Source organism: Antechinus flavipes, chromosome 2 (genome assembly GCF_016432865.1).
Source record: "Antechinus flavipes isolate AdamAnt ecotype Samford, QLD, Australia chromosome 2, AdamAnt_v2, whole genome shotgun sequence".
Taxonomy (NCBI): Eukaryota; Metazoa; Chordata; class Mammalia; order Dasyuromorphia; family Dasyuridae; genus Antechinus; species Antechinus flavipes.
In genome coordinates, this window is record NC_067399.1 from 81,054,204 (window position 1) to 81,115,151 (window position 60,948).

At 35.6% G+C, this 60,948-nt stretch overlaps 1 long non-coding RNA gene across 1 annotated transcript; it reads left to right on the forward strand.

Annotated features, from left to right (window-relative positions):
• The first annotated feature begins 45,428 nt into the window (after nucleotides 1-45,428).
• LOC127547987 (uncharacterized) lies at nucleotides 45,429-58,713 on the forward strand. The gene is made up of 5 exons (XR_007950299.1): nucleotides 45,429-45,510; nucleotides 50,505-50,616; nucleotides 52,223-52,285; nucleotides 56,649-56,780; nucleotides 57,198-58,713. It is a non-coding gene; the product is annotated as an uncharacterized LOC127547987 (long non-coding RNA).
• Nucleotides 58,714-60,948: the final 2,235 nt, after the last annotated feature.

Here is a 60,948-nt window from a genome sequence, read left to right on the forward strand (position 1 = left end):
CTATTTTTAAGAACGGCATTGAGAAAATAAATTGTTTTGGAGGTAATTTCAAAGTTCTTTTAATGATCCTCCCCATGTTTCTCTCTAAAATGAAGGCCCGTTTTTGAAGAAAACATAACAGTCCAATACATTCCTGATGATATATGATTGTGTCTTGAAACATTATAATCTCCAAAGAATTAAGTAGATGATTACTCCTAGAACAATGAGCAGGTATATGAGAAGCAAATGGAAAAAGGAACACATTATATAAGAGATTATGAAGCACAATTGGGACAAATGATTTAAGCAAAGAGATGTACAAGAGAAGAAAAGGTTTGGTCATGTAATAAGAATAAAAAATAAGTGATAGATAATCTGTGTACTTTATTGATGTACTTGAAGGGTCATAACACAAAGAAGCCATCTCCACTAGCCTCTTCCCCTAACCCTCACCAACAACCCCACTCCTCTACTCCAATTTGGTAAGATTATGAAAAAAGGACTTGGACAACAACTGTTCAGGATGGGCAAGTGCACTTAAGTAATGAACTCCATCATAAATGGGTTTACTCATATTGATGAGATTATAGATTCATCAAACTAATACAGAATTAAAAAGACAGAATTCTACAATTTCCCACTCCTCCATCTTTTCTCACATCCCTGGCCTTTGATTCTCTGCCCAATTCAGTCATGTAGGAAAAATGCTGCCAAATTGAATTCTGGTTACTCTTGGGTACAAGTAGGTTCATAGACTCTGTAAGGCCATCTTCAGAAAGGTTGAAAATTAAAGTTCTGTGAATATACTTTATTTTGATTCCTGGAAGGAAGAAAATATGATTTATTAACATCTAACAATAACCTCTCTGGATTATAGACTAAGTACAGAATTTGGCTCCAAAATTTGATGTTGACCTTAAGATATTCAATAGTTACGTGGTTCGGTGGTATAGTGGATAGAGCACTGGGCTTAGAATAAGGAAGACTAATCCTTGTGAATTCAAATCTAGCCTTGGAAATTTACTATCTACGTGACCTTGGGCAAGTCACTTAACCCAGTTTGCCTCAATTTCTTCATCTCTAAAATAACATGGACAAAGAAATGGCAAGAAAATCCCAAATGGAGTCATGAAGAATCAGATACGACTGAACAATATCAAGGAATGGGTAGTTACAATGAGTTGGAAGAGGAAACATTTGTTTTTAATAGAAAAGAATGTTCTTTAGATCTAAAAGTTTGTTTTTTTCTGTTTATTTGATTGTGCATTTTAAAAGAAAATTGTTTGCCCACCCCTTGAGTGCAGTGTAAGTCTATACTCTTGTGTCCTGTCAGGAAGTGGTTAAAACATTATCTTAAGAATTTGGTGAAGTGGCATATGTTGCTAATTGAAATATAAATGTATGGCGTGATTCATGCTGTTACTCAGGCTACAACAAGAGGCCAGCTGTTGGTAATGTAAAAACACTTTCATTTGTGAAATACACAAACAATATGTGATGGTGGCAACTTCTTAAGAACCACTTCTTTGGGCTTTTAAATCATCAAACTACTTAAATGCTATCAAAATACTTAAAACATTAAGCTGCTTCTTCTTCTTCTTCTTCTTCTTCTTCTTCTTCTTCTTCTTCTTCTTCTTCTTCTTCTTCCTCCTCCTCCTCTTCCTCCTCTTCCTCCTCTTCCTTCTTCTTCCTTCTTCCTTGTCTCTCTTTTCTTCTTCTGCTCCAGTTGTTGTTCCTCTTTCTCCTCTTCTTCCTCCTTTTTTCCTTCTCCTCCTCCTCTCTTTCTTTCTCTTTTCCTCCATTTCTTTCTTTCCTTACTTCTTTCTTTCCTTCCTTCCTTCTTTCTTTTTTCTTTCCTTCCTTTCTTCCTTTCTTTCCTTCCTTCTTTCTTTTTTTCTTTCTTTCCTTCCTTCCTTCCTTCCTTTCTTCCTTCTTTCTTTCTTTTTCTTTTCTTCATTCCAAGGTTGAAAAGAGAGTTGTTAAATAACAGCATGTTTGCTATTCTTTGTATATAATATTTGCAAGTTTCTTGAGGTCAGGAACTATCTTTTGCCTTTTTTTGTAAATTCAGCACTTAGTACAATGTCCAATACATAGTAGGTGCCTAATTAATGCTTACTGACTGGCCAATATTTTATATCCTTCTTCCTATTGGCTGGAATTCTTTCCTCTTTTCCCTTCTGTCCTTCAGAATACCTGGTTTTCTTTAAGACTTTCTCACTTTCTGTCCCCAGTGCTTCTCTCAAGCAATTAAAGAAAGAGTTAACATGTGAGTCATGAAGTTATTTAATATTTTGATAACTATATTTTAATATAATTGTTTTTCTTTGGAATTCTAATCATTTTATACACTTAAAAACATTGTTCCAAGAAGTGGATCACAGGCTTTGCTAAACAGCCAGAAGGGTACACACACACACACACACACACACACACACACACACACACACGAAAAGTTTAAGGACCTTCTGGTCTAAAAGATTCCCCTCTATGGTTATCTTCGATCTATTTTGTATGTATTTTTGTATATTTACATGGTCTCTTTACATCAGAATGTAAGATCCTTGAAAGCAGGGACAGTTTTTTCCTTTTATTTGTATCTCTGGTGTTTAGCATAATTCCTGGTACACATAGAGGAAGCTCTTAATAAGTGTTAACTATTCAATTAAAAACAATGTTTATAGTAGAACTGAATAGATTTTTATATGATATATGCTGTGTTACAATACCCATACCAATAAAATACTCATAAAATGTCAATAATTGGAGTTATTTATAAATTTGCAGGTTGGTCCCTACAGTATGGATGTAGTTATAAAAGTACCAAAATTAGGGGACCTGGGTTCAAATCCCATTTCTGACATCCTGGTTGCTCTTGTAATTTTGGACAAATTACTTAGCCTTACTGAATCTTACTGTAAAATGAGGGGATTTTTCTACATACCTTCTTTGAAGGGAAATTATTTTTTTCATTTTAATAGCATTTTATTTATTATTCATGTAAAGATTATAATTATATATAAAAATAGTTGTCAGCATCCATTTTTTTTAACTTTTGAGTTCCAGTTTTTTTTTTCTTCCCCTCCATTAACATAATCAGCAATCCAATTACATGCAATCATTTTAACACATCTACATAGCTTCTGATCTAGGACTGAACAAAAAAGCAATTTCCTTGAAATAATCAAAGGCTTTTTTTTTTTTTTTTTTTTTTGCTGAGGCAATTCGGGTTAAGTGACTTGCCCAGCATCACACAGATTTGACTCACATTTGAACTCAGGTCCTCCTGACTTCTGGACTGGTGCTATATCTACTGTGCCACCTAGCTGCCCTGTAATCAAAGGCATCTTAAAGACTAAATTAAATGGGAAAAATCAGATGAATTATGACTGTTCTCTCTGCCCAGGCCAGTCTTTTTTTATTCACCCTTGATCCCACCCCTTTTCCAACAGATCGTTTCTATTATCATCTTCATTTTCTCTACTCTTCAATCTCTCCTTATCTCCTGACTCTCTCTAAAAATTTGTCCACTTCTCTCCCTCTCTCTTGATTCTAACAACCTAGCTAGCCATCTTCCTATAGCTCTCTTCCTCTTTTTAGCCAAATTCCTTGAGAAAGCCATCTATATTAGATGCTTCCACTTTCTTTCCCTTCACTCTCTTCTTAACTCTTTACTCTGACTTCTTACCTTATAATTCAATTGAAAATGCTCTTTGCAAAGTTACCAATGATCTCTTAATTGCCAAAGCTAATTGGTTTTTCTCAATTTTGAGCATTCTTGCATTCTCTGTAGCATTCGATGCTGTTGACCACTTTCTCCTATTGCTACTCTCCTGTCTGATTTTTCTGGACACTGTCCTTTCCTATTTCTGCTACATTTCTAACTGCTCTTTCTTAGTCTGCTTTGGTGGTTCTTCATCTGTGTCACACCAACTAAGTATAGGTGTCTCCCAAGTCCCTTTTGTCTGTACTATTTCATTAGTTATGGATTCAAGTAGTATCTCTTAATAATTGATTATTTTATCTACATATTGAACCTAGTCTTTCTGCATCATCCACTGCCTTTTGGGCATCTCAAATTAGACATTCCACAAGCTTCTCAAAATTGATATAGCCAAATGAAAACTCATGATCTTTCCCTCTAGACCTTCTCCATTTCCCAACTTTCTATTTCTGTTGTTTACTCATCTACCCAATCACCTACTTTCACAAGCTCAGTGTCACCCCTGATTCCTTATTCTCACTTATTCCTTATATCTAATATGTCTCCTTGAATTATGTCTCCCCCATCCAATCTAACTTCTTTTTTTAAATCTTCAATAGTATTTTATTTTTCCAAATAGATGTAAAGATAGTTTTCAACATTTATTTTTGTAAGACTTTGTATTCCAAATATTTCTTCCTTCCTCCCTTCTCTCCCTGCTCCCCAAGACATCAAGTAATCTGATATAGGCTAAATATGTGCAATTCTTTTAAACATATTTCCTTATTTGTCATGATGTGAAAGAAAAATCATACCAAAAGGAAAAAAAAAAACCCACAACCATCCAATCTAACTTCTAATCACCAGAGAGGTGATCTTAAATCTTAACTCTGACTCTGTTGCTTCTTCTACTAAAAATAAAACATAATTTCAGTGGCTCCCTATTATCTATAGAATCAGAACAAGGGGAGGGATTATGAAGTTATATAACAATATAATTGCCTTCCCATTAATAACTTCCCCCTTATCCCTTCACTGCTAATGCCTTTCCCTCTAAGATTACTTCTCATCTTCTCTAGGTAGACAGACAGACAGACAGACAGATAGATAGACAGATATAATTACTTATATGTTATCTCTTCCATTAGAACATTAGTTCCTTGAGGAACTCCTCAAGGGCAAGGGTTCATGTTTTTGCCTTTTTTGTAAACTCAGCATTTAATCTAATTCCTTGCACATAGTAAGCACTGAATGTTTGGGATTGGGGGATTTTTTGTTATTGATTGATTGACTGAAGTGAATTAAATGTGTTTCTAACTCTTCAGATTATCACTATAATTTCTGATTCAGCCGGCCTCTCAAAGAAAGACATAGAAGCTTGTACATTTTTTCCTTATTAAGACTTCTCTCAAGGGGTACTAGATAGCACCTTCAATAGCGTATGGGCTCTGGAGTTAGGAGGACCTGAGTTCAAATCTAGCCTCAGACACTTAACTAGCTGAGTAACACCAGATAAGCTGCTTAGCCCTTATTGCCTGGCCAAAAAAAGAGATGCTCCTGATATATAAGGATTTTTGTATTAACGAATGTCCAGAAAAAAATTACAAGACATATCAAAATCTGAATCAAGCAAAGGGGACTTGACTATAACCACAAACCTAGATCACCTAAAGCTATACATTTGAACTGACATTTCCTGGGAGCCAGTGACCCAGAAGGATTTTACTACTCACTGGTAATAGTAGATGGGAACAGGGTAAGAATTTTCAAGTGAGTGGAATAATACATTTACTTATTATCAAATGATCCAACCAAATTGTTTTTCTTCATTTAAGAACTAAATTGGGGATTGCTGTCAAACCTAGAGCAATGAGTTCATTTAGAGTGATAGAAAATTATCCATTTTAATTTCATGACAATTTTATTTTCATACTGTTTCTCTATGTGAAATTTCAAACAGATTAGATTCTAAGATTTGATTGATATAGATTTCATTCATTTAGTCAGTCAAATAAACACCTCTTACATATGGAGCATTGCACTAGGTTCTGAAGGATATACAAGGAAATACAAAAGTTAGGTCATAGATCCAAACCTAAAGTAATTTACAATTCAAAGGGAAAAAGAGGAGATAGGACACAGATAAAAATAATTACAACACTTAAAATTATATAGATTAGATAGGCGAGGAAGAATAATCATTAAAATTTGAAGTAAAGCATTTATTAATGTAATGGAATAGGTAAATGATCTTTTGGAGATAAGACCCTAGTTAAAATCCAGCCTCAAACACTTACCTGAACAAGCCACTTAACCTTTACCTCAGTTTCCTAATTGGTAAAATAGAAATAATATCATCTACTTCCAAGTTTTATTGTAAGGATCAAATGAGACAATAATTACAAAGTACTTAGCACAGTACCTGGTACCTAGTAGATGTTTAATAATAAATGTTTATTAAATTGAATTTAATATGGAAAGTCATCATAGTTCCTAATTTATAATCCCTAACAAGTATGTTTTCTGCCCTTAATGACTCTCAGCAAGAAAAACTAAACCAAACCAAACCCATAATCCCCCCTTCAGCAGTTACTTTTTACTGCTGTTTTTTTTCTCAGATGTGATAAGGCTGCCAGGACCAGACAGAATGGTATGCATGCATGGCTTTTGTACTTTACTCGCTATTTTCCAATGAAAAGTCAGCTGATTAGGAGAAAAGTAAAAGGCCAGTTCAGCACAGTGAATGATAAAAATATAGGTATGTCTCATTTTATTGTGCTTTCCTTTATTCTCAGATATTGTGGGGTTATTTTTTTTTTTTCAAATTGAAGATTTGCGTCAACCCTACTTCAAACTAATCTATGGGTACCATTTTCTTTTTTTCTTTTTTTTTTTTTTGTTGGAAGTTACTAATTTTAATTTGAGATCTTCTTTTTTTTAATATTTTATTTTATTTTATAATAACTTTATATTGACAGAATCCATGCCAGGGTAATTTTTTTTTACAACATTATGCCTTGCACTAGCTTCTGTTTTGATTTTTCCCCTCCCTCCCTCCACTCCCTCCCCTAGATGGCAAGCAGTCCTATATATGTTAAATAAGTTGCTGTATATCCTAGACACAATATATGTGTGCAGAACCAAGCAGTTCTCTTGTTGCACAGGGAGAATTGGATTCAGAAGGTAAAAAATAACTCGGAAAGAAAAACAAAAATGCAAATAGTTCACATTCATTTCCCAGCGTTCTTTCTTTGGGTGTAGCTGCTTCTGTCCATCATTTATCAATTGAAATTGAGTCTTTGTCAAAGAAATCCACTTCCATCAGAATACATCCTCATACAATATCGATGTCGAAGTGTAAAGTGATCTCCTGGTTCTGCTCATTTCACTTAGCATCAGTTCATGTAAGTCTCTCCAAGCCTCTCTGTATTCATCCTGCTGGTCATTTCTTACAGAACAATAATATTCCATAACATTCATATACCACAATTTACCCAGCCATTCTCCAATTGATGGGCATCCATTCATTTTCCAGTTTCTAGCCACTACAAACAGGGCTGCCACAAACATTTTAGCACATACAGGATCAAAGGGTATGCACAATTTGGTAACTTTTTGGGCATAATTCCAGATTGCTCTCCAGAATGGTTGGATTCGTTCACAACTCCACCAACAATGCATTAGTGTCCCAGTTTTCCCGCATCCCCTCCAACATTCATCATTATTTTTTCCTGTCATCTTAGCCAATCTGACAGGTGTGTAGTGGTATCTCAGAGTTGTCTTAATTTGCATTTCTCTGATCAATAATGATTTGGAACACTCTTTCATATGAGTGGAAATAGTTTCAATTTCATCATCTGAAAATTGTCTGTTCATATCCTTTGACCATTTATCAATTGGAAAATGGCTTGATTTCTTATAAATTTGAGTCAGTTCTCTATATATTTTGGAAATGAGGCCTTTATCAGAACCTTTAACTGTGAAAATGTTTTCCCAGTTTGTTGCTTCTATGGGTACCATTTTCCCAACAGCATGTGTTCACAGTATGTCTCTGTGTTACATTATTGTCTTACTATATTGCAAACTTTTCCCATTATTATTATATCTGTTTTGTTTATGTGTGAACAGTGATCTTTGATGTTACTATTGTAATTGTTTTGGGGAACCATGAACCATGTCCTTGTAAAAAGATGAACTTAATCGATAAATGTTGTACGTGTTTTGACTGCTCCACCAACTAGGTTATCTCCCACCCCCTTCCTCAGGCCTCTCTATTCCCTGAGATACAACAATATTAAAATAACTTTTATTGAAACACCCTACAATGACCACTAAGTATTCAAGTGAAAGGAAGAGTCAATCAATGAAGCAAACTTCATTGCTGTCTTATTTTAAGAAATTGCCAAAAACCATCTACTTTTAGCAACTCTGATCAATCAGCAGCCATGACATCAAGACAACACCTTCTACCAGCAAAAAAAATTAATAAAAAAAATTTTAAGAGTTTCTGAAGACTCATTATGATTAGCATTTTTACTAATAAAGTTTTATTAAAGTATAAATTTTTTTACATATAACACTTTTACACAATGAATAGCCTACATTATAGTATAAACATAATTTTTACATGAGAAACCAAAAAATTCATGTGACTTATTTTGTTATGATATTTCCTTTATTGTAATGGTCTGGAACTGAACCTATAAGGTCTTCAAGATTTGCCTATAGAAAGTAGCATACTTGTGTCTTATTAACATTAATTTCCAAAAATTCAAGGCCCATTTTTAGAAAGATAATTGAGAATGGAGGGAGTATTATTATTATTTTCTTTAGTGATGGTGGTGACATAAATTTACCAATAACCTTAATTTAGCTTTGTGGACTTGGGTTTTGAGGAGCACAAGACAGTAATTTACATATATCAGGAAACAAAAGAAAGAAAACAGAATTGGAAGAGTTCATATCTATCTGAGTAGAAAATCTTCATGAGTTAGACAAACAGGTTTTAACTTAGAGGTAATTAATCTTTCATCTTTCAAGTCAAAATGAATCTTTGTAGAAGCCATATATCTTATTGAAGTCTATGAGTATAAATAGAAATGACAGGGATAATGTTCTTATTTCTTTGGCCCTAAAAATCATTGTAGAATTAGAGCTGAGAAAGATTTTATGAGGTCACGTGGTTCATCCCTTTGCCTCTAGAGAGGTACTTAGAATCACAGTTGTTCATCATTAAATATACATTAGCATTTTACAATATACCTTAATTTATATTTACAAACATGTCTTGATTTTGGAGGTGGTGGGTTCCCGATCCTTGAAATTTTTCAGAGACCATATGGTCATGAGGCATGGTATAATAGAAATTGTCATGCATGATATAGTAGAGATTCCTGGCTTCTGTGATTTTATTCACCTCTCAACTAAAATCTTAGCTTCTATAGAAAGTTTTTTCTCATCCTCCTAAATGCTTGTCTTCCCTCTGTTGACTCTCTCCAACATATGTGCACACACATTGGAGACTTTATATATAATATTTATATAATATATTGATTATAAATTAGACAATCTATTATTAGATTATAAATTAGAGCTCTGTATATGTGTATGTTATTATAAATTAGATCAATGTGTTATGCATCTATGTGTACTTGTATACATGTATATTTTTCAAAACCTGGGTCCACAAAGCTAAGCTAAGATTCTTGATAAATTTAGGATACCACTATTGCTAGACCAGACAATTAAAAATAATTCCATACATGTTATTTCATCCCTTCCTAGTTATCATTAAAAAAATAAATGTACCTTAAATTTTTGGAAATTGATGTTTAGGTATAAATAACCCACTTTCCATAGTATGTATATAAACACAAATCTGGCCTCAGACACTTACTAATTAATTTATGATCCTGAACATTTAACCTTGTTTACTTCAGTTTCCTCATCTACAAAATGAACTGGAGAACTAAAGAGTAAACCATGCCAGTACTTTTGCTGTGAAAAACTTAAAAGACTCAGTCACACACAATTGAAAATGACAAAACAATAAAAACAAATATATAGTGTGTTTATGTATCTTTATCTATAGTGTGTTTACATATACATATGTAAATTTTTCATAGCTTTTTTTTTTTTTTTTTTTTTTTTTTGCATAACATCTCCTCCATTAAACTGTGAACTCTTTGTGAGTAAAGTTTATCTTTTGGTTTTTGTTGTTTTTCCAGCACTTAGCACAGTGTCCAGCATCTGGCATCTGCTTAATAAATATTTTTTGACTGACTGATTGACTGATTTATTTATCTGTGGGAAAAGTATCTAATGAAACAATCTGCCCTAAATTACACTGATTTATTAGAAATGGTTCTTAATATTAAATTCAAATCTTCCTCCCTAAAGTTTCCACTCATGAATTCTAGTTCAATACTCTACTGCCAAAGAGAACAAATCTAATCCCTCTCTTGCATATCAGTGAGGCCTTCCTAAACTGAGAATTAGTCCCTCTTGGTTAGTTATTTGACTGAAACCACAGAATTGAGTTGAGTCATCTCTTGTAGTCCTGTGGTATTTACTAAGCTTAGTTTAAGGGGTTCTAGCATGTGTAGCTACCCAGTTGTCTTCAGAAGACTCCTCTCCTGAAATGAATGTGCTAGCCAAGTTGTTAGAAGCTTGAAGCTAGAGGGACTAGATAAAAACTCTCTGAGAGGACGTCAGCTGACAGATTCACCTAAGATTCTAAACATTTCTCTTATCCTAGAATCTCTTTTAACTTACGAAAGACAAGTAAAGTATTCTATGCATTAGGAATTCAGAGCCTTAATGGATGAAAGAGAGAACCACATCTGCAGAAATAAAAATGTTTCTACTGGAATTACCTGTTCAAAGACAGAAAAAAGCAGAGGTCAAAGAGACAGAGATAGAGGAAAAAAGAGACAGAGATAGAAAGACAGTTTATGCAAATTATTATGGGGAGATAATGCCATAATTTTAAATAGATTTTTATCACTATTTTTTCTTATTATGTCAACTATATTTCCCTCTCAGAAATCAATCAAAAATATTTATTAAGCACCTAATATATGGCAGGAGCTGTGCTAAATTATACTGCTTCCTTTTTTTTCTCTTCCCAAAGATCAATCTCTATAACAAAAAAAACAAAAAACTTTTAAAAAAGAAAATGAAGAGAAAACAATGAGCAAAACTGATTGATAATTTGAAAATCTAGTATCACATGCAATTTTCTATACCCATGGGCCATTCATCTTTGCAAATGAGAGGGAAAAGGTATCTTTTCTCTGCAGCTAAAATTGTTCTTTGTAACTTTGAAACATCCATTTTTAAAAATTGTTTTATAGATGTTCTTTCCATTTATATTATTGTAGTTATATATATTATTTTCCTAGCTCCACTTACTACATTTTATATATTGAGTAAATATTTCCATGCTTCATTGTATGATTTTATTTGTCATTTCTTATAGCTCAGCAAAATTGCATTACATTCACATAGATGAAAATCTACTGTGCTTCTAGGTGTTTCATACCACAAAAAGTGCCACTATAAATATCTTGATGTATATGTGGCTTTTCTTTTTTATCCTTGGAGGTATGTGTCTAGCCAGTGGAATCTCTGGGTCAAATAGTGCAGATATATTTTCTATTTTATTTGTATGGTTCCAATTGTTTTTCAAATGGTTTTTTACTCATTTATGGCTCCATAAGCAATGTGATAATGTGCCTGGTTTTCCATAACTCTCTAACATTTATTATTTCTATGTCTTTTGCTATCTTTACCAATTTTCTGAGGTAAGGTGTTTATTATTTTGATGAATATTATTTTGATTTATATTTCTCTTATTATTGGGGACTGGGGCATTTCTTTTATATAGTTGTTAATAGCATATAATTCTTTTGAAAACTGTTCATTTCCTATGACCACTTATCTATTAGGCAATGACTTTTGTTCTATGTATTTGACAAAATTTATATATAACATATATGCACATAAATTTGTATGTTTGTGTGTATCTTGATATGAAACATCATCTGAGAAATTAGAAACAAAAATACTATTTTTTCCTAATCAATGACTTCTATTTTTATCATAGGTACATTATTTTGTTTGTGCAAATATTTTTTTTTGATTTAATGTAATTAAAATGATCTTAAACTTTTTTTCTAATAGCCTCTATCACTTATTTAATTATGAATTCATTTCCTACTAAATAATTGAAAAAGGCATATGATATACTTCTCATTTTTTATGGTATGATCTTTCATATTCAGATCATATATCCATTTTGAATTTCTTTTGGAATATGTTTTAAGATGATGGGCTAAGCTTGATTTAGGAAAGACTGCTTTCCAGTTTTCCCAGCAGAAATTAAATATTATTATTGTTTTTTGTCATTTGCTTTCAAAAAGAACGATTTACAGTATGATATCTTGAATTGTGCATGAAATGGATTGAAATGAGGCAGAGTAAAAGAATGAGTCATCAGCCTCATTCTCTCTCCCAGGTTCATTGAAATCCAATGGTAAGACAAAACTCAAGATGATTGGCAATAGACTCCTTTACTAAGTAATTTGTTTTGAAGTTTATTGAGTTCTAAATTATTGAGTTCTCTTATTAGTGATTTTATCTAGTCTGTTTTAGTCTAATTATTGAGTTCTCTTGTTAGTGATTCCCCCTAGTCTGTTTTATTCATCTATTTTTCTATTGTTTAAATGTCAAATATTTTGATGATTATTGCTTTATTATACAGACTCTTGACTCACCAAGCTTTATTATGTCCCCACTCAGGTATCCCTCCCCATCTTTATCCCTGAGTTTTACAGCCATTTTATGTGATGACTTCTCCCCATTAGAATATAAGCTCCCTGAAGGCAAGGACTCTTGTTTTTTCCTACTTGTATTTGTGTTCCCAATGCATATATAGTTCATGGAGCATAGTAAGTGTCTAATAAATGCTTGTTGATTTGCTTTGTCTTGAGGTCTACTATCCATTCTTCATCCCTACTTCTTTTCATTTCTCTTGATAATCTAAATCTTTTGTTTTTTAAATGAATTTTATTATATTTTAGCTCTGTAAAATATCCCTTTGATACTTGTATTAGTATAGCATTAAAACTGTAGATTAATTATGTATAATTATCATTTGTTTATAGCATACTCTAGACATGAGCTGGATATTCTGGCAACTCTTTAAATTATGCTTCCTTTCTTTAAGGAGAAAATTGTAAATGGATCCATAAGATATTAACAGAATTTTGGATTAATTCTCAAATATTTTATGTATTTTATAGTTATTTTTACTGATTTTCTCTTCTGTAATTGGTGTTATTCAATTGTTTTCAGTGGTGTTCATGATCCCATTGAAAGTTTTCTAAACAAAGATATTGGAATAGTTTGCCATTTCCTTCTTCAGCTAATTTTATAGATGAGGAATTGAGGCACACAGGGTTAAGAGACTTTCCCAGGGTCAAATGGTTAGGAAGTATTTGAGGCAGGATTTTAATTTAGGAAAATGAGGTTTCCTGAAGCTAGATCCAACACGCTATCCACTGTGTTAATTAACTGCTTCTTCTTCCATAATGGCCCTCATGTTTTCCTGCTATTGTGTGGACATTCTGTTGATTTTTAAAGGTCAATTTTGTAACCTGTAAACTTGCTGAAGCTAATAATTGTTTCAGTTAGTTTCTTTATTGGATTTTTAAGAAATCCTCATGTCATCAACAAATAGGTATAGTTTTACTTCCTTTTTGCTTATTTTTTCAAATTTAATTTCACTCTCTTTTCTTATTGCTATTGCTACCCTTTCTAGAACTACATCAAATAATAGCAGAGTGACTATCCTTGCATTATTCCTGTGTTAATTGGGAAAGCTTCTAGTTTATCCTCATTACATATAATGCTTGATTTTGGTTTTAGATGGATACTTCTGATATCAGAAAGATCCTTCTATATCTATATTCTGTTATTTTTATTGATAGCCCCCCCCCAAAAAAAAAGGAATGTTGTCAAAGAAGTATCTGCAAGATATTTCCTAGCTGTGTGACTGGGCAAGTCACTTAATACCTATTTGTCTCAATTCCTCAACTGGAACATAGTGATCAACACTAATAGGAAACAACTAATACTTCAATATCTTTGCCCAAGAAAAGCCCATGGACAAAGTCCACAGGGTCACATAGAATTGGACATGACTAAATGCCTGAACAACTGGATAAAAACAACAAATATACCAAGAACTGGTCTAAGCTCTTGGGATACAAATACAAGTTTAAAAACAAACCAAAAAAAGAAGATAATGCCTAATCTCAAGAATTTACAACTAATGGAAGAATACAACCTACATAAGAAAACTAAAAAGTGGGGTGAGGGGAAGAAAGGAACAGAGGAAAGCGGAAAAGTAGGGGGAAGAGAAGAAAGGAACATAGGTATCTAGGATGGGGGCATGATGGAAAAGTTCAAAGAAATCAGTCTGATTTCTGGTAGATGCACAATAATCTTGTGTTTTGCAGATTTTCTTTCTTTTATATTTGAAAGTAATTTCTCTTGGTTGCTTTTAAAATTTATTATACATATCTTTCTGCAATAGATTGTTACCACAGTGGGATCTGATCTTAAAAACTCACAATTATATATATCCAGCCATTCTGGAGAGCAATTTGGAACTATGCTCAAAAAAGTTATCAAACTGTGCATATCCTTTAATCCAGCAGTGTTTCTACTGAACTTATATCCCAAAGAAATCTTAAAGAAGGGAAAGGGACCTGTATATGCACAAATGTTTGTGGCGGGTCTCTTTGTGGTGGCCAGAAACTGGACACTGAGTAGATGTCCATCAGTTGGAGAATGGCTGAATAAAATTGTAGTATGTGAATATTATGGAATATTATTGTTTGGTAAGAAATGACCAGCAGGAGGATTTCAGAAAGGCTTGGAGAGACTTACACGAATTGATGCTGAGTGAAATGAGCAGGACCAGGAGATCATTATATACTTTAACACAATACTATATGATGATCGATTCTGATGGATCTGGCCATCTTCAGTAATGAGATGAACCAAATCAGTTCCAATGAAGCAGTAATGAACTGAACCAGCTACACCCAGCGAAAGAACTCTAGGAGATGACTAAGAACCATTACATAGAATTCCCAATCCCTATATTTTTGCCTGCCTGCATTTTTGATTTCCTTCACAGGCTAATTATACAATATTTCAGAGAGCCTGATTCTTTTTGTACAGCAAAATAATGGTTTGGACATGTATACTTATTTTGTATTTAATTTATACTTTAACATAATTAACATGTATTGGTCATCCTGCCATCTAGGGGAGGGGGTGGGGGGAAGGAGGGGAAAAATTGGAACAAAAGGTTTGGCAGTTACCAATGCTGTAAAATTACACATGCATATAACTTGTAAATAAAAAGCTATTAAAAAAAACCTCACAATTATATAGTTATTTATAAATAAAACATACTTTCCTTTGTCTTGTGTAATTTTATTCTTACAATAAAGTTAGAAAGTAAACAATTTAGATTTTATTGCTATTTTATAGATGAGGAACTGGAGGATGAGGGATATTGTGACTTAGAGCAGAAGCTTAGAACTAATTATTAGGCTTGGCTAATGAATTTTTTGTAGTGGTTTGTTACTGGAGAAAAGGGAAGGGGGAGATACCCTATGTTATACATATAAAGAGAGTCTTGACTCTTGATTGGCTGAGAGAATGCTGAGCATTGCACTGGGTATCTCCTGTGAGAGTAAGATAAAGCAAAGATTAGCCCATCATAGCCAAGCTATGAAGGCATGAATCCCGGTTACTAAAAGACCAAGTGATCTCAACATGGCTGGTTTTCTGATCTGGAATAAACCTTGGGTCATGAAAGATGAAGATAGGTTCATAGTTAGGTCTAGCCATGGGTCCATTCAAAGGAAAGTAACTCATTGATTCCAATGGAAAAGTGTTTTCTTCCTAGTTTTCATCCTTGTATCATTACATTTGGAAGTTTTGTTTTGTTTTGTTTTCCTCAGAAATTACCACTAAAAGAATCTCATCCCTGCCAGGTTGAAGCATATGGATTTAGCACAAATTGAGCATAGGGCATGCTATCAGAAGTAGTCAGGGAGCACATGGAGGCAGATTGGTCCAGTGTCGGATAATAAAGGTTCCTTCTAGTAGACATAGAAGATACTTTGCCTCTCAGCATCCAGGACTCTCTATACATGATATACATTTCCATCACTCTCATAACATTGCCAACAGACTGGTACTGAAATAGAAATTGTAGACCTTCTGTCCTTAGCTGCCACTCACATGGAAAGCATGTGAAAGGTGATATGGAACAGACACCTTAATGTCTGGACAGCAGGCTGGGAATGCACCAGAGCTGGTAGCACCCAAAACACCACACAGTGATAAGTTACTGGCTGGCTGTAGTGTGTCCCTCAACTAGTAGGTCAGTCCTTTCAGCTCTTCTACCACATCAAGGGTTCTCTGAGATAGCAAGAGGAAGAGTCTGAGTAGCAGGAAGAGGCACTAGACATTATTTCTATGAGATACTGTACCAATGGGAGGGAGAGAAGCCATAGAGCCTAAATAGTTAAATTTAATGAGTGAACTTGAGGGCTTCAGATTTAACTTGAGAGTTGGGGCTGGGAATATTAGCATTCTCCCTTTTCCTGGCTTAAGATAAAGGAGAGAGTTCTTTGGAGGCAGCTAATAGAACGATGGATAGAGCCCACAGCCTGGTGTTTAGTTCAAATCTGGCCTCAGAGCCTTATTATCTATGTAATCTTGGGCAATTCACTTCACCTCTCCCTGCCTCGGTTTCCTCAATTGTAAAATGGGGATAATAACAACATCTCCTCTCCAAGGGTGTTGTGAGGATCAAATTAGCACAGTGACTGGCACACAGCAAATGCTATATAAATGCTTATTCCTGGGGCAGCTAGATGGCTCAGTGGATAGAATACTGGCCCTGAGGTCAAGAGGACCTAAATTCAAATATGGCCTCAGACACTTAATGATTACTGACTGTGTGACCTTAAGTCACTTGAGCTCAATTGCTGAGAGAGAGAATAAACACTTATTTCCTTCCTTAGGAGGCAAGCTTGTCTAAGAATCTATGATCTAGATCTTCTGATTCCTTTCCTTATTCCTAATTTCCTCCCAAAGTCACCATTATCTTCTCATTTTAATTGGTTTTAATTTCTGTCCTCTATGTGCCTGGCACATAGTAAGCCTTCTATAGTGGTTAGCTATCATCTTTATTATCAGTGGGGTATCTAATGGTCCTTTCTGGCACTCAGCTTTAAAGTGAATAAAATAGCAATTCTCTTTCCTTCCCTTTTCTTTTCATATTCCTTCTCTTCCTTTCTTTCCTTTTTCCTTCCACTATCCCACTGTCTAAGTTTCTTCTTTATAAATAAGGAGTGGAGGAATTGGACTCATTGATCTCTAAGCTATCTTATAGCTCTGAAATTCTACTAAATCCAACTTACCTATAGAATAATAGCCAGTAGTTGTATAATACTTTAACATTTCAAAGCTTGTGTTACCTCATTTAATCAATCAATCAATAATCATTTATTATGCATTTACTATACACTATTCATTATGCTGAGCATTTGGGGAAAAAGGAAAAGCAAAAGATAGTCCCTAACCTCAAGATGCTTACAAGCTATTGGGAAGAGAAATCCTCACAATAACCCTTGCAGAAGATGCTATCATTATTCCCATTTTACAGTCATATAGATTAAAGATGGCCAGAGTGACACAGTTAGTGCCTAAGACAAGATTTGAAGTCAGGTCTTCCTGATTCCAAGTCTAGCACTCTTTTCATTGTACCATTTAATCTTTTTCTCACAATAATCCGGTGAGGTAGGATCTGAGTTTTACAGATGAGAAAAATGAGATTCATAACTTGTGACTTCTCTATGTTCATATAACAGTCATATGTATGTTTATATAGAAATTATATAAATAATATGTATGTGTGCCCACAAATGTATTTGATTGTATCATGTTATACAGTGTATATGAATGTGATATAGAGAGATCAATTATATGTATATAAGCATATGTGTGTATGAACCAGGCAGTATTCAAAGACAACACAATAGTACTAAGAAGTACCGTGCTTGGTGGTACTGAGTTCCTGTCCCCACCCCTCATTACACAAATACACATACACACATATCCCACACTCACAAAGGGAAATGATTCAGAGTTTCTTAGTAGTCAAATAACAATCTTCTCTTGTAGGTCATTGCTTCCCCTATTCATTTTCCTTGACTTACAATATTTCAAGGGTGTATGCTAAAGTCAGCTTGAACTGGCTCATGAGAACTGATCATCAAATTTTCAGTGTGAATATTATGTCCTTGAAATTGGAAAACACCACAAATCAGAGCTTGCTTAATTGTTTTATTGATTGTCTAGACTTAAGAAAGCAATAGGGAGAAGGTTATTGATGAGATTATTTTTAAAAGTATGTCCTTTATTCATTTCCCATCTCCAAGCTGATTGTTAAACATTTACCAGTCAATCCCTGAATCAATATTCAGAGCAATCTCTGGATAGGATCCCCCTGAAAAGAAAAAGAACACTGAATAAGGAATCAGATAACTAATCAATGATGACATCATGTCTCCACAATCCCCATGTCTTATGAAGCTGCCCTGGATGCTGCCCTGTGGTGGGGTCAAGTCTTGCTTTGCTGCTATCCCTCATGCTTTCCTGTGCTGATCATTATATCTTTCATGATTCTTTTCCTTCTACTCATCGATATGGGTTCTTATCTCTCTGGATTCTCTATCTCAGGAGGATCTCTCCTCTTTTAGCTTTGCTTTTTCTGGGGTCCCCCTCTCATGTTAGTAACTCAATCTATATCATCCTTTGGTATTGTATGCACATACTGGGGAAAGGAAGTTCCATCTCTGGGTATCATTTCTAACCATGGTACAGTTGATCGAGTACTGACCAAGGTTCAAATCCTATTCCACTGAATCTTTGGGGGTCTCAGTTTTCTTATTTATAAAATGAGTAGTTGGGACTTCAGATTAGCTCTAAGATCTCTTTCAGTTCTAAACCTACCATGTGAATGACTTCATTTTTATAGGTCACAGGTCTCAGTCCAAGGAATAGCTCAAGGCAGTGAACTGGCCATGAACCTGAGTCAGTTGTAGAGCAAAGGCCTTAGGTAAGAATGAGGTTTCAGGACTAAGTTAATTTTATACTGGAGGCATGCCTAAGCATCTCCACTATGTCTGTTATAGTACCTGTAACAGAGATGACCACACTACAAAGTTGTACCCTAAACCATCACATCAGAGGAGTAATCTCTTAAAGGGAAATGTCTTTCCTGACTTCTCAGACTTACTTGTATTTATGTATGCTTTCCTGCAAGAGGTTTTCTTGTTTACTCTTTGCTTTTGAAAGCATTCAGTTTAAAAACTAAAAATCAAAGCTCTTCACCCTTCTAAAACACAGATGTAGTCTGAGACATTAATAGCACCCTTAAGAATGCCTTAAATATACTGAGACCAAGTTAAAAGCTAAACTGTGAATTATTTTTTTTAGAAAAGGAGGGAAAGGAAAATAAGAAGCCATAACAAGAAAGCTCTCTCTGGATAAGAACAAGGAGATGAATGCTGGGATCCCAAGCAGATGAAAGAGGTAGTCCCAGGAGCCATCAGAAGAAACCCCTATGGAAGGAAGAGGAAGAACGGCATTTTTGTGATAGTTGATTTAACTTCTAGCAGAATTCATGTAACTGTTTGGCTTCTATACCTCCTCATTACTCAATCTTTTTTGTGGGGTGGTCCTCCTCTGAATGTGCTCTACAAGCAAAAAGAGATAGCTTTTATTTTCTATTCAGATGATCCTGACATCCATCTGTGTTGAGTATCATCTATCCTGTGAACCCACACTCCTGGATACAACTGAGAAAGCAATAAACAAGCCATCCAGATGCTAAGGATCATGGCAAGAGCCTCAGATTAGTAAAACTAATTCCAAAGTTTGGACTATCTTATTGAGTTGGACTAATGGTATGTTTAGAGGAAGGAACCTTTATTTTGATAATTTATAGACTGGGTATTTAACTTGGCCAACCAATTCTCCATCCTTTTCCTTCTGTCTCCTTCTACCTGAAAAACAAAGGAAAAAAAGCAATTCTTCAAGCCCAACTACCAACAATATAATCTATAAGATGTTGCATCCAAATTATATGGAGCATAAAGATGTAGGCTTTCTATTTCCCTTTCTGTGCAGAACATGGAAAATAATTCATGTTGCCTATATAATTATACAATTTGAGCCTCCAAAGCAAATTTCACTTTCCCTACAAACTAAAACATCTCCCTATCATCCCTGCTGCTATAAAGGCTAAGGCTAGCATAGAAGTTTTGAGATGAAGTAAAGCTAAACCAAAGGAGTATACAAAAACTAATATAATAAACCCTTGGGAATAAACAATCAATAAATAAGGTTTCTTATAAAAAATGAGAGCATTATTAGGTTGCCTAAGAAGATGAAAATCAGCCCAGATTGGGAAAACAGAGCAAATTAAAACTTCTCTTCCCATCAGTATTGAGATCAGGACCACAAATGATCATTGCCCTTCCAGTCTGGATAAGGTAGAAAGGACAATCTCAAAAAGAAACAAATGTTGTTGCTACAACAACAACAACAACAACAACAACAAAAGTATAACTAAAAAACTAAAAACTAAAGTCATCCTTCTTAGAGCATATTTGGATGAGAAACATCAAGATCTCTTATTTACTCCAAAGCAAGAGTGTCCATTTAATCACTTCTCTTTGAAAAGTTGCTGTTCCCCAGAGGATTGGTTCACCTTAGTGGGCATTTCAGATCACCTCCTTTTTTGGCAATGAATCTGAAGAAAAAGGTCAGCTCCCATCAATGAGAAAAATGTGCCTTTCTCATCTGTGATTTGTATATCTATTCACAGTATGTTGCTAATTTTTTGATTCCTATAAACAATTTCCTTTTAAAGTAAAGGAATCAATTCATGGGGTATAGAGTCCTATTCACCTATGCTAGGGCAAAGTATCTTTAGGAGAGATGCTGCTGTACAGAGTGCCTATTACCCTGCATTATTTCCTTGGTTTTGATATACCTGAAGACCCAAAGTTTATAATAAAGTGATCATCTGTCAGATACCAACTTTCCAAAGCCCTGTTCTTCCCCTTGAATAATGTAAGCATAGAACTTTGCACATGATTGCTTATTGCAACAAATTACTTTGACTTTTTTTTTCTTCAAGCTGGAGGAATCATTTTAGAGTTATATCTTAAGTTGGACATGAATGATCTCTTTTGTATTAAGGATAACTGAAATATAGGAAAGATATAAGTTTAGCATCAAAAAATCATACTTAATTTAGGTAATTTTATGAGGGAGAGATAAGGAAAACTTTTCCTTTCTCTTACTAGTTAAAAAATGAATAAAATATCATTAAATTAATACTAAATACTACATGCATACTTGATAAATACTAATATTAATAAATATTAAATACTAAATGCAACTTGAGTTTTCTGTGGAAGAGAATTAAAAAAAGACATGGAAAAGTCCCCAAAAGAAAAAAAATAATTTTGTCATTTGTTTATTCAAAGAACATGAGTAATTCTCAGAAGAAATGTAAATAATTAACAGTCATATAAATATGCTCCAACTCACAATAAAAAGAGAAAATGCAAATTAAAACAACTTTGGGTTTTCATTTCACACCCAGCAAACTGTCAAATATTATAAAAGTTGGAAATAAACAATGTTGGCAGGACTATGAGAAGGAAAACACTTTAATACATATATTATTGGTAAAGTTCTGAATGGGCCAAGCAGAACAGAAGATACTTTGAAACTCTGTTATAAATGTAATTAAATTGTTCATATCCTTTGACAGAGGTTACATTTAGAGTATATATCTCAAGATGATCAACTCCTCCCCCCAACAAAGGTTCCATATAAAACAAAATACTGATAATTTGGACTTTTGGTGGTATCTACAAAAACAATGTAAACTGAGCATTTGTCTACTGAAGAATGACTGGACAATAAAATAGTATATTATTGAACCAGAAGAAATAATAAGCATAAGAAATAAAAAGAAATTTGGTAAGATTTGTATAAAATGATTCAAAGTAAAAGAAGAGAATAAAGGTAAAATTCAATGACCATGGTAAATATAAGAGAGAAAAACATCAAAACAAAATAAAAATACAGAACTCAGATGAGTAACCTTGACTCATGTATGGACTTACAATTTGAACTTCTCACCTATGATTTTGTACTTGTTTCTCTTCCAGCTTTCATATGTTATCTTTCCCCTTTAGAATGTAAGTTCCTTGAGGATAGAGACTTGTTTATACTGATATTTTATATTATTATTAATATTATATACTAATGATTATATTTTAGACTCAGTGCTTAGCACAGTGCCTGGGACATAGTAAGTACTTTAAAATTTTTCTCTATCTCCTCCCCCCTCCCCAACTGTCTTTGTCTCTGTTTGTCTGTCTGTTTATTTCTCTCTGTATTTCTCTGTCTTTCTGTCTTTGTCTCTGTGTCTTCATATTTCCTTCCCCCCCCCGCCTCTCTCTCCTCTCTCTTCTTCTCTCTCTCTCTCTCTTCTCTCTCTCTCTTACTCTCTCTCTCTCTTCTCTCTCTCTCTCTCTCCCTCTTTCTCTCTCTCTTTCTCTTTCTCTCTCTCTCTTCTCTCCCTCTCTCTTCTCTCCCTCTCTCTCTCTCCCTCTCTCTTTTCTCTTTTCTCTTTCTTCTTTCTCTCTCTCTCTCTCTTCTCTCTCTCTCTCTTCTCTCTCTCTCTTCTCTCTCTCTCTCTCTCCTTCTTTTCTCTCTCTTCTCTCTCTCTCCCCTCTCTCTCTCTCTCCCCTCTCTCTCTCTCCTCTTTCTCTTTCTCTCTCTCCTCTCTCTCTCTCTCTCTCTCTCTCTCTCTCTCTCCTCTTTCTCTTTCTCTCTCTCTCTCTCTCTTCCTCTCTCTCTCTCTCTTTTCTCTTTTCTCTTTTCTCTTTCTCTCTCTCTCTTTCTCTTTCTCTCTCTCTTCTCTCTCTCTTCTCTCTTCTCTCTTCTCTCTCTCTCTCTCCCTCTCTCTCTCTCTTCTCTCTCTCTCTTCTCCTCTCTCTCTCTCTCTCTCTCTCTCTCTTTCTCTTTTCTCTTTTCTCTTTCTCTCTCTTTCTCTTTCTCTCTCTTTTCTCTTTTCTCTTCTCTTTCTCTCTTCTCTTCTCTCTCTTTTCTCTTTTCTCTTTTCTCTTTCTCTCTCTCTCTCTCTTTCTCTTTTCTCTTTCTCTCTCTCTTCTCTCTCTCTCTTCTCTCTCTCTTCTCTCTCTCTTTCTCTTCTCTCTCTCTCTCTCTTCTCTCTCTCTCTCTCTCTCTCTTTTCTCTTTTCTCTTTTCTCTTTCTCTCTTTCTCTTTCTCTCTCTCTTCTCTCTCTCTTTCTCTTCTCTCTCTCTTCTCTCTCTCTCTTCTCTCTCTTTTCTCTTTTCTCTTTTCTCTTTCTCTCTTCTCTTCTCTCTCTCTTCTCTCTCTCTTCTCTCTCTCCTCTCTCTTCTCTCTCTCTCCTCTCTCTCTCTCTCTCTCTCTCTCTCTCTTTCTCTTCTCTCTTCTCTCTCTTCTCTCTCTCTCTCTCTCTCTCTCTTTCTCTTTCTCTCCCTCTTTCTCTCTCTCTTCTCTCTCTCTCTTTCTTTCTCTCTCTCTCTCTCTCTTTCTTTCTCTCTCTCTCTCTCTTTTCTTCTCTCTCTTCTCTCTCTCTCTTCTCTCTCTCTCTTTCTCCTCTCTCTCTCCTCTTTCTCCTCTCTCTCTCCTTTTTCTTCTCTCTTCTCCTCTCTCTTCTCTCTCTCTCTCTCTCTCTCTCTCTCTCTCTCTCTCTCTCTCTCTCTCTCTCTCTTCTCTCTCTCTCTCTCTTCCTCTCTCTCTCTCTCTCTCTCTCTCTCTCTCTCCCCTCTCTCTTTCTCTCTTCCTCTGTCTCTGTTTCTGTCTCTCCTCCCACCCTTCTTCTCGGTCTTTTTTTGTCTCTCTCTGTGGATCTCCTCTATCTTCTTTTCACAAAGGATGGTGAATCACAGGAACATAATAATGTATATCTTGTCAAGCATAGATAGGGTATTAGGAAAAGCAGAACTTATATATTGTAGGAAGGGTGAAAACAATAGAATCTTAGAAACAAATAAGCAGGTAGAAATAAAAAAAAGAAATAACTTATTTCCTGCAGAGAGAGAAAATCCAACATGTTTGCCAATGGTAATCAAGAGCTCTGTAGAACCTGAGAGAGCAGAGACAAGGAAAATAGAACAAGTTTATCCAGTGCCTTGCTTCAAGGAAAGCAGATATGGAGTCACTTGACTATCCCAGCATTAACTGTCTTTATTTCCTTCTTATCCTGGTGAGAGCTTATCCAAAGAGAGTCTGACCTAGAGGCTTGCAGGTGGTGATAACTGGAAAGTGCTGACGGAATATAGCGAGTTCAGGGTTGACAGCAGGCACAATTCTCTAGCCAAGGCATTCTCCTGGCAATGACTTTGATATCCTAATACTGTCTCATTCCCTATTGTGGTTGGATGAGACACTCTGAGGCACATTCTCATTCCAGTGGCCAAAACTTACATTGTGCAAGAAAATTTGACTTTGAAGTCCACCTCCAAATGTTTGATTCTCAAATCTCCCTGTCCTGCCCTGACCTCTCTGCTGACCTCCAGTCTCACTTCTCCAACTGCCTCTCAGAAATCTCAAAGCAGATGTCCAGTAGACATTTTAAACCGAACTTGTTATTTTTCCCTAGATTCTCCCTGTCTCCTGTCTTAATATAAGCAAGCCCCATAACCCTTCTAAACCTCAGTTTTCTCATCACAAAATGGAATCATAATACACTATACTCCCTTCCTTACAAGATGGTTATGAAGCTCAAATGAGATAAAGCATCTAGGGAACCCTTCCCACCATCAATTTGCAGGGTAGGTTCTTTAGTCTACAGAATGACAATTCTAAATCCAAGGTACTTTGTGATTTTCCATTCCCTAAAATCCTAGCTCTTGCATCCCTACCATTGTATGTAACGTTAGTCATCAGTTCTAAATCACAGTAAGTTGAAATTAAAAGTATCTAAATGAAAGAATATCATTTAAAAAGTAATTTGAAATATTTCTTCCATAAACCTAGGGGATACTACTTCACAAATAAATATGCAACATCAGCACAACTGGGAACATATATGGCCAGGACACAATGTGAAAGGTCACATATGCAAGTATCATCTAGGCATATGTCTGTTGGGGTACACATACCCACATATATACATCTATATGGAACACATTTATGAAAGGAAATTCATATCTCCAGTGTTTTTCAGAGGGACAAGTCAAAAGTCAACAAGTATTTATAAAATATTTATTATATGCCAGGCTTTATATATAAGGTCTGGAAATACAAAGAAAAACAAAAGAAAAAAATTCCTTGCTTATCAGGGAGTAGAATCAACAAGATTTTGTTAAATACTTACTGTATTCCAGACATTGTGCTAAGCTCTGGAAATATGAAGAAAGCAGGGGGGAGGGGAGAGGAGAATTTCTTGCTTTTAAGGAGCTCATAATCTAATGTACAAACAGGATATAGACAGGATGAACTGGAGATAATGTCAGAAGGAAGACACTAGCATCGAAGGGGATTGGGAAAGACCTCTTGGAAAAGGTAGAACTTTAGCTGAGATTGTTAGGGAGTCAAGAGGCAGAAGTAAAGAGGGAGGGAAAATCAGACATAGGGGACAATAGAGAAAATGTCTAGACTCAGGAGACAGTGTTTTGTGGGAGAAACAGTAAGGAGGTCAAAGTCCCAGGAACATAGCTGGATGCTGCCTGATATTGCCACTTGGGGCTTAGCTAATATCCTTGACTAATTCTTCAATTAATCAATAAACATTTATTAAACGCCAGTGCCTGACACTGTGCTAAACAATGAGGATATGAAGAGGCAAAAGATGATCCTTTCTTCATGGACTTTACAATCTAATGGGGGAAATAACATGCAAATAAATATATACAAAACAAAATATATATAGGATAAGTAGGAAATAATTTAAAAAGAGAAATCACTGGAATTGAGAGAGGTTAGAAAATACTTCCTGTAAGAAGTGGAATTTTAGTTGGAAATTAAAGGAAGCCAGAGAGATCAGTAGTCAGAATGGAGGAAGGGGAGTATTCCAACATGGTGGACAGTCAGAAAGAATGCTCAGAGCTGAGAAATGGAATGTTTTGTTCTTGGAGTGACAGCCAGGAGTTCATTGTTTTTGGATCTAAGAGAAGGCCTTGGGGAGTAAGTTGTAAGAAGATTGGAAAGATAGAGGGGGTTAGGTCATGAAGTGCTTTGAACCCCAAAAGGTCATTTTGCATTTGCTTTTGAAGTCAATAGGGAGCCACTGAAGGTTATTGAGTACAGGAATGACATGATCAGACCTGTGTTTTAGGAAAATCAGTTTAGTGGCTGAATGGAGGATAGATTCAAATAGAGAGAGACTTAAGGTGGGTTGATTCACCAGTAGACTATTGTAATCATCTAGGACACCAGAAGGGATGCATTGTCAGAAGAGAGATGGGAGTGTGTTTGAGAGATGCTGAGTGAATTCAGCAGTCCTTGGCAACAGCTTGGATATAAGAGATGAGAGGTAGTGAGGAAATCAGAATGACTCTTAGGTTTTTCTATTGAGGATTCATGAGTTTGGTGTTGCCCTCTATAGTGGCAGGGAGATAGGAGGCAGGGAGAGTCTAGGGGAAAATGACAAGTTCTATTTTAAGTTGTCATTTGGACATCTGGTTTGAAATTTCTGAGAAGCAGTTGGAGAAATGAGACTGGAAGTCAGCAGAAAGGTTGGGTCAGGTTGGGTTGATTTGAGAATCATCAGCATAGAGATGGGAAAAGGACACCTTCATACTCTTTTTGCTTAAAGTCCTAGGTTCCGTTTTTCCTGTAGTTTATTATAATAATTATTATTTTTTAACAGAAATCTTTGGTTCACTCCAGGGGTAGGAGAGTCTCCATTTGGCTTCTTCTATATTATTTCTTCAAACTTTCCCATCTGTATGAGATTCTCAGTCCCAGGAACCAAGCTCCTTGATGGTAACTAATGTCCTCAGCATGAATCTCTTCATTGGTTGCCTCTCCGGGGTCTAGACCCTTCTGTGAGAGATTCCATCTTTATTTGTGTTATACATTCGCTATACCTCTCAATGTTAAGGTCTAAAGGCTAGACAACTAGAAGCTCATCTTTTCCAAAAAGCCATTCCTGGCTCCCTTACATACTCCTAACTATTGGTGCCTTCCCTTTGTGATTACCTCCAATTTATCTGATCCATAGCTTTCATGTACATATCCCTTTTTAAATTATTTATTTTTATTTCTAATTTATGGAATAAAACAAACAAATGCTGTTATTTGTATAACAGAATAATGATTGCACATCAAACTACAAATCTATTAGGTACAACTTGCTATCCCATTTAAATAAAGAATAAATCTATCATTTAAAATTGCCTTTTATCCCCTCATTAGAAGGAAAGGTCTTTGAAAGCAGAAACTGTTTTTGCCTTTCTTTTTATCTTCAGTTCAAAAGCTTAATAAGTCCTTGTTTACTAACCAGACTATAAACCAGAGAATAATAAGTTGTTCATTAACTACCATATAGCTTTGGGATCTGGATTCCATAGTATGGGTCTCTAAGCCATTTTCAATCTCCCACTAAGAATAAGTGGAAAAAAGGAAGATAAACTGAACTCGTATAGTAAGGTCTATGTCTCTTCTAAGTCACATCCTAGACCTTTCATATGTAGATATAGTCAGCCCAGAAACTGGGAGGAGTTTGGTGATTTGCCTTTACAGAAATTTTTTTTTCAGTCATGACTCTTTGTGACACTATTTAGCATTTTCTTGGCAAAGCTACTAGAGCAGCTTGCCATTTCCTTTTTTAGTTCATTTTGCAGGTGAAGAAACTGAGACAAACAGGGTTAAATGACTAGCCTAGGATCATATAAGTAGTAAGTGTCTGAGGTTGGATTTGTACACAGTTCTTCCTGACTCCAAGACCAGCACTCAATCCTCTGAACTACTTAACTAGCTCTTTTTTTTTTTTTTTTTTTTACAGATATAATGCAATCCAAAGTCCTTTTGTGCTGGCAAATGTTTAACAACTAAATATCAAGAAAGGAAAATGTACTCACCAATAACTTACAAATTTAATCTTTCTAGAGGAGAAAATCAGAATTGAGCAAGAGAGACCAAGAAATTACAAAACAGATTATAAAGAATGAAAAAATAGAACAGAATGTGAAACATCTTCTAAGAAAAAGCAACAGATATGGAGAACAGATCAAGAAGAAAAAAATATAAGAATAATTGGACTACCTAAAAGCTGTGACCGAAAGAAGAACCTTCACACAATAATGCAAGAAATTATCTAAGAAAATTGTCCTGGAGTGATAGAACATGGGTGGAGGAAAGTAGAAATAGAAAAAAAAATCACCCATCATTACCTCAAAGAGATCCTTTACCAAGTTTTGATACCTCCAGATCAAAGAGAAAATGTTGCAAGAAACAAGAAAAACATAATTAAAATATGATGGAGTTACAATTAGGATTGTTCAGGATTTAAGAGCAGCCACAATAAAAAAACCACAGGTCCTAAAATCATATATATCGAGAATCAAAAGAACTAGACCTATGACCAAAAATATCATATCTAGCTAAATTATCTATTTGGCTACCTATATCTTTTTTTTTTTAATTATAGCTTTTTATTGACAGAACATATGCATGGGTAATTTTTCAACATTGTTCCTTGCACTCACTTCTGTTCCAACTTTTTCCTTCCCTCTCTCCACCCCCTCCCCTAGATGGCAGGCTGTCTCATACATGTTAAACATGTTAAAGTATATCTTTGAATAAATATATGTGTGTAGAACTGAACCGTTCTCTTGTTGCACAAGAACAATCAGATTTAGAAGGTAAAAATAACCTGGGGAAAAAAACCAAAAATGCAAGTAGTCCACATTCATTTCCCAGTGTTCCTTCTCTGGTGTAGTTGATTCTGTCCATCATTGAGCAATTGGAACTGAATTAGATCTTCTCTTTGTCGAAGAAATCCACTTCCATCAGAATACATCCTCATAACAGTATTGTTGTTGAAGTGTATAATGATCTCCTGGTTCTGCTCATTTCACTCAGCATCAGCTCATGTAAGTCTCGCCAGTCCTCTCTGTATTCATCCCGCTGGTCATTTCTTACACAACAATAATATTCCATAACATTCGTATACCACAACTTACCCAACCATTCTCCAATTGATGGGCATCCATTCAATTTCCAGTTTCTTGGCTATCTATATCTGAATGAAAAAAATGGACATTCATTGAACTTGTAGATTTTCAGGACTTTCAATCAAACCTGAACTCAATAAAAAAGTTAACATATAAGAGCCAATATCAAAGATCAATTTGAGAAACTTAACAGTGACAAATTGTTTATGTTTTTTATATGGAAATGTATACTATATATTTAAGATTGACTTCAGTAATTGGGTAGGTCAAAAAAAGATTAGGGCAGAATTGAGAATGATTTGACAAGGTGAAAATAGTCATTGTTATACAAATGAGGTACAGAGGAAGAATAGAAACAGAGAGGGGAAGGGGATGTGTAGTTCTGAATGAACTCTTGTCCCAAATGAGTTAAATAGACAACAAACAGTACATATATACTGTGAAGGATAAAGAACCCTCCAAAATCCCTTAAGAAATGAGAGGGGAGGGATGGAAGGAAGGAATAGAATAAGGTGGGGTATAGAAGGGTGTGCAGAATAATCACAGTGGGACAAGGTATGTAGATTAATGGGAAAGGGATTAAAGAGAGATGAAAGGATGGCATAAGATAAAGTGCTATTCAGAAAAGTGTTAGTATATCAAGAATGGGATGAGGTTTGTAGATGGATAGAAATGAAGGAAGAAAAAGGGGGGGGGGAAGAGAAGATAAGAAAGGGATCCATAGGTGGGAGGAAGTTAAGTAATAGCTAGGAAGTTAAGGAGAAGAATTAAAGTTATCAAGGATAGGAGGTAAGAGATATACAGAAACACTATAATAAAGATCAGGAGTGCAATTTTGTAGAAAAAATAGGGCTAGTAATCATTGATCTCAGACAAAGTCAAACAAAGATTCAATAAAAAGAAATCTACATTATATATTATATAACAAATTATATTATATCATATTGTTTTAAATGCATGTTTACATATGAATAAATGCATAAGCTTGTATATGTGTGAGTATATGTGGGTATGTATGCATGTAGGTCTATGTATGTGTGTATATAGACATATGTATGTATATGTGGATGTGTGTGTATGTAAGGAGAGATGAAAGGGAAAATGAATAAAGTAAAACCTGCTCAGCAAGGAAACAAAAAGAAAGATGGACACTTATGAATATAATTTCTTTTATTATTATATATGCTTTCTTGAAATGGAAATTTGTTGTTATATATTGTGCCCTGATATTCTATTGGGCACATGAAATTTTTTTTTTAATTTTCCTTTTCTGTCTTTCTTTTTTTAATTGTTTTTTTATTTTGCATTAAATTCAATAAATTTTTAAAAACTTTAAAAAATGATAGAGTAACTTGAACCAGTTTTTAATTAGCAATAGAATTTTCCTCTTGAGATGTTTCATTAGTTGTCTTAATTTCTAGTTTGCTTGACTATAAAGTGGCTGTCATCTCAGCTCCCATCTCTTGACTTCTGGCCTTTTCACTGGCTGTCCCCTTTTGCCTGGAACACTCTCCCTCCTCAGCTCCACTTCCCTGGCTTCCTTTGAGTCCCATTTATAAGTCCCTTTTTTTTTTTTTTTTTTTTAAACTGGAAGTCTTTCCAAACTGCTCTTGACTCTAGTACCTTCCCTCTGCTAATTATTTTCTGTTAATCTTCTATATGGCTTGCTTTGTATATATTTGTTTACATGTTGTCTCCCCCACTAGATTGTAAGCTCCTTAAGGGCTTTAACTATCTTTTTTTTTTTTTTTTAATCCCCAGAACTTAATACTGTGCTTGGTACACAGGAGGTGCTTTAAAAAAATGTTTATTAATTGATAAGTTACTCATGCTTTTAGTCTAGGATGTTCTAGAAACTACTCAAACTAACTTTCTTTTTAAGTTTTCAGTATTGAGCATTACACCTAAGAAATCAACAAATGCTACAAATAAGGGCTTGAGGTTTTGTTTTGTTGATTGCTTACACTTAAGACAGTGATGGAAAAAAGTAATTATGCAGGTTAAATTAAAAGTGTTTTGAGAGTATATATTTTTAGGACCCATATGTGCAAAAAAGGTTTGTAGCAGACCTTTTAATAGTGGCAAGAAACTGGAAATTGAGTGGATGCCCATCACTTGGAGAATGTTTGAATAAGTTATGGCATATGAATGCTGTGGAATATTATTGTTCTATAAGAAATGATCATCAGGATGATTTCAGAGAGACCTAGAGAGACTTCCATGAACTGATGCTGAGTGAAATGAGCAGAACCAGGAGATCTTTATACATGACAACAAGATTATATGATGATCAATTTTGATGGTTGTGACTCTTTCCAACAATGAGATGATTCAGATCAGTTCCAATAATCTTGTGATGAAGAGAGCCATCTGAACCCAGAGAGAGAAGACCATGGGAACTGAGTGTGGACCACAACATAGCATTTTCACTCTTTCTGTTGTGGTTTGCTTGCATTTTGTTTTCTTTCTCAGTTTTTTTTTTCTTCTTGATTCACTTTTTTCTTGTGCAGCAAGATAATTGTATAGATATGTATACATATATTGGATTTAACATATATTTTTTAACATATTTAATATGTATTGGACTACCTGTCATCTAGGGGAGGGGGTGAGGGGAAGGTGGGGAAAATTTGGAACACAAAGTTTTGCAAGGGTCAGTGTTGAAAAATTTGTTTTATTTACAAAGTTTTAATTTTAAAAAAAAAGAGTATTTCTTCTTTTTGGAAAGTTAACTATTAAATATTTAACAACACACTATTCATACTTATTTAGGCAGCAGGATTTTTTAAAAAGAGGTTTCAGGGGCTTTGAAGTGATTGATTTAGAAATAGAGAAATAGAGATTTATACTATTATAAGGCAACTAGATGGCACACAGAAGAGAGCACTGAATTTAGAATCAGGAAGACTCCTCTTCCTGAGTTCAAATCTGACATCAGGATCTTACTAACTGGGTGATTATGGGCAAGTCACTTAACTCTATTTGCTTCAGTTTCTCATCTGTAACATGAGCTGGAAAAGAAAATGACCATATATATATCTTTAACAAGAAAACCCCAAATAAGGACAAGAGTCAAACATAGATGAAATGACAGAACAAAAATCAGTTTATACAAATCTTTTGAATTCTTCATATTTGTTATTCTTTTTAGTGCAATATGTATGATTTGCTTTATTTTTAAACTTTTTTGCTATTATCAATACTGATAACAGGAATATATATATATATATATATATATATATATAGCTATCATCGATCTCCTAGAGTTATAAATCCAAGGCTGATAGGATTGCTGAATCAAAGGCTATAAACAGTTTAGTAATCAGTTTATTTTTTTTCTCATTCTGCCAAATTGATTTCCAGAATGACTCACAGGGTCCTCAAATTTTTTAAATAGGGGGCCAGTTCACTGTTCCTCAAACTGTTGGAGGGCCGGACTATGGTAAAAACAAAAACTTTGTATTGTGGGCCTTTAAAGAAAGAAACTTCATAGCCCTGGGTGAGGGGGATAAACATCCTCAGCTGCTGCATCTGGCCCAGGGGCCATAGTTTGAAAACCTCACTCTAGATCATTAACAATTCCACTGACAGTGGTGCAGTGTGCCTATCATCTCCAAAGTGCCTATAATATTAAATTTTTCCATCTTTTGTCATATTTCGCAATTTTCCTGGATATGAAGTGATGAGATTTTTTTTTCTCACTATCTCTGATTAACGATTTTGATCACTTTTTATAAGGTTATTGATAGATTACTGTTTTTCTCTTGAAAACAGTTTCTATTCTGCAAAATGAAGATAATACTAACTTTTCCTACCTCACAGGGGTTAAGGATTAATTCTGTATATTTCATAAACTTTAAAGTGCTCCATAAACCTGTTGTTACCATTGTTACTATGCAACAGCTATAAAGTTCACAAATTAGACAAAAAGAAATCAAACATTAAGTTTTAAAATGATATAAAAATGGAAAGTGTGTTCCACAGTGAACCCCAGCACTCCCTTTGTAAGCACAAGGATGCTGATAACAAATGTGACTGTTTGAAGGCTGATAAACTTTTTTCTCAGCTGACTGATTTCATGGAAACGTCCGACAGGGTGTGGCATAAGAGAATGTGGCAAAATGACTTTGTCTGATTATTGGGGACAAAAGGGAATAAGACTATGTTTTGTTTGTAATTAAGGTTTTCTAAAATGTGAGATTTGAACTCCATGACCAAAGAAGGGTTCTGGTTAATGACATAGCTCCTTGATATAGCAAAGTGGTTATTTCTTACTGCTCAGAGTAAGAGAAGGTGACCAATATTCATTAGTCTTAGAATGTGTCTCAACTCAGCACCTATGAATGGAAAATTAAATCAAAATTCAATTTCATAACTAGAAGTTATAGGACCAAAAATCAATCTGGAGAAGTCTGATTAAGATAAAGAAAGATACAAAAAGAAAGAAAGAGGGAGATAAACAGGCATAGATAGACATAGGACAGAGAGACAGAGACACAGAGAGAGAAACAGAGAGACAGAGTGACAGAGAAATAGGAGAGAGGGAGAGAAGGAGAGAAGAAGAGAGGGAGAGAGGAGGAAGAGAGAGACAGAGAAAGACAGACAGAGACAGACAGAAAGAGATAGAGACAGCGAGACAGAGACAGAGAGAGACACACAGAGACAGAGACAGAGAAATAGGAGGGAGGGAGAGAGGGAGAAAGGAATATACAGAGACAGAGAGAGACAGAGACACACACACACACACACACACACACACAGACACAGAGAGAAAGTGAGAGATAGACAGAGAGAGAGACACACACACAGAGAGAGACACAGAGAGAAAGTAAGAGAGAGAGAGAGAGAGAGAGAGACAGAGAGACAGAGACACAGAGACAGAAATAGAGAATGGTTCTGGGCTCACTCTCCCAACTTTATCTGTCCCTCAGAATGGTTGGTTATTGTCCTTCAATCTTGAGGAGGACAAAAATGACATTACTATGTTAGTCATGTTACAGTGTGTCTGTGACGGATGTTCTGGACTCCCTCTCCCTGAGCTGGACAATTTTATCTGTTCCCTCAGAATAATTCTGAAGGCCTGATGTATCTCTCTCTTCTGTTGGCTCAAGTCCTCACTGGCCGAGTTCCCCATCAATTGGTGATGAGCATCTCAGTTTCATCAATCACTTATCATCAGTTAGCTTTTAGAAAGGGATTTTTTCTTTGAAAATATAGGAAAGAAAATGTCTCCCCTAAAACCTCAGAGATGCACTCTCCCCTGTAGCATCTCATTTTGGGAATAGGGGCTCACACTTAGCACAGTTTCTATATAGTGCTGTCCCTCCAAATCCATATGAAAACACAAGCATTACTGCCAGATAAATCCTCACTCCGTCTACCACCAGATCGGGTCCTGAGGGTTGTCCTTCCCTTCTTGTAGCATAGATTGCAAAAACCACACCGGACTTCACTCCCGGACTCCCAGCCTTTCTGGCCCTTGGAAACTCACAAGGCTTTAGTCTCTTCCTTTAAAACAAAACAAAACACAAACACAAAAACTGAGTTAGGGAAAGGATTCAGGCTCATATTTGCAGGGTTAAGCAAGGTCTCTCACTGGATGTCAACAGCCAGTAATAAGTCAAATCAAGGACAGAGCAGCTGAGGAGAGACTCCCCTTTTGAAGGCCCTGCCTCGTCCTAGTTATACAGCTAATCCAAAAGTCTGTCATTGCCCAAATGGTTAGCTGACTGAAGCAGTTAGAGAGGCATGGGAAGGCTAAGAAAGCTAATTGGATGTCAGCTTAAAAGCCAGGTTCTGACTCCATGTCCAAGTGCTATTTCATTACACTCATACTTATGGCTAGAAATGCCTGATACCCCACCACATAAAATTTGTACATACATATACATATGTACATAAACATAATATATGTACATATAATGATTTTATAATTATAGCATTATTACATTATTATGCTATTTAATATAAGATTTATATTATGATATAATATAGTAATATGTCATATTATGCTATTCTAAAATAATATAATTAAATTTAACAATATATTACATCCTATATTATATGGGATATAATATAAGGTAATGTTTTATAATATAATATTAGTTTTCATGAGCTTTTTTTTTTTTAATGGGTTACTTTGGTTTCATTTGCTGTTTCTGACATCTATTTCCCCTCAGTGATATAGCCTGGAGATAGGAGAAGCTTCTCCAACAATGCAAATCACCAAATTGTACCTAACTTATTGTCTGAAAGAGTGTTCTGGGAGAACTGAGAATTTTAGGGGCTTGCCCATCCATAGTCACACAGATCAGAGGTAAGAAGTAAATCAAGTCTTCCCTGTTCCAAAGCCAAATCCTCTAACCTCCCTAACACATATCTCTCACCTTCCTTATTAAATGTTGACTTTTAAATCTCTCTTCCCTGGTAATCAGAGGGGTGGGGACTTGGATTTTAACACAATCTTGGCTCTTTTCCCAGGTAGGGATAAGGCTTCGAGCAGGAACTGTCTGCCCAAATGGTGCCAAGGAAAAAGAAATACTGAACTTGATCTTGATACATTTGCTCTGATAAACCTTCTCAGTGTTTACAGAAAGAGGCAATGCTGTGTTATGTCTCTTCTGGTTTGGATTACTGCAACTAAATTAGTTTTGCTGAGCTGAGCTTTATTCCTCTCTACTGGTTTTCAATAAAAATATGGACAGGTGGTTTTAGAAAGGCCACTGAAGGCGAATTTAAAACACCTGTGAAAACTCCAAGTCCCTATTTTTTTTTTAACTACAGGAAAGAGATTGCATAAAATTACAAGTCATTTTTGAGCTTAGCTGGCAACAAATGTCCTACATGATTCACCTACTTGTGAATCACACAGGTGCCTATCAGGGTGATGTCTATCTGGGAGCCAGTCTCTCTTATAGGTCAAGAAGGGATCTTGCTATTTAACAAATAAAAGTGAATTCACCCCATAGCTCCAACCCCAATGTCGCTTTTCAATGTTAGTCTCAGAATGAATACAAAATTAGGGGGGTTTCTAATGATCTTATCATGGTTGTGATGGTGTGACCATTTTTAAGAAGGAAAGAATGCCATTTGATTGAGTGACAAGATAGCATTTGGAATTGGGAAGAAAATAAAACTCTAAATAATATCCCTGGGAGCCATGCTGCAGAATATGATTGGGGGTAGGGAGGGGAGTTGGGGAGGGGAAGGAGACAGAATGCATTATGTGGCAAGGTCTATTTATAGAATTCTCTCTGATTCTGGAATCCTTCATGGGGAGCAGAGCAAGCAAGTAAGCTTGGGTATAATTAGGTCAATCACATTTTGAAAGAATAATGTTGCTTTTCTTTTAATCAGCTCCCTTGTTTTAATCTTTGGCAAAATTACCAGTTTTCTCTGGCTGTGTTTTCGATAAAGGCATTCCCCCCTTAGAATGTAGGGAGCTGTCAGGAAGACTGTATGTGTTAGGGAGATATGCTGGGTAAGATTCATGTGGATTCCACAATTTATTTTTTTGGAAAATGCATGTGAAAAATACATTGTGTATATTCATCTTAAAAACCTTCAGGATCCTTCAACTGGATTAAAAAGGTTCCCTTCTTCAAATCACCCCCACAGGGCTCAGTGACAGGCCCCATGTGCCATGTTTAGCTTGCAGGATGTCTGAGGGTGGGTTTATGAAGTGCCGCCATTGTTGCATAAGCCTGGCTGAGAGTGCAATGCCTACAAGCGAACGACCTAACAACATGGAAAGATTAATGGAAACTTGTATTAAAAATATGATACCTTCCAAAATAATTTCTTACAAGTGGCAAGAATTAGTGCATTGTGACTACAACAGTGCTTTCACTATGAACTTCAGGGAAGGGGGGCGGGAATAAAAAACAACAACCCCTAGATTCTGTGGAAAAATTTGCTCTAAAAATGGTGATTACTTTGGCCCTTTCCTTGTTAGGTGGGTCTAACTTATGACAGAACTCAGTTGTTTTAGATGACAACATTAGCCCAAATTACTCCTGGTGCAATTGGGGAGTTCCTATTTTTAAGAAACAAATTAACAGACTTCATTATAGCACCACTGGGTTTGTGCTGCAACTAATTGTTTTCAGTGAATAATTTCATTTTCTGGATATAAACACTTTCAGTGAAAGTTGAATAATGATCTGAGAAGGAACTGGAGCTTGGTGCTGACAGAGCTGATTGACATTCACATGGAATTTACCATTTCTTCCACCTTGGCCCCGCACCCTAGTAGCAATAGATTGGTGGAACAAAGCTCCTAAAAAATAGCATTTCTTCTAGGGCACAATTTCACATAACATGAAACCCACAAGAGAAAGAAACCATTTTATTTTGGTAAAGAAACAAGGCCATTCAGAAGCTTATAATCCTTTTTGGTTTTGGTTTTATTTTTAAATAACTTTTGCGGAATGAAACAGGAGGCCAGAAAATAGCCAGCAAATGATTTATTTGTTAACTATGTTTACAAATGGTTTCAGAACTGAAGCTAAGACCCAAACATAGAGCCAAGTGAAAACAAGGAGGAGTAAATCAATTTTTTAAAGACACAACTAAACTACCTGAGCCAGAACGAAAATGTCTTGTAGGGACAACATGCAATTAAAGTTTGGAAGTGTGTTAAGCTATTTAGGGAGGTGGGGGTGGTGCAAAGGTCAGTCAACAAACATTTATTGGTCTCCAATTAGGTGCCAGGCACTGTGCTAAGAACCTGGATATAAATACAGGGAGAAAGACAGTCCCTGTTCTCAAGGAGCTGCCAATTTAATTAAAGATCACAAACAAGTGGAAAGTGAGTATTCTGTATCAAGTTATATTGATGTAAACTTGTAAAAAAAATTATGTATGATTCCCCAATTGGAAGCAATTAAATCATAGTTCTAGAAGGAATATTAGCTCTCCCCACTTTTTATGGATGAAAAAATTGATGTCCATACAAGTGAGATGAGTTGCCTAAAGTCCCATAAATGAACTACAGTCAAAGTGAAACTGTGACTGAGTAGAGATTAATGGGTGGATTGGCAAAATGACAAGAGAAGAAAATGTCAAATGCTGGAGGGTCTGTGAGAAAACAGGCACACTGATGCACTGTTGGGGGGGTGGGCTATGAATTGTATTCTGTGTAATAATTTGGAACTATGTATAAAAAGTCATTAAACTGTGCATATGATTTGATCCAATTTCTCTTCCTTTCTTTTCCTTGGCAAAGATATTAGAATGACTTGCCATTGCCTTCTTCAGCTCATTTTACAGATGAGGAAACTGAGGCAAATGGTGTTAAGTAACTTCTGTAGAGTCACACAGCTAATAAGTATCTGAAACCAGATTTTAATTCATGAAGATCCTTATTCCAGAAGCAGTGTTCTATCCACTATGACACTTACTAGATTGGGAGAAAGAAAAGAGAAAGGTTTCATTTTTAAATTTACTACTGACTAGAATTCTGCTCCAGCATTAACATTATGGTATCTAATGAATAAAAGTGTCCACTTGACTCCCTCTTCTTATTAAAAAGGAAGGCTGCTGGCAAGTTCCCTCCAACTCCTTGTTGTGAGTTAATGACCATGCTTTACAAACACTAAATTATGAAAAGTAAGTATATAAGAAAAGAGGTCAGTGCTATAATCAAATATTCAAAAAGTTAATCTGACACATGTTTAATGATGTAGATAATGATTATTGCTAGAACTCTTTTCTCTCTACTATGCTAGATTAATTAATGATAGCCATACATTGTTTTAACTCTCCGGAGTGAAAGATATCTTTCAAATACAATGAATAGAATCCAAAAATATTCTAAATGGAATGCCCAGTTTGTTTTTTGCAACACAATTCTATCTGCCTCTTTTCTGAAATCTTACCTTCTACTGGAAGCTTTTCCCAATCCCTTTTAATTCTAGGGCCTTATCTCTGTTGATTTTTTTCTTATTTATCTTCTACATAGCTTGTTTGTAAATATAGTTGGTGAGGTATTATTTACTCATAAGGATGTAAGCTCCTTAAGGACAGGAACTGTTCTTTTCTTTGTATTCTTAGGGCCTAGCACATACTAGGCATTTAATAAATGTTTATTGACACTGCCTGATTTTTTTCCCTAAAGATCCATAGAAAGCCTTTTTACCTTTTAGTTCATTGAATTTTTTAAGATTATGTAAAGTACTATTGGCCAAACTGGGAACTCTTTTAGCATCAGACAGACTATGCTGCCTCTGTGGTTCCATTTTAATTAAATAAACCTAAAATATCATTTACTACTCTCCTATTCCAAGTTTCAGAAAATTCTAATATATAATTTAGTATTACCTTATAGCCAACTCCAGGACAAAAGGGAATATTGCCAGTCAAGGCCCAGTCCCATATTAGAGGGGTGTGGGAAAAGGATATTTTGCCAGAGACATCCCCTTTAAAAATTACTATTTCTTGACTTACATGAACTGATACTGAGTGAAGTGAGCAGAACCAGAACATTGTACACAGCAGCAGCAGCATTGTGCAGATGATCAAATTTGATAGACTTTGTTCTTCTCAGCAATACAATGATCTAAGACAATTCCAATAGTCCCATCATGAAACGATATCCACAATCAGATATAGAACTATGGAGACTGAATGCAGATTGAAGCATACTATTTTGACTTTGTTGTTTTTTCTTTCTCATGATTTTACCCTTTTGTTCTGATTCTTTTGTCATGCTATGACTAATATGGAAATATGTACAATATGATTATACCTATATATGTGTGTGTATATATATATATATATATATACATATATATATATATATATAATATATACATATATATCGATTGATCAACATCTTGGGGAAGGAGGAGGGAGAAAAATGGAAATCAAAATATTATAAAAACATTGAAAACTAATTTTTTTGAAAAAAGAAAGAGCTATTATTTTTATTTAACCTTTAAGAATATAGGAACACATAGACTGAAGATTATATAGCTATGAAAGTTCTCAGTGAAAACGGTCTCATTTGTTTTGAGAGTGTTCATATCCTTTCTATGGTTTTCTTGGGAGATGTAGGGGACTAAAGGTGTGTGTGTGTGTGTGTGTGTGTGTGAGAGAGAGAGAGAGAGAGAGAGAGAGAGAGAGGACTTGGAACCTATTTTGAACTGTAAGCTCTTTGCACAGGACTAATTATGACTGGCTCCCTATTTTCTCCAAGGAAACTGACATTTCACACAGGTAGAAAATTATTGTTTCTATATTATGTCCTGATTACTTGATACCATTTGGATTTTATGTGACCTGGGTGACTTGGGCTCACTAATTGGTAAATAAAAGCATAGACTGTTAGAGTTTCAAGAGAATTTAAAAATCATTCTGTCTAGCTATTTCCCTACTCACCCCCTCTTTAAAGGTAAAGAAACTGAGGGTCTGAGAAATTATAAGTGACTTGTCCTAAATCATGTTATCCCTTGATAGCTTTCCTGATTTTTAGACCAATGATATTTCTACTATAATGTATTGTGTTTGGAGACAATAAATAAAGGCTGACATCATTAGTTCTTACTCAGGTTTATCCTGGTGGAGCCAGAGAAATCCTTGAACAATGACTTTGACACTTCTAATACCATCTGAAATTGAGTCTAGTCAACAGGGAAGAAAATCAAGCATTTATTAAGCACTCACTGTATACCAGGCACTATGCTAAGTTTTTTTTTTAAACAAATTTTTACAAACATGATCCTTACTTTACAGATGAGGAAACTTAAATAAATAGAAGTGAAGTGATACACTCCACACAGAGATTAAAAAGTCACACATTTAATAAGCATTTTGAGGCTGGATTTGAATTTAGTTCTTTTTGACTCCAGGTCTGGTGCTCTATCTACTTAATGTCCATCAAGCTTCCTCTCATATTAACAATTACTGGTTTCATTTTCCCATAAGGACTCCCAAGCTTGAAAGGACAAACACATGAAAAATTAAATAGCAAAAGGGGATAGAGATACTAGACCTATAATTTCATTGGTATAGGGAACTTCCAGGTGAGGAAGCTTAATCTCCCTACCAAATCAGCCTTGTACCTTCTCTGACAACTTTTGAGTGGTTCTAAGTATCTAGTAAACTCATGCTTGGGGTCACATAGTCACTATGTAGGAGATGAGATCTGAATTCAAGTCTTCTTGACTCCAAAGTCATTTCTCTGTTTATTGTTCCATATTGTTTCTCTAAATAGCAATACAAGAGGAGAAAATCACTATAGAGATTACATTGAGAGATACCACAGCATAAGTCAGAATTAATGGCCAAATAGTGGTACGGACAATACTTCCTACAAGAGTTCAGAGGGAACAAGATTCTCAGGCATGAGAAAATCAAGATAAGCCTTCTAGATGAGGTAGCAGTCCAACTGAATTTTGATAGGCAAAGAAAAAGGAAGCAGGAGAGTGCTGTAGGTTGAAAGTCATTTAAGAGCACAAGTTGTGCTAGAATACTTGAGAGGTAGGTTGGAGTCAAACAGTGGAAGACCTTAAATTCCTGGTGAAGAAAAATGAACATTGTCCTATAGGAAGTGACTAAGTGAATAAGAGATGTAGCAAGAGAATGAGAGAGAGGAAGTGAAAGGAGGATGTTGGCAAAGTTAAACTTGAGTACTTCTCGTCCTCTTCTCTCCCCGCCCTGTTCTGGAGTCCCATGTTTCCTTTTAATCATGTCCTCTGGCCCCATCAAACTGGGTCTCTCCTTCTTGTCTCTGTGACCTCAAGCATTAGCAGCAATTTCAGGCTTTTTCCTTGTTCTGGGCTTCGGGAGATCTTCAAAACACATCATTAAATGAGGGAGAGGTGGGCACTTGCCTCACCTTCTTTAGAGCAATTTAGGTCCAGTGGCAAGATATAGATCAGGAGGACTGGAGATGGCCTTGGATGCAGTGGGAGACCTAGGCCTTTTTAAACTAAGGTCTTTAACTGGTCTCAGTTTGACTGAGGCAACACTGAATCAGTGATTAGGGCTAAGTAAGAAATGATGCAGAGAATGACCATCCTTTTATTAATAACCCACTCCCTTTAATAATAGAATGATTAAAATAACCCAGAAACTATGTCTTCCAAATGTCACATGGTAACGCTTCCTAATTTCCCTGGTTGTCAGTTTTCTCATCTTCAAATTATATTGTATTTATTTACCTGATTAAAATCACATAGTACCAATAAAATTCCATGAGAACAGGTATTTTCTTTATTCCCCTCACTCTGTCCCTAGCACATAAGTGCTTAATATATGCTTATTGAACTGAATTGCACACAGTAGACATCTAATGAATGTTTGCTGAATTAAAAAAAAAGAAATGAGGCAGAGGTCATTTCTCTGCCTCTGTTACCTAGTCAAAAAAAAAATCATTCTGGGAGGGAAGAACCCTCAGAGTTTCTGGTCAAAAGCTAGTTATTTTCATTCTGAGCCAATCAGAATGACCAAGAGGGAGTGGCCTGGAATATTTTGTGGGCCAATCAATGAGAGCCAGAGTGATTTGGGATTAAGGAATGATCCTTAAGAAAGAAATCTAGACAGTAAATCCCAAAATAGCTTGTGAGATTTCAAGGAGCAACATTTCCATTCCTTTGAAGATGTTCTCAGAGATCTGCATGTTTTTTGTGCTTCCTATACAATATGAAAGCAGAATGAGCTGGACACTCTCCCCTGTCCCATGAGCTTTCACATTTCCCCTCATATATTTATAGGGCCATTAACCTGTGACTCTCACAACAGAGTTTGGTGATCTTAAACAATATCTCCAGAGAGCTGCATAATAAATGGTTGTGTTATGAACGCAAACCAGGTAACACCAGCTAAATAAATATTTCAGGTGTCACTTTATTAGAAAATGAAAAGCTCAGAATTCAGTCTGCTCTTTTCCGAGCTAAGTCACTTTGGAGGGTGATTATGAAGCAGAGCTCTGGAAACATTCTGTCCTCCACAGTCTCAGCCATTAACACATGCCGCAGACTAAACACTTGGGCTCTGTCTGTGTTGCCAGCTGACAGAAGGAGGTAATGAATAGGCAGTTACAAGGTGGAAGATTCAAGGAAATTAAGTTTTGTCATCTGAAATGTCCAGCCTTTGACACAAAAATGTCCGAGAGGCTGGACTTGGGCCAAGTAATTTTGAGTTACTGGTCATTCTAAAGTCACTTTGGGGAACAGGATTGCTTATGGTCTGTTTGTTTTTCTTTCCAAATTTCTTTACAGCAGAGGAGTCTCCTTGAGCCTTATGGTTGGCAGGCGTGTGGGCAAATGAAATACCCCAAGCAACAGCTACAGCTGTGAAAGCTGCTGAGAGGATTAGACATTTGTCCATTTCTGTGAGGTTAGGTGGCAGTTTTCTGCCCCCCCCCAGGGCATTTTCTGACCACCAGAAACAATGGAGCCTCTGACAGAAACATAAGTCTGCAGCACCTGCCTCATGAGTTGGTTGATTACAGAAAGGAGATATTTCTCTGTGGTCCAATGAAACCAAGATGGTTGAAGTATGTAAAAATTCATTAAAGAGGAATGAATAGTGTGAAGTTTCCTCTTGCCCCAAGTGTATGGATTTGAGGATGGAACCCTTTCTCTGCCCCTGTGCCCCTTCCCTTAAGGTTAAGGAAGGGGAAAGTGTGCCCTAAGAAACTTCTGAAAACTGGGTCCTTTCCCCATTTTCTACCTTCATCTTACAATGTGTAAGCATTGCCCTAACTCCACCTCCGCTAAGGCTGGCCCTGCCAGGATACATGTTAACCATCCAAAATCAGCTCCCCAAATGGGGAAAGGAGCAGGAACTCTGTGTTCTGTGCCAGCACTGTGGTTCAGCTGTGCCAATTACCACAGGCTCACATGCCCAAGCCCTGAAGAAATCAGACTGGGCCCAGGACTCTGCCTTCCTACTCAATGAATGTTTTGTTCAGTTTTCATGGGAATGTGTGTTTGCGGAGAAACTTGGAACACAGAACATTTCTTACAGGAGATGCTCTTGGTCTCTTATTGAAACTCATAGCATGGACTTGGGTTATATGCAGTTGTTCAACAAATACTCAAGTAACAACAATGATAATAATAGTAGCTTGATGTAGTTCTTAGAAATTTGTAAAACACCATATTATTTCATTTGATCCTCACAATAGCCCTAGATTCCTCTATAGATGAGGAAACTCAGGCTGAGAAAGATTAAAAGATTTGCCTAGAATCATACAGCTAATAAGTTTCTGAGACGTCATTTGAACTCAGGTCTTCCCGATTCCAAGTTTAGCACTCTTATCTAATCAACCACTTACTAATTATGATAACAATAGTTAAGATTTATATAATATTTTGACATTTGTAGAACACTTTAGATTATACTCTCACTTGATCTTCCCAACTATTTGAATTAGTCTTTATTTATTTGGTTATTATTATTCCCATTTTACAGATAAGCAAACTGAGACTAAAATAGATTAAGTGACTTGTTCTGATGCAAATTACTAGTAAGTATCTAAGGACTGCAATTCAGGTCTTCCTGATTCCAGACCTCTATCCATTATAGCTCTTGGCATCTATTATATATGTGCAAAGCATTGTACTAAGTCTGGAGAAAATTCAAAAATGAAGAGGAAGTACCTGGTAGGGAAGATAAGACTGATATTGAAAAACAGAAGACTATAGAAATAATACAGGATACAGAAATACCGAATAATATGGAAATATAGAATAATATGAAATGAATGCCAGAATAATACAGAAATAAATTCAATAAGTCAATGGTAATGAGAAGAACATAAAGTTTTCCGACAAGACCGTGTGTGTTGTTCTAGATGGGAGTCAGGCTCTGGGAAGAGAGTGACTTTTAAAAATCAATGCAAAAATTGAACTTAGCCCCAGGCACATTGTCCAAAGGCTCCCCCTTCTCTGCCAAAAGACTCCTGTTCCATTCTTTAGACAGAGTGAAATGAAAACATGTGTTGGACTTGGAGCTCCACTCTGCTACTTGATCAACTCTGACCCTAGTGAAATTTCACTTCATTTCTCTCCTCCAGTTTCCTCATCTGGAAAGGAGAATTGTGATGGATTAAGTCACTTAGGCATAGATGATTTCAGGGAATAGTTGGAAAAGAATGACAAAAACCACACAGCTATACCTTGACAAATAGTAGGTGTCTGCTGTCAGATGGAATGTGGCCCATGGAGTTGTTAAAAAATTTCTACTGATATCTTTGGTTTCAAAAATCATCTTTAGAGCCCTCCCTTCCCCTACTCTGCAAGCTATTCATCATAACAGAGAAAAAAGGGAAGAGAAAAAACAAAACAGTTCATCAAAACTAACCAACATATTGAATTGAGAAATTCTATGTGTGTGTTTGTAATATTTCATACCCATAATCCTTCACTGGTGCAAAAAAAAAAAAAAAAGGAAGGGGGAAAGAGGGTAGAGATGTTCTAGAGCCAGCTGTAGAGGTTCCTGAGAGCTGAGTGTTAAATTTTCAGGGTGAGTATTTACCTGGAGTTCTGAAAATACTACAAATTGGAGCTTAATTTATGATTTTATTGATGTCTGGAAATCAGAAAAATTTTTGATTTTTGATGTCTAGATTTAAGAAAGTGATAAAGAATATATATTAATGATGTAATTTAAACTTAAAAGTGTGTTGGATACACTTTTTATAAGGAGGGAGAGCCAGTGGTTACCATTTATCAGCAGCCCACTGAAGAAAGATACATTTTCTTATCTTATCTTTTCTTTGGGACCAACTTTGTTATTTATTATAACAAAGGAGCGGCCCCCATGAGTGTAGAGAGGTATATTTGCAGCTGGGACCCTGTCCTTATATGCTTGAAGGGAGGGAGGATAGACATCTCTCACTTCTCCTTTATCCTTCTCAAAGGGAGACTTTCATTCCTTTTTTTTTTTTTTTTTTTTTTGAGATTAAGTGACTTGCCTAAGGTCATACAACTAGTATGTTGTGTCTGAAGCCATATCTGAACTCAAGTCCTCCTGATTTGAGGGAGCTGGTATCTACTGCGCTACCCTTGCTGCCCCAGAGATTCCCATTCCTTCCATGGAGAAGCAGAAAGTTGGTGCTGCAGGTCATAAGTCTCCTCAAAGAGATTAGGCTAGAATTATATGTTTCTGCTCCCTTGAATATTATTAGTCTAGAGGAAAGGATTTGGATTGAGATAACTTCTGATCACTTTGTCATTTGGGAAGAAAGGAGGGATGGGGGGATAGTGGTCCAAGCCCTATATTCAGGATTTGACCTTAATGAACAAAAATAGAGAGCAGCAAAGAAAACCATTCATCCAATTATTAGCAAACTAGAAATAGTAAAGGTATACATAAGAGAATATATACTAGACAATCCAGAGAGAAGGAGCTCTCTCATTGGGAGCTCAACTAACTGAAATTATCCTTGATCTTATCCAAAAGGAAATTTCTGTATCTATGGAGTGGTAAGCTAAAAATAGGGTGCATGATAGAGACTAACTGCTCTTCTCATGTACTTCTCATGCTATTGAAGTGAGGTTGATCCTTTCTATCTTCTTTCTTAAAGTTTGCATGGAGAATCCCCAAAGAGACTGGCAAAGGCTGGAGGTCTCTCATGTCACATCAGCTTTGCCTCACTTCTTTTATAAAGTAGAACTTTCATCTCTACCAATATGGAGAAAGTCACATACCCATGGGCTTTTGGATAGGGGTTACACAATAATTATAAAAGGTTCTATTTGTGTTGTTTTTGTTTTTCTTTCTATTTATATTGCTTTAGTCATTGTGTATATAATTTTCCTGATTCTCCTTACTTTATTCTGCATCAGTTCATGTCTGTTTTCCCATGCTTCTGCTTTCCCTGTCTCTGAAATCTGCTTGCCCCTATGACTTAAGGGGTATCTGACCAAGCTCACAAACTACCTTTTGCTATATATAGCTTATGCAGTGTCCTTGATCCACAAGTGTGTCTGGGCTGGTTGATAGGTGACCCGGGCAGGTCTTGAGTGGGGAAGTGGGAGCGGGGCTCTGGATAAGTGTTCTGGTCAGTCCTTATGAACTACAAAACCTGGGCAATCTGCCCAGCACAAATCCTGGGATCTGCTTATTTTCCTTTCTACTCCCTTCCCTAAAGCATAAAACCCAAGGGAGTTGATGACCTTCTGAAAGTGTGCAAGCATAATTTTTTTAAAAAATCCTTTGCACACACACAAAAATAATCCTATTCATTATTTCTTGAGTGAAATAATATTCCATTGTGTCAATGTATCACAATTTATCCATTCTCTAGTTGATGTCACCCATGGATTCTTATTTTTGGCTAAAATATAGGACCTTGGAAATATTTGACCCCTAAACATAGTAAAGGTCATAGATTTAGAACTGAAACAAACCTTAGATTTCTTCTAATCCTAGACTTCATTTTACAGTTAGAGAAACTGAGGCCCTGGGAATTTGTTTCTTGCCCAATTTGAAACAAGTCATAATTAATAGGACAGATTTCTTCGGCTTTAAATCCAGTCTTTTTTCTTCGTGTCACAAATAATGTAATGTGAGATAACAAATTCTTTCAAATCATATCTTGTATCTCACAAAAGATCTCTGACTAATAATACTGTGAAAAAAGGTTGCAAATAAAGGACACAGTAACTAGGAGAAGATTGAGTTAATACATATTTAGTGACTTTCTCTCTTAAGAACTCAGTTTCCTCCTCTGTAAAGTATGAGGTTTGACCTAGATAACTTAAATTTCTTACTCTTTAACATCCTATGATTACTTGAAAATGATCTCATGAATAGGATAGTATTTAATAGACTATAATGCCATACACAAATACCAAGGTGATAGAAGTAACTATGATTGTCCTCATCTTTTGAGTCAGGGGTCCTCAAACTTTTTAAATAGGGGGCCAGTTCACTGTCCCTCAGACTGTTGGAGGGCTGGACTGTAGTAAAAACAAAAACTTTGTTTTGTGGGCCTTTAAATAAAGAACCTTCATAGCCCTGGGTGAGGGGGATAAACATCTTCAGCTGCTGTATCTGGCCCACGGGCCTAGTTTGAGGATCTCTGGTTCAATCATTTGGTCAAAAAGTATCATTTTAGCATTGTTTGTGTTTTATCCATTGGTACAAATTCACTTTCTTTTTTTCTTCCTCTTCTTCCTTCTTTTCCTTCCTTCCTTTCCTTCCTTCTTTCCTTCCTTTTTTCTTTCCTTCCTTCCTTTCTCCTATCAAAATGAAATATAAAATGCAAAATTTCCAATTATTTCTGATATGTATTTGAACTAGTTATTAAAATGGATAATGAATTTTTTAAATGAACCCCAGATTTTTAGAGTAGATTTCAATGAGTTTAAAGAAAGAATAGGAAGAATTCCACAGCCTAAAATTTTAAATGAGAAAATAGCTTAAGAAGTATGAGAAGCTCTTAGGAATAAAATCCTGAAGATACCAAGACAAATTGTCTCAGAAAGAAAAGGGGGTGTTGTCCAAAACACCTGATATTCATATGGAGCATTTAGGCCAAGATAGATTTTTAAAAAACTAAAAAGAAAATGGAAAAAATATGCTAAAAGCCAAAAGAAAAAAGCTAAAATTAAACAAGGAAACTAAGGAGAGTGTGTGTGTGGGAGGGGAGAAAGTGGGTTTTTTGTTGTTGTTGTTAAAGACATAGAGAAAGAGGAGGTGATTTAAGAAGGTATAATATCTCATTCTGCTTAGAAGAGATGGAATGATGACAACAGAAAATGATACTACTCAAATCTTATTAGGCTTCTGTTCTCCCTACTAATGAGAACAAGCTTTGAACTGGAAGGAGAAGACCGACAATTACTAAATGGGAATTGATAGTAAGAGTTCAGAGCATTGTCTTTAATCAATCAACTATCATTTACTAAGTGTCTAGAGCCAATCTCTTTGTTTTGCTCCAGTCAATGTATTAGGCTCTGGGTATACAACGAACAAGGTAACCCTTCTTAAATTAGCCCCTGTGGAGATCAGGTCACCCAACTTCATCCCAGAGTTAGTGGGTAGGAAAGCTGAACCATTTTTTAAGACTGAAAAATGAGAAAGTTGTTGCAGGATGGAAAAAGGGCAAATGTTCTATTGTTCAAAAATAGAGATAAGAATAGTTGACAAAATATGGATTAGAGAGGTTGATTAAAATTCCTGGCAAAGTTCCAAACTCTATTATTAAAAGGTTTGGGGACCTATGCCCTTAATCTCTTTAGAAAGATCACACACACACACACACACACACACACACACACACACACACACACGGTTGATGAGTCACCAACAAACATAAATCATGCCTAACTAGACCCATTTTCTAATTTGACAAGATCACTGGATTAGTAGGTGGAAGGGGAGGGCATATCTTGGGATGTGGCTTACCTGGATTTTAGCAAAGAATTTGACAACATATTCTTCTCATCAACTAGATGGAAAGGAGTACAGTAGTCATTAGTACAGCTAGAAGGGTTTGGAAAAATTACTGGAAACAAAATGTAGTTGTTAATGATTTAATGGCAACTTGGTCTCTAGTACGCTTGAGATTGGCTCTGTGTTATTTAATGTATATATTTTAAATCTATGACTTAGATAAAGGTACAGATGGAATGCCTATCCAATTTGCAGATGATATCAAATTCAGAGGGATAGCTAACATGTTGGATGGTGCAGACAGGATTTAGAGATCTCAATAGGCTATACAGGGGTCCTCAAACTTTTTAAATAGGGGGCCAGTTCACTGTCCCTCATACTGTTGGAGGGCCGGACTATAGTAAAAACAAAAATTTTGTTTTGTGGGCCTTTAAATAAAAAAACTTCATAGCCCTGGGTGAGGGGGATAAACTTCCTCAGCTGCCGCATCTGGCCCGAGGGCCATAGTTTGAGGACCCCTATAACAAAGCTTTTTAAACTGTGGGGTACAACTCCATATGGTAGTCACATAACTGAATGTGAGGGTTCATGAAAAATTTGGCAACAGTAAAAGGTTTCTGAATGTTCTACATCTTGGAGCATCAAATATTCTGCCAAGATTTAATTATATAAAAATAAACAAGCATATCTATATCCTTACTATACAAATCTGCTTTTGTCTTTAATAAATGCTTAAATTATATGAATACCAAAGAATTGCTTTAAAATAAGTTTCCTTGCGGTTTATTATCAGTAAATGTGTGATCTATATACCTATTTTATGTACCTATATGCCCAGGTCACCTCAAAATTTCTTGGGAGAAAAGGGATAGAAAGTAGAAAAAGTGTAAGAAGGCCCAGGATAGAACACCCAGGCAAAGGTACAAGACAATATTTAATAGAAATAATTAAAAATTAATTTGGGGTTTTTTGATGAACTGCAATTAGAAAAAGTTAGGAAGGAACATCAAGTTGCTAAGAAATAAATGTAGGAAGGATAAATATCTGAGAAGCAGGAACACCTGTATATAGAGCAATAATATTAAGGCCCACAGTTTCATTTGCTTTATTTCTAGTTCCTATAGTCCTGAATTTTAGACCACAGTCTGCAAAGAATGCCACGGTGGCCATTTCTGCACAAATGGAAATTCTTCTAGATGCCCAGAAATGTGCCCTTCAAGACCTGAGGTTAGTACTGAGCCCATCCTATTGTGGCTTCCCTGATGACCAAGTGAATTGTGACTTGTGACAGCTGCAGCTCTGAGTGAGCTCATGAGGTGCTGTGTCTAATATGTGGCTTTGGACACAGTCTCCGTTCTGTTCTTAAGTTCTTTGTACTTGAGATCACACAGACTTTCAGACCCAGCTTGTAAATCCCAGCAGAAGAGCTGTAAGAGAAATTTCAGTTCCTCCCCTGCTCCTGTTTTGTAGGAGTCTTTAAAAGAGGTCTCCACATTTCCTTCTTCCTGGAAGTGATTCACATTTCTCATCTGATAACAACTTGCTGTCTTAGAGATACTCAGAGTCATTAAAGGGAAAAAAAAAGATTAACATCTGCAGAATTCAAGGCCTGGAAGATAACATAAAGGTCAACTAGGTTGCATCAGTGCAAAAGGCGATGGGGGGGTGCCACCATAGAGCTGGGTTTGGAATCAGAAAGACTCTTCTTCCTAAGTTCAAATCCAGCCTCAGACACTTACGAGCTGTGTGTGATCCTGAGCAAGTCACAACTCTATTTGCCTCAGTTTCCTCATCTGTACAATAGGCTGGAGAAGGAAAGGGCAAATCACTCTAGTAATTTTGCCAAGAAAAATCTCAAATAGGGTTACAGAGAATTGGACGTGACTGGACCAAAAAAGGAAAAATATTACAGAGGAATAAACTGACTCCTAGAAAAATGAAGTAACTTCTCTAAGATTGGCTAATTAGTTGAATTTAGAACCATACCATAGATAAATAAATATGCATATGTTTTATATATATATTGTTGCTTAGTAGTGTCAGTCAAGTCTGAGTCTTTATGATCCCATTTTAGAGTTTCTTGGCAAAAATGCTAGAGTGGTATGTAATTTCCTTCTCCAGATCATTTTACAGATGAGGAAACTGAGGCAACTAGGATAAAACAACACCCAAGTTCACATAGCTAGTAAATGTCTGGGGCCAGAAGTGAACTCAGGACTCCAGGACCAATACTCTATTCACTGTACTACATAGCTGCTCACATATATTATATATGTATTTACATAATGCATATATGCTTTCATTTGCTGCTCTTGTAGTCTGAGCACAGCTTATCTCTCAGATAGGATGATGTGTCTATGTGTGTGGGCATCTACATATATCTTTGTATAAGTATATGTATATGTATGTGTGTATGCATGTGAGCATAAAGGCATATACAAATGTATATCATGTATATAGATACAGATTTAGGTATGTGTATATAAATATGTATATAAATACATATGCATATATTGCATGCACATATAAACATAATTCTTGCCCAATTTAAACATAATAATATGTCCATGAACAGACAAACACAATCCTTGAGTGCTAGCTTTGCTTAAAAATATTTGTTTTAGCTCATGATAGATTCTAAGGGTTGCAAGGGTAAAAAAAAAAAAATGTTCCTACCCTACTTTAAACAAGAATATATTTTTAAAAATCTTGATGCAATGTTTTCATATACCATTAGAACATAATAATGATTTCATATAGGAATAGTTCATTTTACAGCAATTAGTGAAAAATTTATTAAATGCTTATTATGTTATTATGTACATTTGCAAAGAAAAGGAAGAAAGAAAAACAGAGAGAAAAGAAAGGAAGAAAAGAAGGAAGGAAGGAAGGAAAAGTAAGTAATAAATTCATCAAAATCTCCTTTGAAGAATTCTATTGTAAAAGATATTAGTCACACTTGTCATTTTATTTTTTTTATTTAAAGGAATGCAAAGTACTTTTCTCTTTTTTCAAAAATTTTCATGCCAGAATTTATGATATTTGTAGCATAGAGTTAGATATCTAATAAGTCCTTCACTCTGGACTACTGAAAGATCTTTTTTTTTTTTTTCCCTTTTACAATTGGCATTCATTTCTCTGCCTTTACTCTGAAAAGAATTTAGGTAATATTGAAACTATGTTGGTATTTCATAATAATAGCTTATACTTACATAGTACTTTAAGGTTTAAAAAATGTTTTATTAATTCTTTTTGTTTTTAATCAAAATTGTCTTCTTTCCACCCCCACATTTGAACCCTTTCTTGTGACAAAAGCAAACAGACAATTAGTTAAAGATATCTGAAGCAAAAATCTTGTCTAGCAATGTATGTGGAATTCTGTCCTAGTAGTCCTTTTAACACACACACTCTGGTATAAGAGAGGAAGTAAATGTTCAGAACCATCAATGGCTTTTTCATTACTCAGAATTCAATTTCCTTTTGGTGATTTGTTCATTGGTATTGTGTTTATTGTACATATTATTCTCTTGATTCTGTTTATTTTATTCTGCATCACTTCATAGATACCTTTCCAAATTTCTGAGAACTCCTTGTACTCACCATAGTATACTATTATGTACTCTAAATATAAATCAAATAAATAAAGTGACAACATACAGCTTTGTGATAATCCCTTCCCAATCTTAAGCCAGTCAGTTGTTCTATATGTGGTTTTAACTGTTGCTTCTTGGCCCACATACATGTTCTTCAGGAGAAAAGTAAGTTGATCTAGTATTCCCATCTTTCTGAATATTTAATCCCCTTTTGTTGTGATCTGCATAATCAAAGATTGTAGTGTAATCAATGAATCAAAAGGAGACTTTTTTTTTAATTCCCATTTTTTCCATAGTCCAGAAAATTTGACATTTCGATCTCTAGTTCTTCTTCCTCTTCAAAAATGAGTCTGCTCTTCTGGTAATTCATATTGTTCACATATTGCTGAAGCCAAATTTGCAGAACAATAAGAATAACTATGAAGTCATGTGAAATGAGTGCAATTGCTTGGTAATTTGAATATCCTTTGGCATTGCCCTTCATTATAATTGGATGTAAACTGATCTTTTCAATCCAGTGGCCATTGTTAAGTTATTCAAATTTACTAGTATATTGAATACAGCACATCTTTTGAACTGCATCAGATTTTAGGATTTTACATAGTTCAGTTCAGTTCTGTCCCATCCACTATCCTTACTGTTAGCAATCTAACCTAAGGCCCATTTGACTTCATTGTCCAGGATGTCTGGCTCTAGATCAGTAATTATCATAGTTATCAGTAACATCACCGATCTTTCTGATATAGTTATCCTCTATATTCTTTCCTGTTTAAAAAACAAATCCAAACCCCAAAACTCTCTGTTTAAACTCCTATCATTTTTGTCTTCATGTCCATTTTTGCATGAAATGTTCCCTTAATGTCTCTGTTTTCTTGAAGAGATAATTTATTTTCCCCATTGCATTGTTTTCTTTTGTTTCTGCATTGCTCCTATAAGAAAACTTTCTCCTTTCTATTGTCTGGAATTCTCATTTTAATTGGGTATACCTTTGCTTTTCTCCTTTTCTCACTTACTTGTAAAGCCTCATTAGACAGTCGTTTGCTTCCTTGATCTTCTTTTTCTTTGTAATGTTCTTTTTTGTTGCCTCCTGTACAATATTGTGACCTTCATGATTCTTTAGGCACTCTACCAGATCTAATCTTTTAAATCTATCCATCACTACTATTTTCATTCATAATAATAATTTTGAGTTTCAGATTTTATCTATAATATTAAATACAAATATTTTCCTGTTCTACTACTTCTCTTCCAATTCTATTTTCATTGATTTTATATGTGCAAAAGCTTTTTTATTTTATGTAATCAAAATTGTCCTTTTTTAATCTTTAATGATCTCTCTCTCTTATTAAGCCAAGTTCTCTCTGTACCTTGCTTGTTTCTAACTTTTTTTAAAATCATATTCAGTTTGAATATTCATTTTGGTATATGATATAATATTTCTAATCCCAAATTCTGGCAGATTGCTTGCCAGTTTTCCCTGAAGTTTTTGTCAAAAGAGAATACTTTCAGTAATATATATATATATATATATATATAGTTTGTTTGTTTTTCAAACCCTGGACTACTATTTTCATTTACTTCTGTTTCTTTCTTATATAATCTATTCCACTAATCTATTTAATTTTTTAAAAATTTATTACCCAATAATTTGGATTATTTTAGAATTTAATATTGTCTTAAAATTCTAAATGATAAATTTTCTTATTAGTTCCCTTCACATTGATATTTTGCTTTTCTAAATATGTTATTTTGTTTAGCTCTGTTCTTTTGATTACTTCTGAAATCTATAAATTAATTTAGATAATATTGTCATTTTTATGATATTGGCACAGCACAATCATGATTAGTATATATTCATTTAATTATGTGTGTCTTCTTTAGGTGTGTTTATATAAATCTAATATTTCTCATTTGAATCAGTCTAGAATTTGGGAATCCACAGGATTCTGCCACTCATTAGATAATAGACTGATTTACTTTCCTTCATATTATATTTATTCAACATGTTTTGGTTTCTGTGACATTTTATTCATTCTTGTTTTGGTTTGCTTTTTATTTTAGAATTTTATCTCTTGGTTCTTTTTCATATGTTGGTACTTTAGCTTTACTTTTATATTCCCTGTTATTGGATGTTCAGTCATCACTTCCAATGCCCTTACCAATGGTGTACAGACCCCAATAACAGGGTTTCTGGGCAGCCTCTGCTTCAAATCAAGAGATATGAGAGTTGCCTTAGACTGGGCCCCTTCCCAGAGTAACTTCAAGGGATAAGGTCTGACCTTAACTGGTTTCCTAGCCCTTTTTCCATCAGGCCAAATATTCTACTCCCTTCTAATATGTACTCTGAACATTCCACTGATTTTTGTTTTGTTTTGTTTTTACTTAGTTGAATTATTCTATATGTTGGAAAAAAGCTACTCTAAGGAAACCTTTGCCTTTACTAATCTCCTAAAATTTACCCTAAGGCTTTAACATTATAAACAATGTACACATACAGTATTGTGTGTTTTCACACCCTACCCAGTTCCACTATATTCATTTTTCCTCTCTTTCAAGTGGCTGGACACAGTGTCTGCCATTTCTTGTGAGGTCTAGGGTGGGGTTTAGGAAATATTGTTGCTATGGGGATCTCAGTCTGTGCTCACTGTATTAAGAACATGAATTTTGTGGGGGTAGGGATGTTGAGTAAGACTTCTAAATATTAAGTTCTCCAGTGTTAACTCAAAAAGATTTTCCTTGTAGGGAGAGAGGTTTTATTTATGAAGTCAGTTGTCATTGATTTACAGTTGGAATGTAATTCCTTCCTTTGAGGTTTTGGGGTTGAAGTGGTTTGCAAAAAGTAATGATTCTGCCATCTTTCAGTTAGTGTGACTATATAAATTCCTTTCAATCATTGGTGACTTTCTGGTATTCTTCCTGATCTCCTTTATTGTACAAAATTCACACTTTTCCATAGCTATCCTTTTCCTTTTTGGAAGGCACTCATAGCTTGTCTGATTTGCAGACCTCAACTTACCCTCAATAACACTCTTAGGGCTTGATTCAAAAATTCTGGTGCCCCAAATTGTAACACATATTCAGGTTTGGTAGGTACCTACACCTTGGATATCTAAGTGGCACAGTGAATAGAGCTAAATTCTAGACTGATTCAAATGGGAAATATTAGATTTATATAAACACACCTAAAGAAGACACACATAATTAAATGAATATATTTATTCATTTATAATGAATCATTATTGTGCTGTGCCAATATCATAAAAATGACAATATAATCTAAATCAATTTATAGACTTCAGAAGTAATCAAGGGAACAGAGCTAAACAAAAGGTTTTCCTGGAATTAGGAAAACCTGAGTTTAAATCTGTCCTCAGACACTTACTAACTGTATGACCCTGGTCAAGTCATTTAACCCCAATTATCTCACAAAACCCCAACAAAATCAAAAAACTGACACTCCAAATTGCAGTGGCCACAAGAGTTATAGGGTCTCTTCTATAAGGGGTAGAGAGCCAGCACTAAGCTCTGGAAGCTGGTGAATTGGGCTTCAACTTTTTTTGTATAAGAATTATCTTGTGCAGGTTCCCTTAATAAAGTGTTTGCTTATTTTTGGTTATTGGTAAACCTTACTCTTAATTTTGTTTTGTGTTGGGTTTTTTTTTTCAGTCCAATTATTCTTAGTGTTGAGAAGAAGCTGTCCCAAGGAAACCTTACATCCCACCAACTTCTCAGGATTTCCCCTAAGATTTTGACATTACAAACAATGTCACAACAATATTTTCACAACAAACATGTGAGGTAAGAAAGTCTGGTTTTATACCCTTTGTTTAGTAATGAGAGAACCAAAATCCAGGTAAAGTAAAATTGACTGAATGGATTGTTTAGTTAATCAGTTCCCACACTTATATCAATATAGTCAAAGATGATGTTTTGTTTGTTTTTAAATAGAGACAGGTTTTTACTCACAGGTGTCTGTTTGGTTTTCTATCTCAGATATCACAATTAGTGATATACAAGGGATTGTCCATCTGCATTCCCCCAAATCTCTGATCCCAGAGCAGGCTGGGGAAGAAGTCTGAGTTCAGAGTAGAAGCAACATGATCTTAGAGACATCCTGAAAACAGAGAGTTAATTTTTTCCCCTCTTTTTAGTATCACAATAGAGATATGTCTGCTTTGTAGACATGGTAACTAACCCTCTTTTTCTCTCTTTCAGGGCTGACATTCATTCCCAACCTGTCCTGATGCTGGCAGGCTAAGAGTTTTTATATGGGGAATTCAAAGCTACGATTCACTCTGGTTGTGGGATTGGAGGAAGAAGGAGAGAAATGCAAGTCTGCTACTGTATGCTCTAGATTCTGAGCTTTTCATTTAACAAATCAGCCAGCCAGATCTGTTAACTTTTAATCAAAAATATGTACTAAACAGAAGACAAAACAAGAATAAAAACAATATAAAATTCCACCTATAGACCACAGACATACCCTCCAACAGTGCAGGGAATGAGCACAAACTTAGAGAACCAGAGCAGACATCCATAGAGAACACATGTGCTCCAAAATTCTGGAATATGGACCTCAATATCCTCTTATCTCTCTCAGGAACTGCCTACACAATAACCCACTAGTAGAAAATGATATTTATCACTGGCTCCTCTGTTCTAGCCACTCCTCTTCTGGGGTTCTGTGATAGTGTGGTGGGACAGAATTATGCACAAAAACTACCAGAGTAAGAAAAAGTAAAAAGAGGTTTATTACAATCTGTGAGAAAAGGCATCTTTTCTCTGACAAGGGGTTTGTCAGTCAAGGAAGTACAAAGCATAAACTGTAAAAACCAAGTTAAATAGCCTGCAAAGTGCCCACCCCCAGAAAAGGCTGGATTTTTCTCCCATTACTTTTGGGGGAGTCCAGACATATTCTAATGGAAGAATTCTAACTCAGAAACAAAAAAAATGGGTAAATCAATAATAATAAGCTCTTAATTTAAGTTTCCCTAGAGAATTGATATACAAGCAGATATAGAATTTAAAGCCATCATCACCTTTAAAAGAAGTATTTAAATGCTAATTAAGAAGTGGTGGGAAATAAGAGGGAACAACACCTGCAACTTTTTAGCTATAGTTCTATTTGTTATTATAAAGTCTCAAGTCACAATGAAAGAATAGTTTAAGGCTATATTCCCATTAGACACCTTCACTTAGTCAATTCCTCATAGTAGTAGAACACTTTTTCAGTAAAAATAGAAACCCTGAGCCTGGGATCTGCAAGGCTTCTTCTGGTGAGCTCCCTTGACTGGGCTCTGAGGAATTCTATCTTTGAGGCAATGAATGAATGAAAACAAAAACAAAAACATGAAAGCTTTAGATTGGAAGCTCCTAGAGGATAGGGACTATCTTTCCTTTTTTTTATATCCTCACTGCTTAGCAGAGTAGCTGATCCATTTGTTGTTCAGTCATTTATCTGTGTGCGCCTGTCCCAGCTGTGCACTGTAATATGGAGTTGCTATCCATGGGGTTTTCTTGGGAAGATAGTGTGATTTGGCATTTCCTTCTGCAATGGATTAAGGCAAACACAGTTTAAGTGACTTACCCAGGATCACACAGCTATTAGATGTCCAAAACTTGATTTGAATTCAGCTCTTCCCTACTCTAGACCCAGTGCTCTACCCTCTGAGTTACCTCACTTTCTCCATGTAGCACAGAGTAAAATGCTTAATAAATGTTTATTGGCCAACTTTTTTCCTCCAATTCATTCTTCCAAATATGACATGACCAATGCTAATTCTGATCTTTATTTTCATACTCAACTATCAGGTATGGGTTCAATCGCTTTTCAACCATACCTGACTCTTTATGATCCCACAAATGGGGTTTTCTTTGCAAAGACACTGGAGTGATTTGACATTTCCTTCTTCAGCTTATTTTTTAGATGAGGACATAGAGGTGAATAGAATTGAGTGACTTGCCCAGAGTTACATAGCTTGAAAATGTCAGAGATCAGATTTGAATTAAGGAAGATGAGTCTTTCCGACTCCAAACCCAGCACTCTATGCACTAGGGTGGGAAGAGGGGGAAGAGAAAACAAACAACTGTTAAATACCCAATGTGTGCTGGGCACAATGCTAAGTACTTTACAAATATCCTCTCGTTTTGATTTATAAATTTTAACTATTGTTATTAGGATAATTTGGCCTGAGTGAAGAAGTTAAAAACAGGAGTTTCATGTCATCTGGCAAATCTCTCTATTCTTGGTGCAGACCAGACACTAGGGATATCCCTTCTTAGGTCCAGCTCATGGCCTCTCATCCCTCAGTAAGTGTAGACACATATTTTGCTGAGAGAAAACATGTCTTAGACCAAATAATTCACTGTGTTTGGATATACTTGCCTCATTTGGACTGAGCTAAATATTATTCATTGCTGTTTAGTCTTGTGAACTGATTAACTCTTTCTTCTCAAGTGAAGAGGATAAGAGGGGATATTTGGAGAGAAATTCATGATAGATTTGAGAAGGAATAGATTACAGAATTTTAGGATTTCAAAGCACCCCAGTGACCATTTAATCCAATGTGCACCAGAGACAGATTCCCTACTATAATATATCTTCAAATGGGCATCCAATGTATCCTTGTTGTCTTAGGGTATACTCTCTTAGAAACAAATACAGCATCAGTGGGAAGGGAAGTTACACAAAAAAGTTACAAGAAGGAAAGTAGCCACATAAGAAGCTCTTTTGAAATTTTCTATTGTACCACCATCTTCTCAATTACCAAAGTTTACAACTTAGTATCATCCTCAATTCTGCACCCCTCCTTGATATACAAGCAGTTGCCAAATATCATTTCTACCTTAAAACATTCCTCTGATATGTTTCCTTTATTGTATTCACACAGTTACTACTCTGGCTCAATTCCTCATCAACTCTCACCCAATTGCAACAACCTTCTGATTTGCTTCTTCCTTTGTCTCATCCTTCTCATTCCAATCCACCCAAAGAGATTTTTTTAAGTAGGTTTGAGTATGTTGTCCCCTATTCAACAAACTCCAGTGTTTTCCCGTTAGTCTCTAGACATATTCCACAGTGTTTCTAGGATCAAATATAAATTCATTTGTTTGGCATTCAAAGCTCTTAAACAACTTGATCCCTCCCTATGTTTTCGGTTTTCACAAACATTACTCTCTTTAATGCAGTCTACATTAAATTACATAGTCTCATTTAAAAGCTGGTATCAGAAATAGGCAGGTAGAGAGACAGCAGATACAACAGACAACTGACACAAGAGACTAAATGGAGTTGAAAAAAGCTACAAAATACAAATAGAGTAACTCAAGAAAGCATAAGAGTGTAGGAACTCATAGATTGTTGCATTTCAAGGAACCCTAGGGTTGTCTACCCTAACTGCGTACCTCATCCATGCAGTCTCTTGTCCAGAAGCCTGATGCTTGGATTAACTGGGCTTTGAGGAAGAATTTGATAAGCCAGCCAATACTGAAAGCAATAGAACCTTTCATTTGGCCTGTTTATGGGAAGGTCTTAAAAGGAAGACAATGAGGTTTAACTGGAAACATCTATGGAAGTCTCTGATGAATTTTAAGAGCTATGAGGCTTTATTGTGCTTTTGAAGGCCAAAAAACCATCCTAGACAAGTACATTGTGATCAGCTTTGTTTGTGGTTATTAATTTTAAAAGGGTATTGCATTGTTCTTCTTCCAATATCCTGCTTTATTTGTTCACTGTAGTCATTATTTCCCTTCTACCAGGATGGGAGACCTTCATCTTTTTAATCTAATATCTAAGATTAAATTCATCTACCCTCACTTCTTGTCATTTATGAGGAAGCAGTTATGCAAGCACCATAAATACAGTTTCTGGGTTATTATTAGCATTATTATCCCATTATTTTTTCATGTACTGGGAATAAGAGCTAGAAAACAGTCATTTCCTATCCCCTAAACACACTTTCAATCC